The sequence below is a fragment of the Gobius niger genome (genome assembly GCF_951799975.1).
Source record: "Gobius niger genome assembly, chromosome: 2".
In the NCBI taxonomy this organism is placed as follows: domain Eukaryota; kingdom Metazoa; phylum Chordata; class Actinopteri; order Gobiiformes; family Gobiidae; genus Gobius; species Gobius niger.
The window spans coordinates 1,645,558-1,717,646 of record NC_136853.1 but is presented as its reverse complement, the minus strand read 5'-3'; the positions used below and the strand labels follow the sequence as shown (position 1 = coordinate 1,717,646).

The 72,089-nt window shown below is 42.2% G+C and overlaps 2 long non-coding RNA genes across 2 annotated transcripts; both read left to right on the top strand.

Annotated features, from left to right (window-relative positions):
- The first annotated feature begins 45,364 nt into the window (after positions 1-45,364).
- Positions 45,365-45,893, top strand: LOC306959406. Its single transcript, XR_013792615.1, has 3 exons — positions 45,365-45,420; positions 45,622-45,739; positions 45,863-45,893. It is a non-coding gene; the product is annotated as an uncharacterized lncRNA (long non-coding RNA).
- Positions 45,889-46,891, top strand: LOC306959405. The gene is made up of 4 exons (XR_013792614.1): positions 45,889-45,981; positions 46,116-46,422; positions 46,521-46,612; positions 46,826-46,891. It is a non-coding gene; the product is annotated as an uncharacterized lncRNA (long non-coding RNA).
- The last annotated feature ends 25,198 nt before the right edge of the window (positions 46,892-72,089 follow it).

Below are 72,089 nucleotides of genomic sequence, written 5' to 3'. Positions count from 1 at the left end.
AAAGCATTCTGCAAAACAGTAATTGAGGGTCGCCTAATCGAGAAGCAAGAAATTCTCCGGATGACGAGGCTTGTGCAGTTGTTTTGTAAAGCTATAAAAGAAGAAGAAGGATATGACATTACGTCATACAGGTAATAATTATACAATTGTGAAGTTTGTGTTCCCACTTAAAAGTTAGAGCAGTGATTTGTTTCTGTGAAATTATGAATTGTATTGTTTTCTTCTATGACAAATGTCTCATGCTCCTGATTAAATCTGAAATTGAGAAATATTTTATACACCTACAAGTAAGTCACTAAAAGGGCATCTCTATTTTACAGGTCCGATCTGCTGAAGCGCTTCCTACAGCGAGATTATCCACAACTACTCTTCCAAAAACCTGTGCGACGGAATCTCAGCGAGATGGTGTTTTGTGAAGGACTGTCAGCTACAGACTTTATGGAGCCAATGTCGACCTCGAGTACTGAAACTGAAAGAGATAGTGACAGTGCAGAAGATATCGGTGAACCCTCTCGTGACACTGCACCTTACACAACACATGAGGCCTACAGTTCAGACAGAAAGCGTACTTTGTTCTCTGCTGGCATCATAGTGCAACAAGCTATGCGAGGTACTTCTGGTATGACAATACCATGGCCACCACTGTCAACAGATCTGAATATTGATGCGGCTGATACCATGGTACCTGTGGAGCTGTACAATCTGCTGGCCTGGTGTACTGGAGCATCAGATGAACCTGTGTTTGATAGGAAAGTACAGTTGCCTGAGGATACCAACACGAGATTACTGTCCGTCTGCCAAGACATAGTATACCTGGCATCAAGTGGTAAAAAGCCTACACCTAAATCCCTTGCATTAGGGCTGACCATTAGGCACTTAACCGGCTCTTCCCAGGTGTTAAATATTCTGAGCAGACTTGGACACTGCATATCAACATCAAGTACCATTGGTTTTGAGACAGCCTTAGCCGAATATCAGCTGGCTACTGGGACAGATATACCAAAGTGTATGTCAAAGCAGCATCCAACCATTTTGGTGTGGGATAACATTGACTTCGGGGAGGAGACCCTGTCTGGACGAGGTACTACCCACCACACCAATGGTATAATGGTTCAGAGTGAAATGAAAATCGAAGACCATAGGAGGACTGTCTTCATAAGAAAAGGTGTAAGGACACTGCAACTACAAAAGAGTGTTCTGGACCTATACATTCATACCAAGAGACAGGGGCCTCAAGAGCTAAATGTTCCTCTAATGGAGTATGATACTGTCCCATCTATGGAACTGGCACAAAAAACGGATACAATCTATGTACTGCTAAAATATAGCTGTCATGCAGTATCAGACATTTCTCTTCCAGGATGGACTGGGTTTAATTGCTCGACTCAGACTAGCTAACTGCCAAAATCTGCTATCTACTATCTACCAGTTATAGAGGCTTCCCCTACAGAAATGACCACCGTAAACACCATACTCACTAGAAGTGTGGAGATTGCTGATCGACTAGAGTTGGAGAGTATTGTCACTGTGTATGACCAGGCCATATACGCTAAAGCGCAGCAAATAAGGTGGAAAGACCCAAATCTGATGCAGCGTATCATCCCAAGACTGGGTGAGTTCCACACAGCCATGTCCTTTATGGCAGTGATAGGCAAACGTTTCAAGGAAGCAGGACTACAGGATATGCTGATTGAATCAAATGTGGTAGCTGTTGGTTCAATAAATGGAGTAATTAGAGGACATCACTACAACCGTAGCATTCGTGCACACAAACTCCTCTTTGAAGCAATGCATTTCTTGCGGTTGAGGTCATTTCTTCAGTCCCTTCCTGAGCAACAGCACACTTGTTACATATCAGCCATGGAAGATCTAGTACGAGAGTACAAGTCTGAGGCAGGACTTTCATCTAACTCAGCGTCCGACATATTATCAGATATGCTGTCCTGCTATGATAGATATGCACATGAGATGAACTCTCTTAATCCCACCTTTGGACTTTGGAGCTCATACATTGAAATGGTTCAATTGTTACTGAGTTTCATTAGAGCAACCAGGGACTCTGACTGGAGCCTTCACTTAGCAACAGTGAGACGTATGCTGGCATGGTATTTTGCATATGACCGCCAAAATTATGCAAGGTACCTATCAGCATATTGGGTCGAGATGATCAATCTTCCAAAGACTCATCCACACTGCTATGAAGAAGTTACTGCAAAAGGAAACTGGACAGTACAGCGTAAGGATGCAAACAGGTTCTCATCCATAGCTTGTGACCAAGCAATAGAACAAACCTGCAACCGTGATTCAAAGACCAAAGGCGGCATAACTGGGATAACACTGAACAGAGGTGCCGTCCAGCGATGGATACTGTCTCATCCTGAACGTTCTGCAATCACAAGGCAGTGTGAAATGATGGCAGGAATCCAACATGAAGAGAGGGATCACAAAGAGTTGGATGCAACAAGAATTGCAAAAGACAATGAAGCTGTTACATCTTTGGTTTCAACGGTTGAGTCTATGATCAATCCCTTCCTGCCTCGTGAAGATCTTGTATGTATTAGCTCTGGTGTTGTTGCTACAAAGGCTGTCAGAGATGACATACAAAGTGCTTGTGATAAAGGCGAAACAGCTCTGAAAACTTTCAGCCAAGATCGAGTCCAGTCATCAAAAACAGACTTTTTCTCTCCAATAAAGTCCTTGAAGCTCACTACGTTTGGGGATCAAATGAAGAAATCATCCAAGACAAAAGATGGAAATCAAGTCATTCTAAAAAATGATAGGAGACTCTTTGCACGACTGTTAGTGATAAGTCAATCCCGGTCTGTAAACTTGAAAGAGATTCTGACATATTCACTTGGCAATATCTCATCCCCGCTAGCAAGCACTGATGGTTCATTAGCCAAAACAAATAAGGCTGCTCTTCTAGCTTGTTTAGAATCGAAGAACAAGGACTGTCATGTGAATAAGACTGTTGGTGATAATGGTGCCCTACTGATAGATGGCATGGTATTGATCAGGAGTCTCAAGAATATACCGGACACATTCGGTGAGCTCGCTGATGATCTTCTTCAACTTATCATTAAGATGGGTAGAAAGTTCAGTTGTCCAAGGGTCGATTTTGTCATTGATCGCTACCCAGCAGTGAGCATCAAAAATGCTGAACGATCAAGACGTGCTGTTGCTGGACAACAATTACTGCAAATATACAGTATCAAGCAGAAGACTCCAAGTCAGTGGACCAAGTTTCTAGCCAGTGGTGAAAATAAAGAAGCCTTGACAGACTTTCTCTTTGAGACATGGAGAACAGTGCCTTTACAAGCAGCTGGAAAAGACATAGTTATCTTTGTAGCACACAGAAATGTATGTCATCAACTCACTCTTAAAGATGGTGTTACGTCTGTCAAAGAGGTAGAATCTTTAACTTGTGACCATGAAGAAGCTGACACAAGGCTCCTACTTCATGCAAAACATGCCTGGAGTGAACGTTATAATAAGATAATCATCCAGAGTCCTGACACTGATGTTGCCATCATTTCACTTTCATTAATGGCTAAGCTTCCCTCAGCAAAGATGTACTTTCTGACAGGAACAAAAGACAGGCAAAGAATGTTAGATCTCCAGGCTATTGGTTCTGTTTTGGGTCCTTCACTAACAGAGGCACTGATAGGACTACACACATTCACTGGCTGTGACTCAACTAGTTCCTTTTATGGGAAAGGAAAAGAGAAACCACTAAATATAGTGTCTGGAAATGCAGAGTACATCAGTGCATTTGTTGTTCTTGGGAGGCAATTTGAAATGGACAGCACCACATTTGTGGCCATAGAACGTTTTGTGTGTGAGCTGTATAGAGAAAAGGTATCAGATGTTAATTTGGCCAGATACAATAGGTTCTGTGTCCAGGCCTCTTCCGAACAAGCATTACCTCCAACAAAAGATGCACTTACAGAACACTTCAAGCGTGCTAACTACCAAGCTGCAATCCACAGGAGAGCATTGGATCCTTTTATAAATGCTCCCAGTCCAGAAGGCTTTGGATGGATTGTCAAGAATGGTGAGCTCATCATATCATGGATGACTAAAGATCCAGCTCCTCAAGAGATTTTGGGGTCACTCCACTGTGGGTGTAAGTCTGGCACTTGTACAGGTGGAAGGTTCTCATGTCACAAGGCTGACCTGGCCTGCACTGACCTATGTAAATGTGTTCAATGTGACAATGTGAGATCAACTGAGGATAGTATTTCATTTGAATCTGACAGTGAGGACAGTGATCTTGATATTTAGTGATGTGTATATGATAAATTGAATATAGGACATATATATTTTATGTAAATGAATCAAAATGTAATCGAATCATTCCTGTGAATATGTACAGTGCAGTTACTGCTTGTGTATGCAATTTGACAATTCACCATTAAATGTGTTATTTTGAAAAGTGTTCTTTTTATACATTACATTTTGGCTTAATTCTATTTGTTATTCAGATTTTACCTCAAATATTAACTTTGTATGTTGGTAATATTGGTTGGTAATATTACATAATGAGAAGTAAGTGGGATGTTAATGCTAAAGTAGAGGTTTTCTTAATAATCTGTTTACTGTGCCTAGATAACAACTTAAGGTAGATCACACATTTCAAACTGGTTTATTTTGTACTTCAAGCGTTAATATTGCATTTTTTGGGTTTATTTGAGGTCTTGGGTTTGAAAGTGCAAAATAAAAAAATAAATAAAAATTACCTTTTTTTTTTCAAAATGGGCACCTTTAGCATCAGTTTTCTTAAAAACTGCAAGGTTGTGCGTGGAGAACTTTTTCCTAAGGGATCTCTACATATTTCTGATGTTAAATATAAAAAAATGTGTTAGTGCCCCACTTGGTGGAACAAAACCCTATTTCTAGGCCTCTTTTAGGCTACTGACAGCGGCCTAACAAGGGGTCTGCGCAACAACAGAAAAAGAAAAGCTAAAGAGGCAAAAGTTTTATTTTTTTTCAAGAATGTCCTTGTACTTTAGAAGATATATCTTTTTGGAAAAGCCAACGGGGAAAAGACTTGTGGCCAGCACGTGGTTCAAGTAAATTAGCTGGAGTGGGTATTTTGAAAGATCATTTTAAAGGTAGAGTTTTAGCTGTGATGTCTGATAAAAAAGGTCACTGGATTTTTTTTGGTGGTTGAACGTCATTGTAATGTTTTTTTGCTGGGAAATATTTATGGCTACAACAACTCAGATGGCTTAAATGCAACCTTATTAAAAGAACTGGTCATCCCACGGACAAACAATGCACTTGGAGTAACAAAACTTCTTCCACTTTATCTAGAATTGACTTTTGGCTAATATCAAGGGGAATAGAGCGACTAGTTTCGGAGGTACAGATTCGCCCGGCAATTCTGACTGATCACAAATCCATTTAAATCAAACTGAATCTGTAAAAGAGGAAAACAGAAGAGTTTAAGATCACTGGAAACTTAACAGCTCGTTATTGACAAACAAAGAAATTATAACCACTATTCACTAACTTATTGTACGACATCGGCCACTTGCAACAAAGAACAAGGAGTTTGGAAAATATTGGGAGTTACTTAAACATGAAATTAGCACATTTATAGTTTACTTATAGGTTAAATCAAATAAAAAAGCTACATTTAGAACTCTTAATTAAAAATATTTCTGACATTACGGTTTGCATGGTCGATGATGACAGTGAAGATCTACAGAAACAATTGCAAAAATATCAAGAGGAACTGGATAATGTCTATATAGAAAGGGCACAGGGTGCTTTCATTAGATCCCGATTGAAATGGTTAGAAGAAGGTGGAAAGAAAAGTAAATATTTTTTTAGCATTGAGAAAAGAAATATTGAAAGAAATTCACTATCTAAGCTCCAAATAAATAATTCAATAACAGATCATTAGAATGAAATTTCTGAGTACGTCTTTAACTTTTACAGGGATCTTTATGAAAGTGACCCGGTGATGTTTTAAACTCTCTAAAAGATGTGAAAAAAGCCAGTAAAATTCTGAAAGAGAAGTGTGATGATACACTTACTGTTGAAGAGGTTAAACGGGGAATAAAAAATCTCAAACCCAACAAATCACCGGGCAATGACGGCCTGACATCAGAATTTTATCACAAGTTCTCTAACGAAATTTCTGAATTTCTTTTGGCAGTTGACACAGAAGCGATTAACAATGGAGAACTGCCACACACTATGAAACAGGGTCTCATCACTCTGATTCCAAAACCAAATAAGGATCCTTTAGTTATTGAGAATTGGCGAGGTATTACTCTACTGAATAATGACTATAAAATGTTGGCATCTATTCTTGCGAAAAGACTAAAAAGTGGGTTAAATGACATTATTCACGAATCTCAAAGTGGCTTCATGCCGGGACGACACATTTCTGATAATATTAGGTTAGTTTTAGACTTGGTTCAATACAAAGATTTGATCCCTGGTAATCCCCTCATTCTGTTTTTGGATTATCGAAAAGCTTTTGACACTGTGAGTCATGAATTCATTATTGACACTTTAACTTTTCTAAATTTTGGATCTTTTTTTTATCCAAGGTTTCAAAACATTATGTAAAGAAAACAACAGTGCAGTCAAGCTTTTATATGGTACATCCAGAAGATTCAATGTTAATAAGGGGGTTCGTCAGGGCTGTCCAGCGTCGCCATATGTTTTTTTACTTGTGGGCCAAATTCTTAATTATTTAATTCAACAGAACTCCTTGAATGGAATTAAGGTCTTTGACCAAGAACTAAACATTTCCCAACTTGCTGATGATACAACATTTACAACAAGAGATTCAGATGAAGTTCCAAAAGCTCTTTCTGTTATATCTAAATGTTCAAACATCTCTGGCTTAAAACTTAATTTTAAAAAATGTGAAGTTTTACCCCTATATAACGCTACTACTACTGACATCTGTGGCATTCCAATAAAAGACACAGTAACATATCTAGGCATTAAAGTATCAAAAGAGGATAAGAACTTGGCTAACAACAACATTTTGCCTGTCACTGATGCAATCAAAAAGAAATGTAGTTGTTGGCTGGCTAGAGACTTCTCCATATATGGTAGAGTGTTCTTAAGCAAAGCAGAAGGCACGTCAAGAGCCTCTTACATGTTTTCAACACTAGAGGTCCCCAAAGCTCTCGGTTCCAACTTTCTCTGGAAGAACAAGTCTCATAAAATCCAAAAAAAATACCTGAAAGGGGTTTAGATGTTTTATCATTTACTACTTTTAACCAAATACTCAAAATAAAATGGCTTAAAAGATTTCTAAAGAACTCCAAAAGTTTATGAAACATTTTCCCCATTTTTTTCTTCAATAAGTTACGAGGTCTAAATGTTTTGTTGCGATGTCCTTGTGCCATTGGGAAACTGCCTGTAAAATTAGCCAACTTTCATCAACAGGTGTTGCTGTGTTGGTCTTTATTATTCCAACATAACTACTCTCCTCACAATTGCATTTTATGGAACAACGCTTACATTTTGCATAGAAAAAAGTTTTTTTTAGATAATTGGTTTTGCAAACATGTAAACATTGCAAGCCAGTTACTTGATGATAATGGGGACTGGTTTGATTATAATGAGTTCATTGACAAATTTAACATTGAAACAACACAAAGAGAGTTTTTAAATGGTGACTAAGTCAATTCCACACAGTATTAGGTGTGTTCGAGATGAAGTGGCCTCGCCTCGATTCCAGACGAGAAAGGCGCCTCTTATCAAGTCAGTCACATCTCAGCCCCGAGAACAGGGAGGAGCCTCAGATCACGCAGCGTCTCGCGTTTGTTAGAAAGAGTTTGGGAAACAAAAATATTTTATTTAAAAGTTTGTGACACATTTCTGCTTCTCCCACACACCAGCCAGACCCATCACTACAGCTACAATAACAGACTCTCCTCTTACAGTTTAGGATTAGAATAATAAACTTATGCATGTTTAAAATGTAGACCATATGTTCAACACACGGCACTTTCTGTCAAATATGAAGCATTTCTGCAGATTTAAGTAGATCTTGGTGATGAGTAAAAAGGATGAAGGAGGCCGCGGAGCGTCAGGGCAACACGTCTCCGATCTAAACACAACTCATATCCAATCATCTGTCAGTTCTCTATCAGCGTACGTGTTTACGGCACTTCATTTCCCACAATCCCTTTGGCTTTTGTAGTTCAGCCAGCCGAGCGAGGCGGAGAAAAGCAACTTCGCTCGCCTCCCCAAGGCGCTCCAGCCGCCTCGGTCTCACGAGAACACGGGCACCGTCGCACAGGTGGCGTCAGAGCGATTCTGACCGGCCTGCACCGCTCGCCTGCAGCCGCCTGCAGCGCCTCGCTCATCTTAAACACACCTATTGTTGTAGTGTAGGTTTGTCTGTCCGGTTTGTTGCTGCTGTGGGCGTGGCATTGGCTTCTTCCCTGATGGGTGTGGCTGCTCCTGCTGCCTGGCTGGCTTATAGGCACACCTGAATCCACTCTACTCATCACATGCAGTATGAAAGTGCGGGCTCCTTCACTTCACTTTGCCAGATCGTCAGTCTACTTCAGTGAGAAGACTTCTCAGGCCGACTTTGTATTAGCTATTTTTTGCATACAGATATTTTTTCGAAGTGCTTTTTCCTGCTCCTCGTCAGATCCTCGCGCCAGTTTGCCACCAACCTGCTAGATACTCACCTGCTCCACTCCGGATCCCAGCCTCATCCAGCACCAGCCCCAGCCCTTACCTGCCTGCTCCACTCCGGCCTCCCCCCAGCCCCAGCCCTTACATGCCTGCTCCACTCCAGCCTCCCCCCAGCCCCAGCCCTTACCTGCCTGCTCCACTCCGGCCTCCCCCCCAACCCCAGCCCTTACCTGCCTGCTCCACTCCGGCCTCCCCCCAGCCCCAGCCACTCCTATAAAAGGACTCCACCGTGGCTCATTCAGGGGCTGGTCCTTGTGGCCAGGACGTGTCAGTAATGAGTGTGTGTCCAGGGAACACTCGTGTGTAGTAGGCGCCTGGCCTTTGTGGCCAGTCTGCAGTTTTCTGTGTCTCTTCGTTGTTAATGTTAACTTTTGTGTGTTCAGAGACACTCGCTCCCTGTTGCCGTTTGGTATGTTCACGTTCACGTGACGTGGAATCAAGTGACACTCGTTGTCTAGTCATGACTTTGTTTGGTTTTGTTAGACCTGATTTTGTCTGTTTAGTTTGACTAACTTTGTTGAGGTTAACCTTTTTGTACTGACTGTAAGTAGCCTTTGTTCTTATGGTTATATTTGCCGCTCCTTTGTTAAATTTACCTTGTACACTCCTTTTATTAAAATACACATTTATTTATCCATTTTATATCTTGGTTTTTGTTACTTCCTTTACTAGCAGAGCCGGGTCGTAACAAGATCACAGCTCAAAGGTCCTGGGTTCGATTCCCACCAGGACGGGGCCTTTCTGTGTGGAGCATGTTCTCCCCATGTCTACCACTAAAAACATGTACAATAGGTGAATCCTCCAGCAGGTGATTCTGACCATCAGCCTGGCTCCATATCATGGAGGCGGGTCTCCGGGCAATACATTCCTTAAATATTAGTATTTATTAAGAACATTTTGCTCAAAAATGTGAGTAATTTAGAACTTTTTACTTAAATCAAGCAACATTTAAGTAAAATATCCAAAATTTTTCACAAATAAGAATGTTTTCCTTAAATTATTCCATTTTCTGAGGAAATTTTGCTTAATTCTAGCTTTATTTGCTTAAATTTAGTGTTTCTTGTTTTATGATGAGAAAAAAGCCCCTTTGGGAATCGAACCCAGGACCTTCGAGCTGTGAGGCTGAGGCTCTAACTGCTGTGCCACCGAGCCGCCCACTTTAAAGAATGGAAAGTATTATCTCTCTGTGAGAAGCAGTTCTTACATTAAGAGTTGTTGATCTTAGTTTTTCTTTGTCTAAAACTGAAGAAGATTCAAAAAGTTTTTATTTCTTGTTACAAGAAAAATCATGTTTTTAGCAAATTTATCTGAGCAACAAATGGCCCGATTTTATTTCCTAAAACAATTTTTTTTTCTCAAGAAAACTTTGTTTGGCAAAACATTATTACTTTTTTAGGGAAAAAATAAGAACTTATTTCTTAAAGTAAGACATTTTTTACTTACTTAGAATCCACTTTCTGCAGTGCAGGGTTTGAAGACTTTAGTGGTGACTGACCACAGGACGTCCAGGACCTTCTGAGCCCCGGCTCCTCTGGCCAGAACCTGCTCCTCGTCCCTCAGACTCGTTATGAGACCATCACTTTTTCCTTGTTTTTCATCCTGGTTTTCGTCGCTATAGTGACGCCTTTAGAGCTTTTAGGGCGGGGTTTAGGCAGAGGCCGATTATCTTCATTGCAAAAAGACTGAGGGCCAGAGCTGCCAGTTTTAGCCCAGAGTAAAGCACCATTTTCCTACGAATGCCAGCATTTCTCTACATTCTGGTCACAAAACGATGAAGAAAAGTTGAGGTTCTACTGAAATCTAAAGCAGGAACCAAAGAAAATCAAACTATGGTTTGTTTTTCCATCTTTTTTCTTTCCATTTTTTAATTTCTTGCCCAATGTTTGCCCCATTTCACCCAATCTTTTTTCTTCTTATTATTTTTCCACAATTTTTTTTCTTGTTTTCACAATTGTTTTTCCTTCTTACTATTTTTTCATAATTGATTCCCTATTTTTGCCCATTTTTCCCCCCAAAACAATTTCAACACGATTTCCCCATTTTTTTAGCCACATTTCCCCCCATTTTCCCCATGTTTAGAACTTTCCTGTCATTGAACCCGATGTTGTAAATGTGCAGATCCTCCACACATTATTGTTCTGTTTTCTGGTTCTAGACGACACATATTTCAGTACAGATGTCGGATAAAGCCTTGTTCAGATATTGAACGGTGCCCAGCCCTACACATGACCCAGCTGGGTGTTTTTATTAGACCTTTTTGAAAGATCTGACTGTATTTTACACATTTTTAGAGTCTTCAAACACCTGACCTCTGATTTGTAATAATATCATCTTCAAAATCATTCAAAACATCCTGAGAGCCAGAGCTTCTACGCCGGAGGGCCGGATTTGGCCCTCGGGCCTGACGTTGCCGACCCCTGTTTTAGGGTAAAGTGGAAGTGGAGAAACTGTGCTGGTTCAGGAGGGGGTTAAAAGTTCAAATGGAAACAGGAAGTGTGTGAGAAACGCCCCACAGTGCAAATGCTGACCAAGTCTGTTGCATCACCTACAATGCAGCTGCATGTTGGGGGTGAAGGACTTTGTTTCACCTCTGGAGGGGGATTTGTCCTCGGCTTTGTTTTTCTCACTTCATATTTATAATAATGATTAACCCCTTAACTCCCACCGGAACCGAACACATTTACTCCAGTTTGGCTTTACCCCAATCCAAAAGCTTCTGGACAAAATCTGTGAAAATAGCAACAAAACTGAGACGAAAACAATGATGGAAATGCGACAAAAAAGTGGCAAAAATGTCACACAAAAAAATAATGTGATTAAAATTTGTCAAAAAAAATACAAACAAATGATAAAAATGTGAAAAAATATGATGAAAATGTGACAAAAAATGTTATAAAAAATTGACGGAAAAATGACAAAAAATTGACAATTTTTTTTTTTTTTTACTACAAAAATGTGACAAAAATGTGACAAAAATGTGACAAAAATGTGACAAAAATGTGACAAAAATGTGACAAAAAAAATTCAAAAAATGTGACTTTTTTTTTTTTTTAATGTGATAAAAATGGGACAAAAACATTTATAAAAAATTGACGGAAAAATGACAAAAAATTGACAATTTTTTTTTTTTTTACTACAAAAATGTAACAAAAATGTGACAAAAATGTGACAAAAATGTGACAAAAATGTGACAAAAAAAATTCAAAAAATGTGACTTTTTTTTTTTTTAAATGTGATAAAAATGGGACAAAAACATTTATAAAAAATTTACGGAAAAATGACAAAAATTTGACCTCTTAACTCCCGCCTGAACCAAGAGGATCTTTTTCCTCACGTCAGCACATTTTTTTTCCATATTTTTTTTCTTGGGTATTCAACTCATTTTTGTAACTTTTTTGTCATTTTATTGTCAAATTTTTATCACATTTTTGTAATTTTTCTGTCACATTTTTGTCATTTTTTTTGTCACATTTTTGTCACATTTTTGTCATTTTTTTGTCGTTTTTTGTCACATTTTAGTAATTTTTTTGTCGTTTTTTGTCACATTTTTATCAATTTTTTTGTAACATTTTTGTCATTTTTTTTGTCATTTTTTGGTCAAATGTTTGTCATTTTTTGGTCATATTTTGTCATTTTTTGGTCAAATTTGTCGTCATTTTTTCATCAATTTTTCGTCACTTTTTTGTCAGTGTTTTCTCACTTTTTTGTCACATTTCCATCATTGTTTTTGTCTCAGTTTTGTTGCTATTTCCACAGTTTTTTTTCCAGAAGCTTTTGGATTGGGGTAAAGCCAAACTGGAGAAAATGTGCTCGGTTCAGGTGGGAGTTAAGGGGTTAAATGTGAGTGTGGGTTAGATTTGTGATCTGGGGAGATGTGGTGACTGTGTGGCCATCGGCGGAGAGACTGAAGTCTTGGGAGGACGAGGGAGGAGTGATTTGGGACCAATGACGAGGATTTCAGATTTATTGCAGCTGAGTTTTGAAGTTCAGGATCCAGGACTTTGTTGCAGAGACAGTTTGTGATGGTGGAAACTGTGGCAGGAGTGATGGATCTGGTGCTGAGGTTGAGTTGTGTGTCGTCTACTTGGTACCGACTGAAAAGCTCCAGTAGGGGGCGGTATCGAAAAACTTTTTTTTCGGTGCTAATTTTCGGTACTTTTTCTCTCAAAGCGTCAATAAATGATCCACAGTGATAAGCCTGAACTCATGAGCAGCTTCAGCACAAATGCAGAAGCAAAGCTGTGACTTACTCACACTTCAGTCATTATCAGAGATGGCAGAGCCGCGGACTGAGCCAGGACTAAACCAGGACTAAACCAGGACTAAACCAGGACTAAACCAGGTCTAAACCAGGACTAAACCAGGACTAAACCAGGACTAAACCAGGACTAAACCAGGACTAAACCAGGACTAAACCAGGACTAAACCAGGACTAAACCAGGACTAAACCAGGACTAAACCAGGTCTAAACCAGGACTAAACCAGGACTAAACCAGGACTAAACCAGGACTAAACCAGGACTGAGCCAGGACTAAACCAGGACTAAACCAGGACTGAGCCAGGACTAAACCAGGACTGAACCAGGACTGAGCCAGGACTAAACCAGGACTGAACCAGGACTGAACCAGGACTGAACCAGGACTGAACCAGGACTAAACCAGGTCTAAACCAGGACTAAACCAGGACTAAACCAGGACTAAACCAGGACTGAACCAGGACTGAACCAGGACTAAACCAGGACTAAACCAGGACTAAACCAGGTCTAAACCAGGACTAAACCAGGACTAAACCAGGACTAAACCAGGACTGAACCAGGACTAAACCAGGACTAAACCAGGACTAAACCAGGACTGAGCCAGGACTAAACCAGGACTAAACCAGGACTAACCCAGGACTAAACCAGGACTAAACCAGGACTAAACCAGGACTAAACCAGGACTAAACCGGGACTAAACCAGGACTAAACCAGGACTAAACCAGGACTAAACCAGGACTAAACCAGGACTGAGCCAGGACTAAACCAGGACTAAACCAGGACTGAGCCAGGACTAAACCAGGACTAAACCAGGACTGAGCCAGGACTAAACCAGGACTGAACCAGGACTGAACCAGGACTGAACCAGGACTGAACCAGGACTAAACCAGGTCTAAACCAGGACTAAACCAGGACTAAACCAGGACTAAACCAGGACTGAACCAGGACTGAACCAGGACTAAACCAGGACTAAACCAGGACTAAACCAGGACTAAACCAGGACTAAACCAGGACTAAACCAGGACTGAGCCAGGACTAAACCAGGACTAAACCAGGACTGAGCCAGGACTAAACCAGGACTGAACCAGGACTGAACCAGGACTGAACCAGGACTGAACCAGGACTAAACCAGGTCTAAACCAGGACTAAACCAGGACTAAACCAGGACTAAACCAGGACTGAACCAGGACTGAACCAGGACTAAACCAGGACTAAACCAGGACTAAACCAGGTCTAAACCAGGACTAAACCAGGACTAAACCAGGACTAAACCAGGACTGAACCAGGACTAAACCAGGACTAAACCAGGACTAAACCAGGACTGAGCCAGGACTAAACCAGGACTAAACCAGGACTAACCCAGGACTAAACCAGGACTAAACCAGGACTAAACCAGGACTAAACCAGGACTAAACCGGGACTAAACCAGGACTAAACCAGGACTAAACCAGGACTAAACCAGGACTAAACCAGGACTAAACCAGGACTAAACCAGGACTGAACCAGGACTGAACCAGGACTAAACCAGGACTAAACCGGGTCTAAACCAGGACTGAACCAGGACTAAACCAGGACTAAACCAGGACTAAACCAGGACTAAACCAGGACTAAACCAGGACTGAACCAGGACTAAACCAGGACTAAACCAGGACTAAACCAGGACTAAACCAGGACTAAACCAGGACTGAACCAGGACTAAACCAGGACTAAACCAGGACTAAACCAGGACTGAACCAGGACTAAACCAGGACTAAACCAGGTCTAAACCAGGACTAAACCAGGACTAAACCAGGACTAAACCAGGACTAAACCAGGGCTAAACCAGGACTAAACCAGGACTGAACCAGGACTAAACCAGGACTAAACCAGGACTAAACCTGGACTGAACCAGGACTGAACCAGGACTGAACCGGGACTAAACCGGGACTAAACCGGGACTGAACCAGGACTAAACCGGGGCTAAACCGGGACTGAACCGGGACTAAACCGGGACTGAACCAGGACTAAACCAGGACTAAACCAGGACTAAACCAGGACTAAACCAGGACTAAACCAGGACTGAGCCAGGACTAAACCAGGACTGAACCAGGACTAAACCAGGACTAAACCAGGACTGAGCCAGGACTAAACCAGGACTGAACCAGGACTAAACCAGGACTAAACCAGGACTGAACCAGGACTAAACCAGGGCTAAACCAGGACTAAACCAGGACTGAACCGGGACTAAACCGGGACTGAACCGGGACTAAACCGGGACTGAACCAGGACTAAACCAGGACTGAACCAGGACTGAACCAGGACTAAACCAGGTCTAAACCAGGACTGAACCAGGACTAAACCAGGTCTAAACCAGGACTAAACCAGGACTAAACCAGGACTAAACCAGGACTAAACCAGGACTAAACCAGGACTGAACCAGGACTGAGCCAGGACTAAACCAGGACTGAACCAGGACTAAACCAGGACTAAACCAGGACTGAACCAGGACTAAACCAGGGCTAAACCAGGACTGAACCAGGACTGAGCCAGGACTGAACCAGGACTAAACCAGGGCTAAACCAGGACTAAACCAGGACTGAACCAGGACTAAACCAGGACTAAACCAGGACTAAACCAGGACTGAACCGGGACTGAACCAGGACTAAACCAGGACTAAACCAGGACTAAACCGGGACTGAACCGGGACTAAACCGGGACTGAACCGGGACTAAACCAGGGCTAAACCGGGACTAAACCGGGACTAAACCGGGACTAAACCGGGACTGAACCGGGACTAAACCGGGACTGAACCGGGACTAAACCGGGACTAAACCAGGACTAAACCAGGACTAAACCAGGACTAAACCAGGACTGAACCAGGACTGAACCAGGACTGAACCGGGACTGAACCAGGACTGAACCGGGACTAAACCGGGACTAAACCGGGACTGAACCGGGACTGAACCGGGACTGAACCGGGACTAAACCAGGACTAAACCGGGGCTAAACCGGGACTAAACCGGGACTAAACCGGGACTGAACCGGGACTAAACCGGGACTGAACCAGGACTAAACCAGGACTAAACCAGGTCTAAACCGGGACTAAACCGGGACTAAACCGGGTCTAAACCGGGTCTAAACCGGGACTAAACCGGGACTAAACCGGGACTAAACCGGGACTGAACCGGGACTGAACCGGGACTGAACCGGGACTGAACCAGGACTAAACCAGGACTAAACCAGGACTGAACCAGGACTGAACCGGGACTAAACCGGGACTGAACCGGGACTGAACCGGGACTGAACCGGGACTGAACCGGGACTAAACCGGGACTGAACCGGGACTAAACCGGGACTGAACCGGGACTGAACCGGGACTGAACCGGGACTGAACCGGGACTGAACCGGGACTGAACCGGGACTAAACCGGGACTGAACCGGGACTGAACCGGGACTGAACCGGGACTGAACCGGGACTGAACCGGGACTGAACCGGGACTGAGCCGGGACTGAGCCGGGACTGAGCCGGGACTGAGCCGGGACTGAACCGGGACTGAACCGGGACTAAACCGGGACTGAACCGGGACTGAACCGGGACTGAACCGGGACTGAACCGGGACTGAACCGGGACTGAACCGGGACTGAACCGGGACTGAACCGGGACTAAACCGGGACTAAACCGGGACTGAACCGGGACTGAACCGGGACTAAACCGGGACTGAACCGGGACTGAACCGGGACTGAACCGGGACTGAACCGGGACTGAACCGGGACTAAACCGGGGCTAAACCGGGACTAAACCGGGACTAAACCGGGACTGAACCGGGACTAAACCGGGACTGAACCGGGACTAAACCGGGACTAAACCGGGTCTAAACCGGGTCTAAACCGGGACTAAACCGGGACTAAACCGGGTCTAAACCGGGTCTAAACCGGGACTAAACCGGGACTGAACCGGGACTGAACCGGGACTGAACCGGGACTGAACCGGGACTGAACCGGGACTAAACCGGGACTGAGCCGGGACTGAGCCGGGACTGAGCCGGGACTAAACCGGGACTGAACCGGGACTAAACCGGGACTAAACCGGGACTGAACCGGGACTGAACCGGGACTGAACCGGGACTGAACCGGGACTGAACCGGGACTAAACCGGGACTGAACCGGGACTGAACCAGGACTGAACCAGGACTGAACCAGGACTAAACCAGGACTAAACCAGGACTAAACCAGGACTAAACCAGGACTGAACCAGGACTAAACCAGGACTGAACCAGGACTGAACCAGGACTGAACCAGGACTGAACCAGGACTGAACCAGGACTAAACCAGGGCTAAACCAGGACTAAACCAGGACTGAACCAGGACTAAACCAGGACTAAACCAGGACTAAACCAGGACTGAACCAGGACTAAACCAGGACTAAACCAGGACTGAACCAGGACTGAACCAGGACTAAACCAGGGCTAAACCAGGGCTAAACCGGGACTAAACCGGGACTGAACCGGGGCTAAACCGGGACTAAACCGGGACTAAACCGGGACTGAACCGGGACTGAACCGGGACTGAACCGGGACTGAACCGGGACTAAACCGGGACTGAACCAGGGCTAAACCAGGGCTAAACCAGGACTAAACCAGGACTAAACCAGGACTAAACCAGGTCTAAACCAGGACTAAACCAGGACTAAACCAGGACTAAACCGGGACTGAAACGGGACTAAACCGGGACTGAACCAGGACTGAACCAGGACTAAACCAGGACTGAACCAGGACTAAACCAGGTCTAAACCAGGACTAAACCAGGACTAAACCAGGACTAAACCACGACTAAACCAGGACTAAACCAGGACTGAACCAGGACTAAACCAGGGCTAAACCAGGACTAAACCAGGACTAAACCAGGACTGAACCAGGACTGAACCAGGACTAAACCAGGACTGAACCAGGACTAAACCGGGGCTAAACCGGGACTAAACCGGGACTAAACCGGGACTGAACCGGGACTGAACCGGGACTAAACCGGGACTGAACCGGGACTAAACCGGGACTAAACCAGGGCTAAACCGGGACTAAACCGGGACTAAACCGGGACTGAACCGGGACTAAACCGGGACTAAACCGGGACTAAACCGGGACTAAACCGGGTCTAAACCGGGACTAAACCGGGACTAAACCGGGACTAAACCAGGGCTAAACCGGGACTAAACCGGGACTAAACCGGGACTGAACCGGGACTGAACCGGGACTGAACCAGGACTAAACCAGGACTAAACCAGGACTAAACCAGGTCTAAACCAGGACTAAACCAGGACTAAACCTGGACTGAACCAGGACTGAACCAGGACTGAACCAGGACTAAACCGGGTCTAAACCGGGACTAAACCGGGTCTAAACCGGGACTAAACCGGGACTAAACCGGGACTGAACCGGGACTGAACCGGGACTGAACCGGGACTGAACCGGGACTGAACCGGGACTGAACCGGGACTAAACCGGGACTGAACCGGGACTGAACCGGGACTGAACCGGGACTGAACCGGGACTGAACCGGGACTGAACCGGGACTAAACCGGGACTAAACCGGGACTGAACCGGGACTGAACCGGGACTGAACCGGGACTAAACCGGGACTAAACCGGGACTGAACCGGGACTGAACCGGGACTGAACCGGGACTAAACCGGGACTAAACCGGGACTGAACCGGGACTAAAGCGGGACTGAACCGGGACTGAACCGGGACTGAACCGGGACTGAACCGGGACTGAACCGGGACTGAACCGGGACTAAACCGGGACTGAACCGGGACTGAACCGGGACTGAACCGGGACTAAACCGGGACTGAACCGGGACTGAACCGGGACTGAACCGGGACTGAACCGGGACTAAACCGGGACTAAACCGGGACTAAACCGGGTCTAAACCGGGACTAAACCGGGACTAAACCGGGACTAAACCGGGACTAAACCGGGACTGAACCGGGACTGAAACGGGACTAAACCGGGACTAAACCGGGACTGAACCGGGACTAAACCAGGACTAAACCAGGACTGAACCAGGACTGAACCATGTGTTTGTCTGGCAGAAACCGTCCTCATTGTGCCTTTATCTGCACAAACCCGAGTGTGTCTGAATCATCCACAAATCTCTTATCAGTTCGATGATTACGCTTCATCTTTACTGAAATATCGAAGGTTTTCATTCCTAGACCAAGACATTCAACTGTTTCATTCTTTTCATCTGCAGAGAGATCCTTTTTCTTTCTCTTATTGCTTGAAAATGATGATCTGCTTAATAATGTGGAACATCCTTTTTCAGTAGTTTTTCCTTTAACCTGAAAACTAATCATCCCAGGTCTGAGATTAATGTCAGTGATTCAAAGCCTGAGACACAAAACCATCCATGAGTTTCATTGAAACTTTTTTTTTTACCTTTTTGATACTGAAATACAATTTGCATAATAATTTGGAGCGTTGTGTATGAATTTGTATCACACTATATCTGCAAACTGAAGCATATTTTTACATTTTACTTAGGGTTGAAAATACTTAGTTTATCCAAGTACTTTGGACAACCTTTGGTTCCTCACTTCTCTAGATCTTCTTCACCAGGTTTTCCTCGGAGGAGATAGAAACAGCACATGTTGCTGAATTATGGAGTTTAACATTTTTCCATCAGAATAAAATGGGACATTCTGGTCATCGCTACGGCAACACCGTGAAAAATATGGCATCGGTGCGATTGACTTTTCTGATCGGAGCGACTAAATACAATTTTGTGCCAAATTATTATAATTTTCGTAAAACTAACCATACTCACCATATATTGCATTATATATGTACGTCCCGTGCACATACAGATATAAAGCAAAAATCAACATTGTAATTGTACAGAGCCCATAAACGTGCACGGCGAGAGGAGTGCGTTAGTGCATGTTTGATCGATTCATGCGCGGACTTTTCTATACGATTACAAGAGGCCCTTCCCCAGCCCTGATGGCGCTCGGGCCTTCGCCAGCCCTGATGGCGCTCGGGCCTAAATATCTTTGCTTGTACCTTCTGTGTCTTTTGGCACCATCTCTTAAAGATTGATTTCCTGTAGAATGATTCTTCCTTTATGAACATGGTGCTGTCTGAAACAGCTCCGTTCACCTGTTGGTCTGTGGCAGATACGGGACTGGCAGCAGCTGCAGGAGGGGCCATGTTGTGACCCCAGGTATGGCGTCCTCCAGGCGTCTGGACATGACCAGGAGGTGGCGCTAGTTTGACACCTTTGTGATCTCCCACAGTCAGGCCTTTGTACAGTGGTTTTATCGGTGCTACACATCTGTATCATTGTCTGATTCTTGTGCATGACCTCGTCACCGAGGGAGGGGTTTATGATTCTTAAAACCAGACCAGTGTGCCCTCTCATAATTCTATAGAAAAGGTGTCAGAGCTGTGATTGCTCAGAGCAGACACGCTTGTGACCAGAGGCATCTTTACATCTGGATTGTGGGAAGTCACATGTTGCTGTTTCGTGTAGTGGAGAAACTTCCGTCGCTCCTAAAGCATCAGTGACACAGATTTCCTGTGAACTCCGGAATGAGCTCCGCCCACACAGTCGTGTTCTTACTCCGTGTTGTAAGAATGTGCTGACATGAAGTGAAGTCATAGAGTTCATATGTTTCACCTGGGGCTGTTGGGAAATCCTTTCAACCGCTTCCATGGTAGAGCGACGCATATAGCCACACCTGTCCTTGAAAAGACCTGTTCTTCTACAAAGTGTATGGGATGTATGTAAGGGAGGGGTTTATGATTCTGAGGAAAAAGCAACACTGAGCAGGACAGAGTTCAGCCCTGGACCAGTGTCCCCACTCATCATTCTGTAGAAAAGGTCTCAGGGCTGTGATTGGCTCAGAGCAGACACGCCTGTGACTTTGGCAACTTTACATCTGGATTCTGGGGAAGTGAGGGGGAGGCGGGTCAAAGTCCAGGCTCTGTGAGGTCTATATAAACGGTCAGGGGGGGGGTCATTGATCTGTGCGCTGCAGCAGACCGTGCTCCAGGTAAGACGTTTACAGCTGGAAACCTTTTAAACGTAAAGATAACGTAGAGATAACAATTTGAAACTTCTGTAAATAACTGACAAAAATATGATGAAAAATATAAAGTGAGTTTTCTGCCAAAATGCCTTAAATTTAATACTTTAATTTTCAGCTACAAAATGTGAATGATGGATCGACACAAGTTTAAATGTGTGGTTATATTTTGTGACATTTAGTTACAAAGATGTTTGCTTGTTGAAATTCAAAATTCAATCAGGTGGAATTAGTTATTTTAAAATCTGTTTGAAAAAAGCCCTGATGATATTGTTGAGTCCAAGCCTGGAAAGTTCAGTCTGTAGTGACTAAAGTCATGAAAATGCATTTTGAGAAAATGTCCTTGAAAATTCCCAAATAAATCTGTGAGGAACCTTGACTCATGGATTAACCCCTAAACTCCCACCTGAACCGAGCACATTTTCTCCAGTTTGGCTTTACCCCAATCCAAAAGCTTCTGGAAAAAAGCTGTGAAAATAGCAACAAAACTGAGACGTAAACAGGGATGGAAATGTGACAAAAAAAAGACGAAAAATTGATGAAAAAATGACCAAATAAATCAAAAAATGACAAAAAATTGACAAAAAATGACAAAAACATGACAAAAACATGACAAAAAAATGACAAAAACATGACAAAAAAATGATGAAAAATTAATGAAAAAATGACCAAAAAAATGACAAAAATTTGACAATAAAAGAAAAAAAAGACAAAAAAAAGACAAAAAAAAAGACAAAAATGTGACAAAAAAGTGACGAAAAATTAATGAAAAAATAAAAAACAAAAATGACAAAAATGTGACAAAAAATGACAGAAAAAAAAAGTGATAACAATTTGACCCAAAAAAAAAAATGGGACAAAAAATGACAAAACAATTGATGAAAAAATAACAAAAATTTGACAAAAAAATTACAAAAAAATTGATGAAAAAATAACAAAAATTTGACAAAAAAAATGACCAAAAAATGACAAAAATGTGGGGAAAAAAAGTGAGAAAACACTGACAAAAAAGTGACGAAAAGTTGATGAAAAAAATGACAAAAATGTTACAAAAATGAGTTGAATACCGAACAAAAAAATGATGGGAAAAAAAATGTGATGACGTGAGGAAAAAGATCCTCTCGGTCCAGGTGGGAGTTAAGAGGTTAAACTCAGTTTGACGCAGAAGACGGTCTTCCAGAAGACGGTCTCGTCTTCCGGAAGACGAGACCGTTTTCCGGAAGACGAGACCGTTTTCCGGAAGACGAGACCGTCCCCTCAGTTTAAACTCATTTGGCAGAGACATGTTTACAGTTTCCCTTCAGGGCGTTTTAACGACAACATTTCTTGGGAAAGATCCAAATGAATCCGTCTTGACAAACAGGTTTTTGGGCCAAGCTCCTCCCACATAATCACAGGCTGCTGCTCATAAAGGAGCAGATCTCAGTCCAGAAACCACCTCAGCTCCACATTGACTCTTTTCTTCTGGAACAGTTTCTTTTGTGCATTTTCAGGAATCCGGTTTCTCAATTTCGCTGAAAATGCTGACTTACACAGTAAAGGTCTTCACTGCATACAGTCTGGCTGACAGTTTAGACATGATCAACATTAAACTCGTGGGTGAAGATGGTGAAAGCGACTGGACCAGGATGACTGGGACGGTAAGTCTTTTTTAAACTTTTCTTAATCAACCCCAGAATAAATCAGCAAATGTAAATGTGTTTCAGGAAACTACGTTAACGCTGACGTGTGGAAACCCCCTGGGAGAACTGCTGTGTGTTCAGCTCCAAAAGCAGAGGAACGTCTTTGAGAACCCTTGGTTTGTAGAGAAGGTGGAGGTGACTTCTCCAGAGGAGAAAGTCTTCAAGTTTCCCATTTACCACTGGATCAAGAGAACCAAGGAGTACAGCTTCTGTGAGGGCAAAGGTCAGGATTACAACACTGCACTGCATCAAGTATTGAACTAGATCAGTATAAACATCTCCATTTGAGCAAAATAATCCAAAGTTAGTTGTTTTGGGCATTTGTCCCAGATTATTTCACTTGTTCTGAGATGTTTCTGACTCGTTTCGATACATTTCGTCCTTATTTCAGGTCATTTTCTTTGCCAATGGGGAAAGAAAACTGGTCTTATCTCATTGGCAATTTGACTTTCTTATTTCAAGCGAGATTTACCCTAGAACTGGTCTGAAATGTCCTCAAACAAGCAAAGCAAACTCGGTCCGATCAGGAAAAGTGTCTAAATGAGTGAAAACCGACAAAACAAGAAACATTTCCTCAATTCAAGTCATTTAAGCCAATGCTTGATATTGACTTTTTGCAGTGTACTATTCTCATCATGTTGTAGCCACAGCTGCCCTGGGGTAGACTGATGGAAGTGAAGCTGTCAGTCTTTGCCATCAGCCCCTCCCATCACCACTCACTCACTCACTACATTCAGCCAGGCTTCCTGCTGTTCCCAAACGTCTCACACAGGATTTGTTAAAGGGCGTGTTGTGTTTTCTTTTTTGATGTGCACATATGTGAGTACAGACGACATGAGCCGGGGGTTCATATTAAAGTATGTCAAATAGGTGCATGAAGAGCTAAGTCTGCAGGGGGCGCTGTGGGCTGAACTGAGGACGAGAACAGGGGCGGGGCCTCGATTCAAAGATTACTCATGAATCAATGTGAGCCACACTGGAGCCACCAGATCATCCGTCCCATATTCAGTCCCTTTCCTCAGATGGTCATGTGATTCCAACACTTCCTTGTTCAGGTGTGAAAACTGGTCCAAATGTCGTTGAGTCGTTTGTGAAGTGTTTAGACGTGCATGAATCTGGTTTATAAGGTCTGTGTAACGATATGTATTATATGTATTGTCTCTGTAGCTCTGAGATCCTGGGAACAACATGACTCAGACAAGTATAAGTACACGAGACAGCAGGAGCTCGACAGGAGGAAGGACAAATACTGGCAAGTACAAAACATGATAATAATTCACTCACAACGACCACGACCTGAAAAAAGAGTGAAGTAAACTTTATTACACGAGCAAAGAGGACGATGAGGGAGAATGACAGAACAATGAGTGTAGGGAGGGGCGTGTGAACTTCAGATCACACACAGTAGGATCGTGAGCTCCATGTTCCTGCTCACGTTCCCGTCTCTTCCAGCTGGAAAGTGTATAAGGAGGGTTTACCCCAATGCATCGATGCAGACGACGTCTACGCTCTGCCGTCGGAAGTCCGCTTCTCCTTCACGAAGACTAAAGACTTTTTCCTCAATGCTACTCTTGAGTAAGTCCTGATGTGAACTAAGAACATGCTTTCATCACGTATGTACTAACAAAGGACACGTGTGTAGAATGCTGAAGGACAAGATGATGGAGATGTATAACTGGATTTGGGGCATAGACTCTTGGGAGAGTTTCGATGCCGTTGAAAAAGCGTTGGCCAAAAGCATCACCTCGGACGTGTCAGGTAATGTCCAGGAACATTCACATTCACTGACCCCCATGAGAAGCATATATGTGTTTGTTATCACTGGTTCTGTTCTTCAGTTTATGTGAAACACAACTGGAAAGAAGACGCTTTCTTTGGTTACCAGTGTCTGAACGGCGTCAACCCCATGATGATCAAACGCTGCGACTGTCTGCCCGAAAAGTTCCCTGTCACTGATGATCTGGTCACACTGGAGGGAACCAAGACATTATCAGAGGAACTGAAGGTCTTTACCCATTTGAATGATCTTCTTCTCTGGGATTAGATCTGACCCTGTGAAGTAGATGTTAGATTCAGGCTCTGCTTATGTTAAGCTCTGAACTCCCGCCTGAACCGAGAGGATCTGTTTCCTCACGTCATCACATTTTTTTCCCATCATTTTTTTGTTTAGTATTCAACTCATCATTTTTGTAACTTTTTTGTAATTTTTTTGTCAATTTTTTGTCATATTTTTTTTTTGTCACATTTTTGTCACATTTTTGTCATTTTTTTGTCATTTTTTTTTGTCACATTTTTAGTCATTTTTCGCATTTTTTTTTTAATTTTAGTGTCAAATTTTATCACAGTTTTTATTTATTTTTTCACATTTATTTTAATTTTTTTGTCATTTTTTTGTCACATTTTTGTCATTTTTTTGTCACATTTTTGTCATTTTTTTGTCACATTTTTGTCATTTTTTTGATATTTTTTTGTCATTTTTTTTGTCATTTTTCGCCATTTTTTTTTAATTTTTGTGTCAATTTTTTTTTTTTTTTTTTTCATTTTTTTGTCATTTTTTTGTCACATTTTTGTCATTTTTTGGTCACATTTTTGTAATTTTTTGGTCACATTTTTGTAATTTTTTCGTCATTTTTTTGTAATTTTGTGTCAAATTTTTTTCACATTTAAAAAAAAAAAGTGTCATTTTTTTGTCCATTTTTTGTCATTTTTGTGTCAAATTTTTATCACTTTTTTTTTTTAAATGTCAACATTTTATCAAATATTTGTCACATTTTTGTCATTTTTTGTCACATTTTGTCACATTTTTTCGTCAATTTCTTGTGACATTTTTGTGACATTTCTGCCACTTTTTCACCAATTTTTCGTCACTTTTTTGTGACATTTCCATCATTGTTTTCGTCTCAGTTTTGTTGCTATTTTCACAGCTTTTTTCCAGAAGCTTTTGGATTGGGGTAAAGCCAAACTGGAGAAAATGTGCTGGGTTCAGGTGGGAGTTAAGGGGTTAAGATGTGAGAGCTCTACATGTGTGAGACATGTATGAAACATGTTGGAATAAAGGCTCTCCAACACGTGTCATACATAATCATGCTTTGTTATTAGTTAGATGTCAGGTCCACGGGCCAGATCCGGCCCCTCAGCAAAGAGCCTCTGGCCCCAAGATGATTTTCAGAAATATTCTTGCTTATATGTTTAAAATTCCTGAGATTCCCAAGAAATCAAAGGAAATCTGACCTCCACGACACTTCCTCCCCTGCTTTAGACGAGGGTTTGAATGAAAGATATTGTGATGATTACACAGATAAAGAGTTAATTTTATGCTAATTCATATTTCAGAATGGAAACTTGTTCCTGGTCGACTACGAGGATTTGGATGGAGTCCAGACTGGTCTCATCAATAATAAAGAGCAGTATCTGGCGGCTCCTCTTGTCCTCCTCCACAAAACTCCTGAGGATGAACTGAAGCCTGTGGCCATTCAGGTGAGACTTCACGTCCACATACGGAGTGTGAACATTTATGTGTCGCCTCCAGGGACCTGAGCCAGGAAAGGGTTTTAAAATGTGTTTATTTTATGCCATTTGTCGCCTAAACAGAAGTAAATAAAGACACTGGCATTTAAATGTCACTGAACAATAACATGTTCATGTCCACCCAAGCAGCCAAAGTGTTCATGCACTCAATGATTCTTTCCCACAAAACCTCAAGCCGAAAACACCAAACCACGACAGTCCTTATACAAACCTCCTCTCCAAACACAACATTCAACTTCACCAACATCTGTCTGATTTAAAGAGGGGGTATTCTGCTTTTGTCAGTCCCATAGCACCAGTCTATATCACACTACAATGATGACAAACCTTCTGTTGGTCTGTAAATGCAGTAAATTAGAATAACTGCCTTGTATAAAATGTCTCTCTCAAAATGGCTGTAGTGAATGTCTTGAAATAGGCCTCTGTCTCTTTAAGAACCTCTGAGCCTTTAGACACGCCCCCTCCACACGCTGTCTGTGGCATCAGTGGGGAGGGGGTTCTGCTGAGGAGCAGTGGTTGGTTACTCGGCTGGTGACCAAAGCTCGGAGGCGTCTCCAGGAGGTGGGGGCGTTCCTAGGAGGACTCAGGCAAACCTATCCCTAAAATGGCCGCCATCCGAGTTTTTACAGATTACTCAGAAATACGTGAATGTGCCAAGGCAACACTTCAGGCATGTTTTTAACCTCTTAACTCCCGCCTGGACGTGTTTTCTCCAAATTCTCCAAATCTAAAAGCTTCTTCAAAACAGAGGCAAAACACGAGAAGAAAATGAGGATGTAAACGCAACAAAAAAAAACGCAAAAAAGTGACAAAAATCCAGCAAAAAAAGACAAAAATCCAGCAAAAAAAGACAAAAATCCAGCAAAAAAATGACAAAAATCCAGCAAAAAAGTGACAAAAATCCAGCAAAAAAAAAGAGACAAAAATCCAGCAAAAAAGTGACAAAAATCCAGCAAAAAAATGACAAAAATCCAGCAAAAAAGTGACAAAAATCCAGCAAAAAAAGACAAAAATCCAGCAAAAAAAGACAAAAATCCAGCAAAAAAATGACAAAAATCCAGCAAAAAAGTGACAAAAATCCAGCAAAAAAAAAGAGACAAAAATCCAGCAAAAAAAGACAAAAATCCAGCAAAAAAATGACAAAAATCCAGCAAAAAAGTGACAAAAATCCAGCAAAAAAAAAGACAAAAATCCAGCAAAAAAGTGACAAAAATCCAGCAAAAAAGTGACAAAAATCCAGCGAAAAGTGGCAAAAATCCAGTAAAAAAGGTGACAAAAGAACAGCAAAAAAGTAATAAAAAAGTGACAAAAACACATAAGGGAAATAAAAAGTGAGGACAACTGCAAAGAGGAGAGAATTGATTTGGTTTTGGCGGGTGGTAAGAGGTTCATGAGGGAATGACATAATAACATGATGTAAAGCATAATACCCCCCCTTTAACATTGTGCATGGCCTGGCACCCCCACCTCTCGCTTTGTGACCATGTCTGTGAAAGGCGCTGTATAAATAAAGATCTTCTTCTTCTACAGTCAGGGCTTTGAAAGACTGAACAGTCTTCCAACTACAATCAGAGAAACACCTCCTTTAGTTTATTCCACTCACATCTCATCAAATGGCTGATAAAAAGCCAGACCCGTCATCGTTAAACTCTTTGCTGCCCTCTTGTGACGAGCCTTGTGTGTGTTTGTTGTGTTCTTTTGTTCTAGTCAGTAAGTGTAGTGTCTTGTAAGTGTTAGTCTCTCTGTGTAAGTGTTAGTTTCTCTGTGTAAGTGTTAGTTTCTCTGTGTAAGTGTTAGTTTCTCTGTGTAAGTGTTAGTTTCTCTGTGTGAGTGTTAGTTTCTCTGTGTAAGTGTTAGTTTCTCTGTGTAAGTGTTAGTTTGTAAGTGTTAGTTTCTCTGTGTAAGTGTTAGTTTCTCTGTGTAAGTGTTAGTTTCTCTGTGTAAGTGTTAGTTTCTGTGTAAGTGTTAGTTTCTCTCTGTGTAAGTGTTTGTTTCTCTGTGTAAGTGTTAGTTTCTCTGTGTAAGTGCTAGTTTCTCTGTGTAAGTGTTAGTTTCTCTGTGTAAGTGTTAGTTTCTCTGTGTGTAAGTGTTAGTTTCTCTGTGTAAGTGTTAGTTTCTCTGTGTAAGTGTTAGTTTCTCTGTGTAAGTGTTAGTTTCTCTGTGTGAGTGTTAGTTTCTCTGTGTAAGTGTTAGTTTCTCTGTGTAAGTGTTAGTTTCTCTGTGTAAGTGTTAGTTTCTCTGTGTAAGTGTTAGTTTCTCTGTGTAAGTGTTAGTTTCTCTGTGTAAGTGTTAGTTTCTCTGTGTAAGTGTTAGTTTCTCTGTGTAAGTGTTAGTTTCTCTGTGTAAGTGTTAGTTTCTCTGTGTAAGTGTTAGTTTCTCTGTGTAAGTGTTAGTCTCTCTGTGTAAGTGTTAGTTTCTCTCTGTGTAAGTGTTAGTTTCTCTGTGTGTAAGTGTTAGTTTCTCTGTGTAAGTGTTAGTTTCTCTGTGTGTAAGTGTTAGTTTCTCTGTGTAAGTGTTAGTTTCTCTCTGTGTAAGTGTTAGTTTCTCTGTGTGTAAGTGTTAGTTTCTCTGTGTAAGTGTTAGTTTCTCTGTGTAAGTGTTAGTTTCTCTGTGTGTAAGTGTTAGTTTCTCTGTGTAAGTGTTAGTTTCTCTGTGTAAGTGTTAGTTTCTCTGTGTAAGTGTTAGTTTCTCTGTGTAAGTGTTAGTTTCTCTCTGTGTAAGTGTTAGTCTCTCTGTGTAAGTGTTAGTTTCTCTGTGTAAGTGTTAGTTTCTCTGTGTAAGAGTTAGTTTCTCTGTGTAAGTGTTAGTTTCTCTGTGTAAGTGTTAGTTTCTCTCTGTGTAAGTGTTAGTTTCTCTGTGTGTTAGTTTCTCTCTGTGTAAGTGTTAGTTTCTCTGTGTGTTAGTTTCTCTCTGTAAGTGTTAGTTTCTCTGTGTAAGTGTTAGTTTCTCTGTGTGTAAGTGTTAGTTTCTCTGTGTAAGTGTTAGTTTCTCTGTGTAAGTGTTAGTCTCTCTGTGTAAGTGTTAGTTTCTCTGTGTAAGTGTTATTTTCTCTGTGTAAGTGTTTGTTTCTCTCTGTGTAAGTGTTAGTTTCTCTGTGTAAGTGTTAGTTTCTCTCTGTGTAAGTGTTAGTTTCTCTGTGTAAGTGTTAGTTTCTCTGTGTAAGTGTTAGTTTCTCTGTGTAAGTGTTAGTTTCTCTGTGTAAGTGTTAGTCTCTCTCTGTGTAAGTGTTAGTTTCTCTGTGTAAGAGTTAGTTTCTCTGTGTAAGTGTTAGTTTCTCTGTGTAAGTGTTAGTTTCTCTGTGTAAGTGTTAGTTTCTCTGTGTAAGTGTTAGTTTCTCTGTGTAAGTGTTAGTTTCTCTCTGTGTAAGTGTTAGTTTCTCTCTGTGTAAGTGTTAGTTTCTCTGTGTAAGTGTTAGTTTCTCTGTGTAAGTGTGAGTTTCTCTGTGTAAGTGTTAGTTTCTCTGTGTGTTAGTTTCTCTGTGTAAGTGTTAGTTTCTCTGTGTAAGTGTTAGTTTCTCTGTGTAAGTGTTAGTTTCTCTGTGTAAGTGTTAGTTTCTCTGTGTAAGTGTTAGTTTCTCTGTGTGTTAGTTTCTCTCTGTAAGTGTTAGTTTCTCTGTGTAAGTGTTAGTTTCTCTGTGTAAGTGTTAGTTTCTCTGTGTAAGTGTTAGTTTCTCTGTGTAAGTGTTAGTTTCTCTGTGTAAGTGTTAGTTTCTCTGTGTAAGTGTTAGTCTCTCTCTGTGTAAGTGTTAGTTTCTCCACTTTCTCCACTTTATTCTCCACCTACAATGTTTATCATGCTCTATCACTGCTTTATTTTTAACCCTGGACTTTTTTTGTAGGTCGCCTTCTGTCCATCTGAAAACTGGCCTCTTGGCTAAGTTTCACCGCTAGTTAATATGCACTGTCTTATAATAAATACATATGAATATAAACCATCAGTATGAGCTCCTATGAGCAGCTTTTCTTTGTGGTCAGGCAGAGGAACTTGTTTCAACATTTCAGCTTCCATTTTGTGCATAGATTTCTCAGGTTGTGGGATTCTCATTTTGGTCGGAGGGACATGATCTTCCTCACTGTCTCCACTGTCTTCTTCTGATGTGTGCTCCATGATGCTGCTCGAGGGGTTTGGCTGGGCCTACGTTACCCTGTTTGTTAATTTGCTTGTAAAGTTCATGAAAGATGGTGCTTTGTGTTCAGCTCAAACAGAAACCAGGAAAGGACAACCCCATCTTTGTCTCCACCGACCGTGAGTATGACTGGTTATTGGCCAAGATCTTTGTGAGAAGTGCAGATTCTAACAAACAGCAGGTCACGGCTCACCTGCTGCGCACTCACCTGCTGGCTGAAGTCTACGCTGTGGCTTTACTGAGGAACCTGCCCAAGGTGCATCCTCTCTACAAGGTACCACAGGGACAGGTCCAGGCCTTTGACTGTAATGTGTGTGACTAATGAAGACTTCTTCTTCTTCAGCTTCTCATTCCTCACACTCGTTACACTCTACAAACCAACGTCGGCACAAGGAAAAGGGTGATTTCTGAAGATGGGGTTTTTGCATCGGTAATTATAACATTTAAAATACAGTGAGACACACAGTAAACTCACATATTTCAATTGATTTAAAGTTTGCAGCTGCAAGTGTGGAGGGAATGACCGCCCTCCTGCGACGCTCTCATTCCACTGTGACATACGAGGCGCTCTGTATCAAAGAGGACGTTAAAGAGAGAGGACTGGAGTCAGTGCCAAACTTCTTCTACAGAGACGATGGATTCAAGCTCTGGGACATCATCGAGAAGTACTGGATTCACACTGATTGTTCAGTTCATTGCTGATTTGATTCATGTTATATTTGAAATCTTTAAAGGTATGTGAAAGGAGTACTAACCTACTACTACAAGGAAGACGAAGAAATCAAACGAGACACTGAGCTGCAGGATTATATCCAGGACATATTTGAGCACGGCTTTGGTTCCAGAGAAACATCAGGTGAGTTCAAATCAGACACTGTGGATGTTCTGATGCTCATTATTACTAATAGTAGTAGTTGAATCCAACGGCACCCGTTACTGAAAAACAATCTCCCTCAGGGATTCCTCAAAGGTTCGAGACCGTTGATGAGTTGGTCAAGTTTGTAACGATGGTCATTTTCACCTGCTCAGCCCAACACTCCGTGGTCAACAACGGGCAGGTGTGTTTCTGACCCTGACACCTGAGGACGTTACACATGAACATCCCTGATCACATTTGTCTTTAATCTTTATGTCTCTATCGTTGGTCAGGCTGACTATGGCAGCTGGATGCCCAACACTCCCACCTCTTTACAGAAACCTCCCCCGACTGAGAAAGGCACCGCCACTTTAGAAACGGTCCTGCAGACACTTCCTGATCACAACACGACTCAAAGAGGCGTATCCGTCATGAAGCTGCTGAACTCACAGTCCTCTGACTTTGTGAGTCCCGCTGGAGCGCCGTCATTTAGATTCAGTGTGGTTTTAATCCAGATCTTTAACCTGACTCTGTCTCCTCAGGTTGCTCTCGGCCAGTTCCCGAACCAGCATTTCACAGAAGACGCTCCGTGCCGCCTGATGGAAGAGTTTGCTGCTGATCTGAAGATACTCGATGAGGAAATCGATGAGAAGAACAAAGAGCGCACGCCGGCGTACTCACATCTGAGGCCGACGCTGATGGAGAACAGTGTGTCTATTTAACCTCTTTACTCCCGCCTGAACCGAGAGGATCTTTTTCCTCACGTCATCACATTTCTTTTCCATCATTTTTTTGTTCGGTATTCAACTCATTTTTTTGGTCATTTTTTCTTCACATTTTTATCACATTTTTGTCACATTTGTCATTTTTTGTCACATTTAAAAAAAAAAATCATCAATTTTTTGTCAAATTTTTATCACATTTTTGTCACATTTGTCATTTTTTGTCACATTTTTTAAAAAAAATCATCAATTTTTTGTCAAATTTTTATCAAAATTTTGTCACATTTTTGTCCAATTTTTGTCATTTTTTTGTAATTTTTTTTGTCAAATTTGTGTCATTTATTCATCCATTTTTCGTCACTTTTTTGTCAATGTTTTCTCACATTTTTGTCACATTTTTTTAAAAAAATCATCAATTTTTTATCAAATTTTTGTCATTTTTTTGTCAATTTTGTATCACATTTTTGTCACATTTCGTCACTTTTTTGTCAAATTTTTTTTAATTTTTTGTCAAATTTTTATCAAATTTTTTTCTTTTTTTTGTCACATTTTGTCCCATTTTTTCATCAATTTTTCGTCACTTTTTTTTCAATGTTTTCTCACTTTTCTGTCACATTTCCATCATTGTTTTCCTCTCAGTTTTGTAGCTATTTTCTCACCTTTTTTCCAGAAGCTTTTGGATTGAGGTAAAGCCAAACTGGAGAAAATGTGCTCGGTTTAGGTGGGAGTTAAGGGGTTAAAGGTCGTCTCTGTTTCGGACGTCACAGAAATGCTTCTTTTCTTGCCTCTAAGGTGAAGCCACAGGAAGCTGCTTCTCTTTGCTCTTTTGGATCCAAACGTGTTCTTATTGACCGTCACTGTTTGGTTTGGATATTGTTTTTTCATTTGTTTAAAAGTCCGATCTCTATTTTGTCTCAACTTTTCTGTGAAATGTTCAACAGCCAAAGTGAGCGACGCAAATAAAGCTTTGTTATATCCAGTACAGAAACAATGCTCATCACTGGCTCACACGACAGTCCTGTACATGTGTCATGTGTTACTTTCACACGGGTTCAGTCACAGAAGTTTACAGTCGTATTATGAAAATATAGAAGAGACCAGAAATAAGCTCCAGGGGGTTCCTCCTTATGTTTTTATCTGTCAGTGTCACCGTATTTTCACACAATTCCATCTTCTCTATTTTCAACTGTGGATCATCTGTTCACACGTGTGTCCTTCAATAACCTCTTAACTCCCGCCTGAACCCGCCTGAGAGGAGCTTTTTCCTCACGTCAGCACATTTTTTTCCATCATTTGTTTGTTGGGTATTCAACTCATTTTTGGTACTTTTTGTCATTTTTTTGTCATTTTTTTGTCACATTTTGTCATATTTTTACCATTTTTTTCATCAATTTTTTCATCAAATTTTTGTCATTTTTTCTTCCATTTTTCGTCACTTTTCTGTCACATTTCCATCATTGTTTTCGTCTCAGTTTTGTTGCTATTTTCACAGCGTTTTTCCAGAAGCTTTTGGATTGGGGTAAAGCCAAACTGGAGAAAATGTGCTGGGTTCAGGCGGGAGTTAAGGGGTTCAGATGAAATGAACATGTGGCTCTGAGAGAAAAAGCTCCTGACTTTGAAACACTAATGGCCACATGTTCACTCTGTAAAGTCCTCAGACTCAGATCACGCTACTGTTTTTAAAGTTTCAGAACACGTTTTCTTAAAGGATGTTTCAGGATGTTTGATATAGGGCAGGCCCGGGGGTCAAAACCGGCCCTCCATCATCAAACTCTGGCCCTCGAGATGATTTTGAGAAATATTATGACCCAAATCAGAGCTCAAATGCCTGTTAAAGTATTCCAGAAATGTTAAAAATACTGTCAATTACTTAATATGTCTTAGCAGAGCACCCTTTAAGGCCATAATCCTAAAAGAATACTCTAAGAATACTAAGAAATGACTTAAATCTACTTGAATTAAGAGATTAAATCTAAAGATTGAGTGGATTTGGTCTGGCCTTGAAGCAGATAAAACCTATTCTTGCCAATGGAACAAGCACAAGTTTTTTCTTAATAGGCGGCGTTCACGATTTAGAATGTGATGATGTCGGAAGTGAGCGGGGGAAGTCTTTAGGAGTTACTGCGTGGACGTTGTGCTCCTGTATCATTACGCCTCACAATATAGTCCCCCTTTTTATCTGCTTATAAAATCGACATGCTACATTTCTGTGTAAATATACTTCGCATGAAAACACTTCACGTAACTTTATTTAAATAGGGAACACGTGGAAGAGCTTGGTAGCTTCTATCGTGAGCTTTTTTGGAGCTATGTGACATGTGGGAGAGGCTGCGTATGTGCTCCGTTTGCCTGGCAGAGCGCACGGACAAAGACCAGACGGGGATATATTAACTCGACTAAGGTTAGGTAAGAACATATCTCAGTATCAGGGTTTCCGTTATCCGGCTGTAGCTGGCTTTTGGCCAGTTTGAAAAGCAAATGGCCGGTAAAAATAATTTCCATCGGCCAAATTGGCCGACAGTAAAAAAGTGAGAACAAATATAAAAAATAGAAAAATATATTAAACATGTCACCTAAGTCAGTGACTAACATAACAAAGTGTTTTCGAGACAGGCCTAAATATTAAAAAAGGTTCAATATTTCTATCAAAAAAGTTTAGATTTACGCCTTTAGCCCGTTTTACAAAGCGCAGTCGAAGCTTCATCATCGCTGTCTGGATGTAACGCTCTTTCTTTGTGCTTCGTCACATTTTCCAAGAAAACGGCAAAACTACAGGTACATTTACTTTTATATAAGTGTGTTAAGAACTCAGCAGCGAATACGTTTGATTAGGATATTGTTGAAACGCGCATGTGTTCAGTCAGACTGACGCGCTGTCCCGCAGCGGCTCTTCCTGGGAGAGAGGCCGGGTTTAGAGGCGCTTCCCCCGGTCAGTCTGCGCAGACGCCTCGGCTTAGTTACCGGTGTTGGAGCCGCTCAGAGAGTGGCCGGGTTTAGAGGCGCTTCCCTCGGTCGGTCTGCGCAGACGCCTCGGCTTAGTTACCGGTGTTGGAGCCGCTCAGAGAGTGGCCGGGTTTAGAGGCGCTTCCCTCGGTCAGTCTGCGCAGACGCCTCGGCTCAGTTACCGGTGTTGGAGCCGCTCAGAGAGTGGCCGGGTTTAGAGGCGCTTCCCTCGGTCGGTCTGCGCAGACGCCTCGGTTCAGTTACCGGTGTTGGAGCCGCTCAGAGAGTGGCCGGGTTTAGAGGCGCTTCCCTCGGTCAGTCTGTGCAGACGCCTCGGCTCAGTTACCGGTGTTGGAGCCGCTCAGAGAGTGGCCGGGTTTAGAGGCGCTTCCCTCGGTCAGTCTGCGCAGACGCCTCGGCTCAGTTCCCGGTGTTGGAGCCGCTCAGAGAGTGGCCGGGTTTGGAGGCGCTTCCCTCGGTCAGTCTGCGCAGACGCCTCGGCTCAGTTACCGGTGTTGGAGCCGCTCAGAGAGTGGCCGGGTTTAGAGGCGCTTCCCTCGGTCAGTCTGCGCAGACGCCTCGGCTCAGTTACCGGTGTTGGAGCCGCTCAGAGTGGCCGGGTTTAGAGGCGCTTCCCTCAGTCAGTCTGCGCAGACGCCTCGGCTCAGTTCCCGGTGTTGGAGCCGCTCAGAGAGTGGCCGGGTTTGGAGGCGCTTCCCTCGGTCAGTCTGCGCAGACGCCTCGGCTCAGTTACCGGTGTTGGAGCCGCTCTAAAGCGCGGCAGAGCTGGGTCCGTTTTGAATCACTCGAGACTGACTGTTGTGACTTTAGTGCTGTCGATTTGTCTCTCCACAATATTTCAGTGGTGAGGGACTTAGTCACTATTTTACACCTGAAGCCACGTAAAAGTGCGGAAGGGCATCTACAGCCCAGCCCTCGCTGAGCAGCTGGTCAGACCTGGATAAGGACAGCGTGAGGGTCGTAGATATCGACTACTTTCTGTCTGAGTTGAAGTGCATATGAGTGGTGTATATCAGCGTGACACCTGCTGCTCCACCGTCTCCACGCGCACAACTTCATGTTTGGATTTTCGCTGTTGCTACCTTTTTCTCACGTCAGTCTTTGATTAGAAATAGCCGTGTTTTGGGACCAACTAAAGCACTCGTGTAGCTCTGTCTAAATGTAGATTGTTGTTGATAATATGCCACGTTCATTTTGTATATATTTTTTAATGGCCGGTAATTCTTGCGAATGGCCGACATTTTACGACCCAGCCGGCCAAAGTGGCCGACAAAAAAAAAGTCTAGCGGAACCTCTGCTCAGTATGTAAAAACGGTGGCCTGTTCCTTTAAGGACGCCGAAAGATCATGCCACAGCCACAGTGGAGACGGAGAGGAAGTGAACCCGCGTGACCCGTAACTTTTAGGAAGTTGGAAGTTTGGGAAGTGGACCCGCAACAATAAAAGGCTCTACCAAATAAGGAGATAAGTCAGAGCAGAAAACAGGAAGCTCAGCGTCGTCCTGCCTCAGATCTGCTCGGAGACGTCTTTCAAACATGTCTCTCTTCGTGCTCGTCTTCGTCCTGATGCTTCATAGGCTTGGTGAGTACAAATACATTTATAATAGTATCATAAAATTCCCTCTTTGTAAAATGAAGACACATTCTGCCATAACTCACTATGATCTGATAAAACGTCCCACTGTCCAAGCATTTGTAAATCATCATTTCCTCATTTCTAAGACTTTGTTCCTCATTTATAAAGAGTAATGACCTTCCTGAATATGTTTAGAGGCGATAAAAGATCAGTCAAGACTTCCAAAAACTTCCAAAACACACGCCATGAGTTCATGAGTTCAAACTAAAACATGCGCTGCTTGGATATCCTTGTTTTTTCAAAAATCTAACTTTGGTGCTCTTCAGTGCAGGGATCAGCATTTGACTTTAAAAAGATACAAAACTGAGGCGCTCAAAGAAAAGGTGCTGGTCTTTATTGCAGCACGGCCATTAGATTAAAACATTGCCTACGCGTTTCAGCCGTATAGGCTTTCGTCAGGGCAGGACTCGAGTGATGTGTGAGCAGCTTTTAAACTGTATGAAGTGGTCACATGACCCATAGGGGCTGGAACTCAGTCAGCTGATGCAGTACATCCTATGAGCAGGATTTCAGAATACAAGGAAATGTACAAAAATACATATCAGGATGATATACAAATATCTACACATTATTTACAGTCATATATACAAACATCTTCTATAAACAGAAGCATTAAAGAAAAGGTGTAAGTCCAGTTCCCCATTGAGACCTGGATGCTCTGTTGCTTTCAGAGTGTAGATCCAGAAGGACGCCCTCTGCAGGAGACTTTTAAGTCTGTCGCCTCCTCTTAATGGCTCAGGGATGTGATCTATACAAAATGCTTTTAAGGTGTTAAGTCCATGGTTAGAGTGTTTAAAATGCAGAGCCATGGGATACAGAGGATTCCCTGTACGTATGGCCTGTTTATGTTCTGCCAATCTACATTTTAGCTTGTGCTTAGTTCTACCAATATAGAAACAGCCACATGGGCACTCAAGCCTGTAAACCACAGCACTGGTGCTACAGTTAATAAAAGAGTTAATGGAAAATGTTTGATTTGATGTAGTGTCCATAAAACAGTTAGTGGTCTTTATGGCGTCACAGTGGGTACAGTTACCGCATCTGTCGTTTCCTGGTTTTGAACTAAGCCAAGTTTTCTTCTGTAGAGGAGGGAGGTGGCTATTGACCAGTTTATTGCTGAGAATAGGAGCTCTTCGGAAACTGATAGTTGGAGTTTCTGGGAGAGCTTCTCTTGTGAGGATACTCCAGTTCTGTTTTATAATTTGTTTAATTTTGTTTGCTTCAGAGCTGTATTGTGTCACAAAGTATGCTTGATTAACACGATTCTCTTGTTTTTTCTTCTTAGTTAATAAGTCATTACGATTTTGACTTTTACGATTTTTTTTTTACGATATTTACGATTTTGGGGGGGGGGGGGGGGGGGGGGGGAGCTATTAGCCCTTAAAATTGTGTGGCGGTCAGTGGATTTCCTGTGGATGGTCGTATGAAGGTCTCCATTGTGGTCTTTGTAGATTTTTAGATCTAGAAATGTGATCTCTGATGAGGAGGATTCAAGGCTAAATTTCAAATTCTTATTTGTATTGTTTAAATCAGGGGTGCCCAAAGTGGGGCCCGCGGGCCAAATTTGGCCCGCCGGAACAATTAGGTTGGCCCGCCAGAGGGTGACCTACTTTTGCGCCGCATCTGGTCAATAACTCTCTCTCCCGTTCATTTTCAATGGCAAATATAAATGCAGTACACTTTTTGACCACGAGCGTCAAATTGGGGGCGCTGTTTCACTCCTTTCACAAAGTTAAGGAAACACTGTTGTGGTGTCTTGGTGTTTATCAATCACAGAGCGTCCTAGCATCAACTTTCCCATTTTTCCAACTTTTTTTTTGCAAAAATCGTTGACATCTATGACTTATAAAATAATTGATGCTGAACTGACACTTTCAAAATGATATATGGCATTTTCTTTGACTTAAAGAAATGAATGAGCTAAAGTCACTGTAGGTGTTGTTTCCATTTTGCTCTATATTGCTACAATAATTGATTTTGTTCTACTAAAACTAAGCTTTTGTAGCATGTTAACCCCTTAACTCCCACCTGAACTGAGCACATTTTCTCCAGTTTGGCTTTACCCCAATCCAAAAGCTTCTGGAAAAAAGCTGTGAAAATAGCAACAAAACTGAGACGAAAACAATGATGGAAATGTGACAAAAAAGTGACGAAAAATTGATGGAAAAAAATGACGAAAAAATGCCAAAAATGTGACAAAAAATGACAAAATAATGACATAAAAGTTACAAAAATGAGTTGAATACCCAACAAAAAAATGATGGAAAAAAAAATGTGATGACGTGAGGAAAAAGATCCTCTCGGTTCAGGCGGGAGTTAAGAGGTTAATTGCATAGATTGAAATAAATGCAAAGGTATACCAAAAAAGAAAATAATGTAACTTTTATTATTTGCAGTTATGTATTTCTCGCTTGACATCGCCGTGTTTGGCCCGTGACCCACAGGCACTTTTTCATTTTGGCCCTCGGAGACAAAAAGTTTGGGCACCCCTGGTTTAAATAGAAGTGAAATTGCCTCAATTCCTCATTTGATCCAGACCAAAAAAGTAGCACATCATCTATATAGCGCCCCCACCATATTATTTTATCAAGAAATATGTTTAGATTGGAGTAGACAAAGTTTTCTTCCCAAAAACCCAAATATAGATATAGTAATTAGGAGCAAAGCCCCCATTGCTGTACCTTTCTGCTGTTTGTACATGCGGTTAAGGAACAGAAAAACATTGTTGTACAAAGTCCATTTAGTAAGGTCCACTATGAATCCAGCTGGTGGCATCTCCTTAGAAGATCTCTTATTTAGATAGTGTGTGAGAGCCGTAAGTCCATCTTCATGTTCAATATTAGTGTAGAGCGATTCTGCATCCATCGTTACTAAATATCCAGAGCCAATATTTTTAATGTCTTTAAGTTTATTCAGGACTTGTGTACTGTCCTGAGTAAAAGATGGCAGAGTAGACACATAGCTTTTAATATGAAAATCTATGAAATGACGTGTTAGGATCTGGTTCTTTTGTATCACGCGAGAACAGTTATTTGGATATCGCCAAAGCATACACTGGAGATAGAAGTCGTCTCTAAGATAAGGCTTTTATTGCCATTGTTCCTAGTTACAAAGTTGTATAACCAGCTGGTGACTTCAGAGAAAGAGAAGAAGTGAAGTCCAGAACTCCGTTGACAGTCTCCTTTTATCCTAGTCTTGCACTTCTCTACGCAGAGAGGATGACTGCCTATCAGTGAGTCAGTTGTTTGTGTCTATGTGTTTGTATATTATCTGTTACTTTGCGTTATGTTCAGAATGATTATGGTGTGGACCATTTGTCTATCAGCTCATCTCAGTGACATGGTCTTCTTGTTGTGTAGCGTGTGAGCAAAGCCTGAGTCAGAGGCTTGTTCAGATTTTGTTAGAATCCTTACAATCCCCCTGTTACTTACTCCCTAAGAGTAAGTATAATATTACGTTTTAAAACTAAACAGTCTAAATTAGCCTTTAATTAACTCTAAACTAACTGAATTTCAGCTTGTGTTGTGTGTGATCCTATGTATAGTGACATTCCACCTTCACCTCCATAGCTCGGCGTGGCTTTAACGTGATGCTGACCACCCCCAAATCAGCTCTGCCACCCTTTCAGCTCCAGTCAATGCCAGCATGTAGCGTGTTTTTTTTTTTTTTTTTTTTTTGCAAAGCACATAGTGTATTATTTTTATTACTAAACATCGTGTACCTCCCAATAATCTAATTAAGCAAACCTACAACTATTTCTAGCAAAGCACAGCGTTATCATGTGTGATTAACTTTAGCAACATTGTGTATCAGTAATGTAGACCCTAGACTATCACGTCCAAGGATTCCAGCCTCATGATCTCCATCTCACCAATATCTGTAACAGAATGAGGGGGGGGAAAAGCGGGGACGTTACCCTACTCTCCCTCACCCCCATGTCTAACTTTGTTATTTTCCAATTGTCTTACCTGGTAAATTTGGGGTTTGTCTTCTACTTTTATAAATAACTGCATCTTTTTTTAATTCAATTCAATGCAAAACGTGTATTGTCAATTCTTATCCCAATTAAAAAATGTATCTGTCTTATGATCAATCCCCAGAAATACGAGACAATTACTATTATTTGTTATTTTAACTAAATTAATACCCAATATAGTTCCCTTTCTTCCTAAGTTTAATCTAAAGAAAAAATGTTATTGAAAACTGCTAAGCAAGAAACCACCACCAAGGCCAAACCACACTCAAAACCCCTATACGAGGCCCAACAGTCCCACGAACAGAGCCCCAAACATTCCCCTATAACCCAAACAAATCTGCCATGAGCAGCACACACAAGGCTAAACTGAAACAACCTCACCACAAGAAAACCAAGAATTAGAATAAGCACTAAAAATTAAAATACAAAATCATAATGAAGAGGCTCTTACCACCTCTGGCTGTTCAATCTTGTCATCACCGAGTCTCCTTCCTGTATTTACTCCAGGACCCTGTCCTTGGGTTCCTCGACAAGCGTGTCCTGTGCACCTTGGGATAAAAACTTCACAGCAGAGTTTTAGTATTCTCATGTATTCAACACAATATTTGTTTTGGCCCTGGTCCCTACAGTACCACATTCCTTTCCAGCCTCACAACTCCCCCTGTTGGACCTTTAGAGTGGTGGTATGTTATGTGCATTAGGTAGAGTGTACTGGGCACCTTGCACCCCCTGTTGATTTACACTTATCCCCTGTGCAGGTTGGTAGTAAGCAATTGCCTGTGGCTGTTGGTTTGGTGTCATTAAATACTGCTGTGGTTGTGGTAGAGGAGGCTGAACCATGGGCATGTACACCCCCTGTTGTTGTGGCACATCGTTCTCATGGTACATATTAAAGCATTGCATTTGGTTTCCATACTGTCCATACCATGTCTTCATGATCCACACATTTAACGCCGACATAGCTGTTAATTTTTTTACTTTGTCTTGTACTATTTTCCCTTTGAAAATTTTAGGATCTTGTTCCTGCTCCAAAGGTCCCTGTATCTTATGGTCAATGGCTCTGTTTGAATGGTGTTTAGGCTTGGTATAAGTCCTTTCTTGCTAGTAATTATACCATATTTTTTTTGCTTTTTCCATCCACTGCTTTTGGTCTCCCACTCTCACTATAATATTGCTTTTAGATTTTCCTGGTATCCATTCTCTGATTAACTTAAGCATCATTCCTCTAACAGTTTCTGGGTCTGCTTCGACCCATTTTGGGCACACTTGTTCAAATATTTCACTATTTATGGTTGCATCCTCCCTCATTTTCTTCTTATCCATTTTGTAACTATTTTTTATTATTTTATTATTATTTATTTTTTTTCATTTTTTTTTTTTTTAACTTTTTATACATATTTTTTATTTCATTTATTTATTTATTTTTTATGATTTTTTGCGCGCTTTCTTAGTTTTCTCGACGTGTTTGCGCACGGAACTTAGTTTTCTCGACGTGTTTAAGCACGGAACTTAGTTTTCTCGACGTGTTTTCGCACGGAACAACATTTTTATTTTAGATTTTTGTATTTTTGTATTCTTATTTTTTATTTTTTGTAGTTTACCTAGTTTTCTCGACGTGTTTGAGCACGGAACTTAGTTTTCTCGACGTGTTTTCGCACGGAACAACATTTTTATTTTAGATTTTTGTATTTTTGTATTCTTATTTTTTATTTTTTGTAGTTTACCTAGTTTTCTCGACGTGTTTGCGCACGGAACTTAGTTTTCTCGACGTGTTTGCGCACGGAACCTAGTTTTCTCGACGTGTTTTCGCACGGAACAAAAATTGTATTTATATTTTTGTATTTTTATAAATATTTTTTTTTATTCAAATTTTTTGTTGTTTACCTAGTTTTCTCGACGTGTTTGCGCACGGAACTTAAATGAAACCGTAACTGTTATCTAAGGAATCCTTGTAAGAAGGAACGGCAATCTTTTTTGTCATTTTTCTTTTGCCTTTCATCAGTGTATGTCAAAATTTAAATAGGGAAGTACCAAACCTTAAGAGCGAGGCCACTCAAATATAGGGAAATAACACGCAAGAGCGTGGCAGAAATTTAGAAAAGGTTTTTTGCTTACCTTGTTCTGAGGCCTCTTTCCCCTTTGAGTGGTCCCGTCCTCAGGCTGCGGCTCCCACGTCTGCTCCAGTTTGGCCTGTCTCAGCACTGACGAAAAAAATGTACAATAAATATTTTCAAAAAATAAGAGCGATCCTCTACTCTCGCGAAGATATCCGGGTCACGGCACCAATTGTTAGGATCTGGTTCTTTTGTATCACGCGAGAACAGTTTTTTGGATATCGCCAAAGCATACACTGGAGATAGAAGTCGTCTCAAAGATAAGGCTTTTATTGCCATTGTTCCTAGTTACAAAGTTGTATAACCAGCTGGTGACTTCAGAGAAAGAGAAGAAGTGAAGTCCAGAACTCCGTTGACAGTCTCCTTTTATCCTAGTCTTGCACTTCTCTGCACAGAGAGGGTGAGGCCTATCAGTGAGTCAGTTGTTTGTGTCTATGTGTTTGTATATTATCTGTTACTTTGCGTTATGTTCAGAATGATTATGGTGTGGACCATTTGTCTATCAGCTCATCTCAGTGACATGGTCTTCTTGTTGTGTAGCGTGTGAGCAAAGCCTGAGTCAGAGGCTTAGACGGGATACGTGGATTTTTGCATAAAAGGAAGTCATATTCTTGTTTTGTAATCCAGTCTTCATTTTCAGCATGTGTGAGGAGTTCCATTAGCTCAGACTGGAGTTGTGGTAGTGGGTTTGACTGCAGTGGGATGTAGTGCTCACAGTTGTTCAGCTGTCTCATAGCCTCTGTGATGTACTGATCCCTCCCCCAAACAACCACAGCTCCTCCCTTGTCCACCCGTTTAATTACTATATCTTCATTTGTAGGCAACCAATTTAATGCCTCTTTTTCTTCAAAAGATAGGTTGTGGGTGACTAAAATGCACTTATAGTTGGATTACAAATATTAGGCATACATTTTGATTTGGGCTTAAATACCCTTGTAGTGCTATGGTGTGTCCCAGAGCGAAGGGCGGCCTGATTAGGATTTGTATGATACCATAGTTTTAACTGAAGACTGCGATGGAATTTAAACAAGTCTACTTTTGTTTGAAACTCTTTGGTTTTATTTGTTGGAGCAAATGTAAGTCCTTTAGATAACACAGCAATGTGGCTCGATGTCAGTTGGGTAGTAGAAACATTGATTACTTGTTCATCCTGGACTGACTTCTGGTATGTGTGTGCCGATTTGGTGTGTTTCTTTGACTTCCTCCGGCCTCGTCTGGTCCTCCGTTTTGGCGTCTGCGAGTTCTGTTCTCTCTTCTTGGATTTGACTCTAAAAAACTGCTTGAGGGCTGGTCCTCTGTTCCAGAGTAATCATCTTCACTGCTTGGAAGTTGAAATGAGACAGTCCTTTGTCTTTGTGTTTTTGTTTTAGAGTATCTCTGGTCAGTAGTCTTCCATTTGTAAACTTTATCTTCATTATAGTCAGATTGGTCTCTTTTAAACTTAGCCAATTTAGCTTGTCTAAGTTCTTTCTGTAGCTTTGCCAGTCCTTCTTTTATTTCTGTTTCAAAAGCTATTTGTTGTTCTTGAAATTGCAAACAGACTTCTTCTTTCATTTTGGCAATTTCATTCTGTGTTAGTGTTTGCTGCTTTTTTTGCCTCTTCTATCAGCAGAAGCATGAGGTCGAAGGAGCATTTATTCAAGATGGCCTCCCACTTGTTCCGGAATTCTTTATCATCTGCACCAAATGATGGACATTTCTTTATTCTCAGTCCCCGTGGTATCATCCTTTCACGCCAGTAATCTGACAAAGTGGTCATGTGAAGTTGTAGCTTCAGGTCTTTTTCAGAAGCCTTCTTCAAGTCCAGAAATAGCTTTTTAGCTTCCTGTGGCTTTGAGGGACTTTGATTGAGTAAAGTATCCGGAACAATGATGCGCTCACCTTCTTCGTTAGAGTAGGAGAAATAATTTGTAGCCATTTTAGATGAATGGTGAGTAATTCCAACGTTCAATGAACGGAGCAGCTCCAGCTTAGGATGATCGCTATGTATCCTTTGGGGTTCAACAAACTATAACATGCAGGAGCGCTGCTTGGATATCCTTGTTTTTTCAAAAATCTAACTTTGGTGCTCTTCGGTGCAGAGATCAGCAATTGACTTTAAAAAGATACAAAACTCAGTTTTGTATCTTTTACACGTCATGAGTTCTAAATCAGCTTTAATGTGACTTTCAAAGCTCCGTTTCCGCCTCCGCCTTCCTCTGATCGGAGCCATTTTGTTTTTCTTTGTCCCGTCGGTGCTGCTCAACTACGAGTGTGATGAGTTCAAGTGCTTTGTGACGTAGTAAATAAGAGGAAACTACGAGTGTGATGAGTTCAAGTGCTTTGTGACGTAGTAAATAAGAGGAAACTACGAGTGCGATGAGTTCAAGTGCTTTGTGACGTAGTAAATAAGTGGAAACTACGAGTGTGATGAGTTCAAGTGCTTTTGTAACATAGTAAATAAGAGGAAACTACAAGTGTGATGAGTTCAAGTGCTTTTGTAACATAGTAAATAAGAGGAAACTACGAGTGTGATGAGTTCAAGTGCTTTTGTAACATAGTAAATAAGAGGAAACTACGAGTGTGATGTGTTCAAGTTACGGTGGCCGAGAAGGGTCACAACAAATGCAAATGCTAAAACAGCTAATACAAACGCCACATCACAACAACTTTGAGCCACAACACAACAACTTAACAAAAGCCAAAACACAACAACTTAACAAAAGCCAAAACAGAAGTTACCGGTCAAAAAGGAAGTCACCGTAAGTCGGACTGCAATTGCAGACGGACCGGCATATTATGAGCGCCAGTGGAAGAGGATTTTGAAAGAAGTTGGAAAAGTAAGTTATAGTAAGCTATTGCTTTGTAACCATGGTCTATGCCACTTTCTACTGGCTTAAATAATGACTATTGTTAGGTTCAACTAATTTGTACCGCAATGACTTGGGCATTGAGCTAATGTTATGAAGTTTAACGCTGTCAAACAATTGCAACGTGCATTGGAACTTCGCGACAATGATCAGTGTCCCCTCACCTTACAGATGACGATGTATTGTCCTTTTTGCGGTACGGGGTTAAACCCCGAAACAAAATTCTGTAGTTCGTGTGGAAAGAATATATCATTCCTGCGTGATGTCCAAAAACCTGGCACAAGACAGGGTAATGTAACAATTTTTCTACATGATACTTGAGACAAATGTGTTGTATGTTGTACCTCTCTCAGATTCCTCATTGATTCTTAAATTCGCTCTGATGAGAGTTGTTTGCCTCTGTTTGATGCAGGAGGCATAAAAGAAGAGGGGGCACTGGAGTCATTCTGGAATTTCAGGACTTTAAAAGAGAAGGAGAGGCAATTGTGTTTCAAAAAGAAAAAAGAACAGCCAAAAGAAAACCTTGTGAAGGTAACTTCTCTTTGTTTTTGTAGGTTGATGAACTTGCAGCTTATCAACCTCAACATGCATTGGTAGTGTGTAGTATAAATGTTATAAATCACTGGGCTGCTTTACGGTAGCCTTCTTTTGTTGTTTCTCTGTAGATTTCAGTAGGCCATATGCGGGTGAAAGATGGAGTCCTGAGTCCAATGAGAGGAATGACACTCCCCGTTTCACTCAAACCAGGCTCAGATGCAGAAGAATTGCACAATATAGCACTGCAAAAATTGAAGGCCTTCAACAAAAATCTGCCCCCCGGTCCCCACTTTCTGGTGTATCCTGATGGTACAAAGCTAGTAAATATACCAGGAACAAACACCCCATTCTCTGTTAAAGACTACAAGGAGGCAATAGGGAAGACGTACCAACGCATCACTGTGTACATTTGTACAGCTGAAGATTTCATGACCTGTTGTGAGTTAACCTGAGACTAATTGCCAATCTAGAGGCGCACTCTGGTATCGGTTCATTGGTTTAAAATAATTGTCCACATCTGATGTATTTCACAGCTCAGGAGGCCACCACAGATTCCGAGGAGTCAGATCCAGAGGTGATCATTATGAGCAGTAGTGATGCAGAGTTCAATACAGATGATACAATGGTATATATGTTTTTCCCCATGCTTGTATTTCAAAATTGACACTTTAATGCTTGCATTTTCCAAATAAAAAATGAAATGACCATTTCCGCTAATGTGTTTAACGTGCCATACTGAATGGCAGGGTATTACAATTAAATATGTATATATTATTATTTCTGCCATAGTTTGTTAATGTTATCTGAAGTACCACACTAAAACTTTTATTATTCCCAGATATTGGAACCCGCCTTGAATAGTACAACTGATGATGGACAATCACACACTGATTTAACAGCTCTGGTAATATGTAGTTCCTTAACATTGTGTGTTGTTACCTTGTAATGTTATGTTTTATGTTTCATGTTGCACGACTGAACTGAAAAAAATTCGTAGTGTGTGAACCTGTTCACCAACGATGGCAATAAAAACAATTCTGATTCTGTTGTCATAAAATATAACGACAAACAAATGTTCTTTTGCACAATTAGTTATGTCACACTGATTTAGCGGTCTACATGATGTAGAAAATGACATAATTTGTAAGTTGACAACAACTCACCCTCTCAACAACTGTGGATTTTATTGTGTTTAGATTAATCTGCTATCATTTACATTATGTTTATGAAGTAACATAGATCATGACTATCTGGTTTTAGGGTGGAGCAGCTGTCTGCTTCAGATATAATACAAAATCTGACACAAGATACAAAATATTTAATCGTTACCAGTAACTGTACTGCAAAGTAAGACTCAAACAATTATTATATCGATGATAATATTTCAGAATAACACATCCTAGACCAAACGTACCTTCATCGTGTTGAAAAATCCGTAAAAACTCAATATTTCTTCCACATGAGCCACAGCAGGGCTCAACGGTTTGAAGGCTCACCCCACAAATTGGACAAAACATATCCTGGTGACAAAGACAACCACAATTTAGCACTTACTGGCTGGCTTAAAATAACTAATAATTAATCTGTCATTGATCCTCTTACGCAGCTTTAATATTATCCATGCACTAATATCATGCATCACAGAAAACCTGACATTCGCGGCAGGAAAAGGATAACTGTACAACGAATGATTTTGAAAAGTGCAATAGTCATTATTTAAGCCAGTAGAAAGTGGCATAGACCATGGTTACAAAGCAATAGCTTACTATAACTTACTTTTCCAACTTCTTTCAAAATCCTCTTCCACTGGTGCTCATAATATGCCGGTACGTCGGCAATTGCAGTCCGACTTACGGTGACTTCCTTTTTGACCGGTAACTTCCGTTTTGGCTTTCGTTAAGTTGTTGTGTTTTGGCTTTTGTTAAGTTGTTGTGTTGTGGCTTTCGTTAAGTTGTTGTGTTTTGGCTTTTGTTAAGTTGTTGTGTTTTGGCTTTCGTTAAGTTGTTGTGTTTTGGCTTTTGTTAAGTTGTTGTGTTTTGGCTTTTGTTAAGTTGTTGTGTTTTGGCTTTTGTTAAGTTGTTGTGTTTTGGCTTTCGTTAAGTTGTTGTGTTTTGGCTTTTGTTAAGTTGTTGTGTTTTGGCTTTTGTTAAGTTGTTGTGTTTTGGCTTTTGTTAAGTTGTTGTGTTTTGGCTTTTGTTAAGTTGATGTGTTGTGGCTTTTGTTAAGTTGTTGTGTTTTGGCTTTCGTTAAGTTGTTGTGTTTTGGCTTTCGTTAAGTTGTTGTGTTTTGGCTTTTGTTAAGTTGTTGCGTTGTGGCTTTGGATATTTTTTCAGACTTTGGTCGTTTTCTGCAGAACTGAAGTGGATTATCATCATTGTGTGACAAAAGTTTGAAAAAATATGAATCTACAATATTGTTCCGGCAGTTGAACATGAGGTGTCAAAGGTCAAGGCTCCATGTTTGTGTGGTTGTAAATAGGGATTTAAAGAGTCCAGGCTTTTGAGGAAAGTAATAACGTCATAATGAGGACGTTCTTGTTCTGACCGATAATGGACTCACACATCAGTCTGACTTTGTTTCAAAAACACCTTCAAATCTTACATCACTTTATATTTCATTATGACAATTAGAAAAAAGACACTTTTCTTCTGTTCATGGTCCAACATCACGGTACAGGTGTAACAAAAAGGCTCCAGTACTGTAGCCACAGCTGCCCTGCTGTTTCACAAGAGGAGGTGCATTCACAGCTGAGCCTGCAGCACCCTCTACTGGACACATGTGGTGTTACTCCTATTAAATACAAATAAAAAATGATGTTTCTTAACACTTTCTAAATACAGCAACAGACACTGTACAATTATGTGGATCTAATATTAAACTAGACAGACTTTAGAGGCACCTCCTCCTCTCTCTCCTCACACTTCTCTCTCTCTCCTCACACTTCTCTCCTCCTCCTCACACTTCTCTCTCTCTCCTCACACTTCTCTCTCTCTCCTCACACTTCTCTCTCTCCTCACACTTCTCTCTCTCTCCTCAAACTTCTCTCTCTCTCCTCACACTTCTCTCTCTCTCTCCTCACACTTCTCTCTCTCTCTCCTCACACTTCTCTCTCTCTCTCCTCACACTTCTCTCTCTCTCTCCTCACACTTCTCTCTCTCTCACCTCACACTTCTCTCTCTCCCTCCTCACACTTCTCTCTCTCTCACCTCACACTTCTCTCTCTCTCCCTCCGCACACTTCTCTCTCTCTCTCTCCTCACACTTCTCTCTCTCTCTCCTCACACTTCTCTCTCTCTCTCCTCACACTTCTCTCTCTCTCCTCACACTTCTCTCCTCCTCCTCAAACTTCTCTCTCTCTCTCCTCACACTTCTCTCTCTCTCTCTCCTCACACTTCTCTCTCTCCTCACACTTCTCTCTCTCTCTCCTCACACTTCTCTCTCTCTCCTCACACTTCTCTCTCTCTCTCTCTCCTCACACTTCTCTCTCTCTAACCACTGTGCCACTTCCTGTTGTTTCAGAGTCGTCCAGTCTGAGGTTGGTCGATGGTCAGAGTCGGTGTCAGGGGCGGCTGCAGGTGCAGAGGGCGGGACAGGACTGGACTGATGTGTTTCCATTCTACATCCATCTGTGGTTTGGAAACAGAGTGTGTTTGGAGCTGGATTGTGGGTCAATTGTGAGTCTGGAGGAAAAAAGTGTTTCATTCAGAGAAACTGTTTCTCTCTCTCCTCGCCTCTGTGTCGACTCTTCACTGATCGGCTGTTTTGAGTCTCACACTCGTCGCGCTGACCTCAGTCTGGATCTGAGCTGTTCAGGTGAGTCTGAAACACCACAGTCATAAATAATCCTACTCATAGTTTTCAGGGACTTAAAGGGCAGTAACCATGGCGACCAGACACAGGAGCAAATACTTTACTGAAGTAAAAGGATCCAAGTACCTACTTTCATAAGTACTCTCAGTAAAAGTCAAAGTATTTGAGCCAGAATTCAGGGGGAGGGGTCGTTGGGGGAGGGGTCGTTGGGTCAGAGGGGGGGGTTGTTGGGTCAGAGAGGGAGGGGTCGTTGGGTCAGAGGGGGAGAGGTCGTTGGGGGAGAGGGGGGGGTCGTTGGGTCAGAGGGGGAGAGGTCGTTGGGGAGGGGGGGGTCGTTGGGTCAGAGGGGGGGTCGTTGGGTCAGAGGGGGGGGTCGTTGGATCAGAGGGGGGGTCGTTGGGTCAGAGGGGGGGGTCGTTGGTGTCAGAGGGGGGGGGGTTGTTGGATCAGAGGGGGGGGTAGTTGTATCAGAGGGGGGGTCGTTGGTGTCAGAGGGGAGGGTCGTTGGCTCTGTCTGCAGAGCCTGTGTCGTCCAATGGACATGTTTTGTTTCTTCATTTGATGAAAAAACTCAAAATGTTCTTTTGAGCCAAATTCTCTGAATCCAGAGTTTGTTTTTCTCCCATGTCTTTTATTTTGGAGCATTTTCTACACGTTCGCCCCCTAGTGGACAAACATGTACATGCTTTTCAAACTGTATAAAAAACACAGACTTTCATTTTTTTTCATAAATCTCCAGAATCACTTCTCACCTTCTCAAAACTCCCAAACATGTTTTGATTTGTGGATTTGAACCCTTTGTTTGTTACAAAACAACATAAAAACCTGATTCTCTTTAAATAATGAGCAGGTCAGAGCTGGACTTCGCTGGATTTTAGGGCCTTGGACGAGTCAAACATGAAACAAAAATGGATTTGAATCATTTGTAGTTTTTCTGTAGTGACAGATTTACAACTTTGCTCACATGCGCCCCCTAGTGGACAAACATGTACACGCCTAAAAACAGCCATAACATCTACATTTTTATAGATTTGTTTCCACTTCTTTTTGCATAAATCACATGAAGTACTTTTTCCCAAACGCTTGAGTGTGATGATGTTTGTAATAATCACATGTGGAGCTGAGGCTGTGTCTGTGTTTGTGTCACAGATGAAGTGAAATGGATTTAATGACATTCATAGTTTTTCTGTGTTGGACGATTCTTTATGTGAAAATGGCAGCGGCTGAAACAGCCCCATTGACTTTCATTATACATGTTTTTCTTTGCTCTTCCAGAGCCGTTTGAAACTTCACTTTTTACAAAGTCAGCGTTTCATTTGGAAGAAAAGGAGTGAATTTGAACATTTTGACTGAGTTTCATCAGATTGAACCTCATTCCCAGTGTCGGCACATGAACAAAATCACTGTATTTTCTCCTATTGAATATAATGGAAATGAGGCTTTTCCAATGGATTTACCCTGAAAAGAAAAGTGGAAAAGTCTAAAATGCAGTGAAAATGTGAAGTTCAGCTCCTTTTCTTCCAAATGAAACGCTGACATTATAAATATATGACTTTTACACGGAGACAGGAGAGCAAAGAAAAGTGGAAGTCCTGAATGTGTTTCTAATGGAAGTCAATGGGAACAAGAACATTTAGACATAAAGAATCGTCACTACAGAAAAAACACTAAAGCTTCAAATCAATATGAGTCACAACTTTGACTCATCCAAGGCTCTAAAGACCACAGCCCAGCTCCAATGTTCATCACTCAGAACATAGTCAGGTTTTTACTTTTCCATTATATGTTTGGTGGTTTTGGAAAGACATCGAGCAGATCAAGAGATTTATTAATAACAAGTATAAAAACTGTGAGTGTGGAAATGTTGTGGCTGTTTTTAGGCGTGTACATGTTTGTACAGGAGGGGCTGAATGTAAGAAAATGAAAGGGTTTAAAAAGAATCAAACCAAACTCAGCAGAACAAACAGTGCAGGACAAACATGGACTCCCCACAGCAAAGCTCAGGTCTAAAGAAACTCTGGTGTGGAAGAACCTCCCGCAGGTGCACACTGCCATTGTGTCCATGAGCTCCACACTTCAGCCGCCTTGTCTCAGTGTGAAGGTGGTGTGAGTGAATGGTGCTACATAAAGGAGAGACTTCCTGCAGAGCGGCTCAGACTGTGACCTCATCTTCATACACAGACTCGGCGCGGCTGGTCGGGGGGCGGAGCCTGTGTTCAGGATCTCCTCAGATCCAGAACCAGTCCTGGGCCGGGGTCTGTGAGGGGGCCTTGGACCGTCGCGGGGCAGAGGTGCTGTGCAGGGAGCTGGGCTGTGGGGCTCCTCTCCTCCAGGGGGCGCTCTCTCCTCTGAAGCAGACGTTCCACTGTGAGGGCAACGAGTCTAAGCTGATGGACTGTCCCCGGACCAGGACCGGCCCAGAGACCTGCCCCACTCTCAACCTCACCTGTGCAGGTAAGGGGCGGGGCCAGGGGCGGGGCCTGTAGAGGGGCGGGGCTCACCTGTGTTTGTGTCCAGAGCGGCTGAGGCTGGTGGGAGGGGCCAGTCGCTGTGAGGGGACGGTGGAGGCGGAGCTCGGAGGAGAGTGGAGACCAGTGTGGACCCTTGACCCCAATGACCTCTGGGACCTGGAGGCGGCGGCCGCCGTGTGTCGAGACCTGGACTGTGGGTCAACTGTTTCCACAGAAAAGAGAGGCAGGTTTAAGAAGAGTAAATTGTGGTGGGTCGACCCTGCCTGTGTGAAGAACAGATCTGCTGTGAGAGACTGTCTCGACGATGGTTACTCACCTTATTCCCGCCGCCTCCACGTGGTTTGTTCAGGTTGGTTTGAATCCAGAGTCTCTTCTTCTCTCAGTCTCTGCTCAGAGTCAGTTCACTGAATGTGGCGACGCCCCCTAGAGGAGGACACAGATAATCCTCTGCTCCCATTGGCCGAGGCGGGGAGTACTCAGTTACTTTTACTCGAGTACTTTTATTTAACCTCTTACCCCCCGCTTTAACCAAGCACATTTTCACCAGCTCGGCTTTACCCAAATCTAAAGCTTCAGGACTGGAGATCACAGCCTATAGGCCAGAGTAACGCCTCATTTGAAAGCTAAGAACTAACTGATCTTTATCTTTTCTTTTTCGCTGAGTCGTCGTCACTTTTCTAAAGTTCTTTTTCATCTGATTTTTGTCGCTGTTGAAGCTTTAGATTTGGGTAAAGCCAAAGTGGAGAAGCTGTGCTGGGTTGAGGCGGGGCTTAAGTAGTGAATCACGCAGTACTTTTACTTGTACAGTAGTTATTGTGTATCTGATATTCTTCTCTCTGACCAGTGTTTATGGATTATTGTTTTTCCCTCAAACTGAAACATAAATCCTGGTCTCCCTGACGCTCTGAGCGTCTCCCCCTTTGTCTCCTCAGATCTGCTGAAGGTCCCGGAGGTGTCTGTGTCTGAGGGGGTGTGGGCTCCGCGGGCAGAGGGCGAGCTCTGGGGGCCGCGGGCACAGGAGGGTGAGTGGGCGTCGCCGGGAGAGGGCGGGGTCTGGGTGCAGATGGGGGCACATTTCCGGGTCAAATGCTCCGTGGAGCCGCAGTACCCGGGAGGCTCCTTCCAGCTGCTCTCTCCCACTCTCAACCTCACCCTGCCGGCCGTCAATCACTCCGCCCACTTCCTGTTTACTGACGTGAGCCCCGCCCACAAAGGGAACTACACCTGTGTTTACCTCCTGCAGGTGTTCAACCACAACTTCACCTCCACCAGCTCCCTCTACATCCACCCAGGAGGTAAGGGGTACGGGGCGCCGTCTGGGACACAATGCAGAGCAAAACCACACAGGAGTTCAGCATCAAACACAGCTCTTCTCCTCACACTTCCCTTTAATGTGGACGTGGGAGTCACTCCTGCTGAGCCCCCTCTGGGTGGAAACAAAGCCCACAGTTATATTGGTCCTTGTGAGAGCTCTGGGGTCATTTCTCCTTCTGGGGATCAAATATTCCTCCACAGAGTCAGAGCCAGAGGAAAATGTCCGTTCTCGCTCACGGACACATCAGTTCACTGTCACAGGACGATCGAGAGCTGTTTGATTTTGTATCGATCGCTTCCACCTGTCAGGAATCATCATTGGGGAAACAGCTCCCCCTGGTGGCCGCGCATCATTAGCCAAACTGTTCTGTTTATTCCAGCGTGTGTTTCTTCTGAACTATAGTTGAATATATTTGAAATGTGAGGAGAAAGACGTGTGTCTGACCAGGCGAGTGTGTCATGGCCCTTTGACGCTTTAGACTTTTTAAACTTCGTCAGCGTTTGGGCCGAATTAATGATTCTCTGGCTTTAAAAACGCACTTTAACCTGAGCAATAGTTCAATAAAAGTCAAAGCTGCTCAGGGACATTTGACTTGAGTGAAAGTATTGAAAGAAATGGAAGTTTCTGACTCGCAAACACAAGGAAGAATTGACTTTTTTACTTCCAGGCCTTTACAGAAAGTATCAAGTTCTAAACAGAAATACTACTCGAGTAGATTCTTAAAAACTCCACTTTAGTACTGAAGTAAATTTACTTTGTTTCTGACCCCCTCTGGTTCGTATACGAGCGAATCTGTGTGTGTGTGTTCTTGTAGTTACGACATTCTGAGGACCAGTTTGAGTTTTTAACAGAGTGAGGACATATTTGTGAAGTGAGGACATTTTGGGTGGTCCTCACTTCTTTGAACCGCTGTTTCCTTGTTGCCGTGGTTTCACACTGCAGCGCGAGTTGGGAAAGTGATTGTTTTGTGCGGTGTCGTTTCAGGCCACCAGGGGGCGCGAGAGAGCACAGAGAGCCAGGAGACGCAGAGCCCGCCCTGAAGAAGAAGAACGCACTGACGTCGTGTTTGACCAGATGTGATCCTGATACTTCTCCTGTTAGAGGTCGACCCATAAATCAGGCCAATATTTGGGTTCAAAGAAGCACCAATTATAAAGGAATGTTTTAATGAATCAGACCTGTGCCCCTATTAAAGCGCCCCCTACTGTCACGCTCAAAACAGACACATTTGTACAGTTCTGAAGCTTCGTACGCAGGATTATAGACCAGACGTTTGGAAACATCTGCCATAAATATGCTTGAATAATATGTGCGTATCTTAGAAAAAGCCGCCGGTCGCCCTTTAGACTGCCCCATGTGGTTTTCCTGTAACCGCTGGTATTTAACCAGAACCATCGCAAATCCTCAACAACCCCCATGTTTTCAGCTGGGATCATTTGGGTCAAAGCCTCGTTAGAAATCACTTCACATAAAAGATTCTAAAAGCATCATAGTGACGTTTGTGCTGTTTGTGGGCTTGGACACACGTCATATTACATATTACGGAAAAAGAATAAAAACACAAATATATATGTTACATTATATTAGGGTGATTTATTCATGTGTCTGAAGTAAATGTGGGAATTCTCCTGGCGAGATCCCACGGCTCCCCACAGAGTGAGGCCGGTCGTCACAGAGTGTGGGGCTGGTTGTCACTGATCTCATGTTAGTTTCATGACACTTTATTGACGGCTGTAAAAATATTGTCGATGAAAATGTTTTCTTTTTTCACATAATTTTGTTCATTCACTTTTGTTTTGCACAAAAATACTAAAGTTTGAAAAAATATCTAAATATTTTATTATTTTAAAGCCAGTTTAGAAAAATAAAATAAAAAAAACACACGCATATAAAAAGTGAGTTTGGGCAGAATTTGGATTTACATTGAAAACACTCTGGGGTCAAAGGTCGGGAACTTTGATTTTTACACTTTTTTTATTTTTTCTGTAAAGTTGAGTTTTCACATTTTCTCCCATTGACTCCCATTATAAACTCACTTTTTCATGGCTCGGCCGTCACACTTTAAAGTCAGATTGTTTTGGTTGTTTGTGTTTCTTCTGATCAGAGGAAACATTTGTGTTTTTTATTTTTCAAACTGAATTTCGAGCATTTACCCTGAAATTACGTTTCCAATGCATTTCTATGGGAGAAACCTGACATCACAGTGAGGCTGTTTCTGTGCAGTTATGAGGCTCATGGGGGAGGGTTTATACAGGGGTGGGGGGGGGGGGGGAGGGGGGTGGGGGGGTGGAGTGAGTTGGGGGTGGTTGTCCATGGTGGGGGTGGTCGTCCATGGTGGGGGTGGTTGTCCATGGTGGGGGTGGTTGTCTATGGTGGGGGTGGTTGTCCATGGTGGGGGTGGTCGTCCATGGTGGGGGTGGTTGTCCATGGTGGGGGTGGTTGTCTATGGTGGGGGTGGTTGTCCATGGTGGGGGTGGTCGTCCATGGTGGGGGTGGTTGTCCATGGTGGGGGTGGTTGTCTATGGTGGGGGTGGTTGTCCATGGTGGGGGTGGTTGTCCATGGTGGGGGTGGTTGTCCATGGTGGGGGTGGTTGTCTATGGTGGGGTTGGTTGTCCATGGTGGGGGTGGTCGTCCATGGTGGGGGTGGTCGTCCATGGTGGGGGTGGTTGTCCATGGTGGGGGTGGTTGTCCATGGTGGGGGTGGTTGTCCATGGTGGGGGTGGTTGTCCATGGTGGGGGTAGCTGTCCATGGTGGGGGTGGTTGTCCATGGTGGGGGTGGTTGTCCATGGTGGGGGTGGTTGTCCATGGTGGGGGTGGTTGTCTATGGTGGGGGTGGTTGTCTATGGTGGGGTTGGTTGTCCATGGTGGGGGTGGTCGTCCATGGTGGGGGTGGTCGTCCATGGTGGGGGTGGTTGTCCATGGTGGGGGTGGTTGTCCATGGTGGGGGTGGTTGTCCATGGTGGGGGTGGTTGTCTATGGTGGGGTTGGTTGTCCATGGTGGGGGTGGTTGTCCATGGTGGGGGTGGTGGTCCATGGTGGGGGTGGTTGTCTATGGTGGGGGTGGTTGTCCATGGTGGGGGTGGTGGTCCATGGTGGGGGTGGTTGTCTATGGTGGGGGTAGTTGTCCATGGTGGGGGTGGTTGTCTATGGTGGGGGTAGTTGTCCATGGTGGGGGTGGTTGTCCATGGTGGGGGTGGTTGTCCATGGTGGGGGTGGTTGTCCATGGTGGGGGTGGTTGTCCATGGTGGGGGTGGTTGTCCATGGTGGGGGTGGTTGTCTATGGTGGGGTTGGTTGTCCATGGTGGGGGTGGTTGTCCATGGTGGGGGTGGTGGTCCATGGTGGGGGTGGTTGTCTATGGTGGGGGTGGTTGTCCATGGTGGGGGTGGTTGTCTATGGTGGGGGTGGTTGTCTATGGTGGGGGTAGTTCTCCATGGTGGGGGTGGTTGTCTATGGTGGGGGTAGTTGTCCATGGTGGGGGTGGTTGTCCATGGTGGGGGTGGTTGTCCATGGTGGGGGTGGTTGTCCATGGTGGGGGTGGTTGTCTATGGTGGGGGTGGTTGTCCATGGTGGGGTTGGTTGTCCATGGTGGGGGTGGTGGTCCATGGTGGGGGTGGTTGTCCATGGTGGGGGTGGTTGTCCATGGTGGGGGTGGTTGTCCATGGTGGGGGTGGTTGTCCATGGTGGGGGTGGTTGTCCATGGTGGGGGTGGTGGTCCATGGTGGGGGTGGTTGTCCATGGTGGGGGTGGTTGTCCATGGTGGGGGTGGTTGTCCATGGTGGGGGTGGTTGTCCATGGTGGGGGTAGCTGTCCATGGTGGGGGTGGTTGTCCATGGTGGGGGTGGTTGTCCATGGTGGGGGTGGTTGTCCATGGTGGGGGTGGTTGTCCATGGTGGGGGTGGTGGTCCATGGTGGGGGTGGTTGTCCATGGTGGGGGTGGTTGTCTATGGTGGGGGTAGTTGTCCATGGTGGGGGTGGTTGTCTATGGTGGGGGTAGTTGTCCATGGTGGGGGTGGTTGTCTATGGTGGGGGTGGTTGTCTATGGTGGGGGTAGTTGTCCATGGTGGGGGTGGTTGTCTATGGTGGGGGTGGTTGTCTATGGTGGGGGTAGTTGTCCATGGTGGGGGTGGTTGTCTATGGTGGGGGTAGTTGTCCATGGTGGGGGTGGTTGTCCATGGTGGGGGTGGTTGTCCATGGTGGGGGTGGTTGTCCATGGTGGGGGTGGTTGTCCATGGTGGGGGTGGTTGTCCATGGTGGGGGTAGTTGTCCATGGTGGGGGTGGTTGTCCATGGTGGGGGTGGTTGTCCATGGTGGGGGTGGTTGTCCATGGTGGGGGTAGTTGTCCATGGTGGGGGTGGTTGTCCATGGTGGGGGTGGTTGTCCATGGTGGGGGTAGTTGTCCATGGTGGGGGTGGTTGTCCATGGTGGGGGTGGTTGTCCATGGTGGGGGTAGTTGTCCATGGTGGGGGTGGTTGTCGGGTGTTTTTGTTACAAATATGGCTGTAATTAAGCAGCTCTTTATAAAACACCTAAACACAGATTATAAAAACAGCCCAAAAAGTGAGTTTATAATGGGAGTCAATGGGAGAAAATGTGAAAACTCAACTTTACATAAAAACTAAAAAACGGCTGAATCAAAGTTGTTCCTGACCTTTGACCCAAGAGTGTTTTAAAGTTTTAAATCCTAATTCTGCCCAAACTCACTTTTATATGAGAAATGAGCCACTTTTTTTTTTTTTTTTAACTTTTTGTTTATTGACAAGTCAGAGCAACAAGCCACAACAAAGGTCTCTGATTTTTTCTTTTCACCCCCCCCACCCCCCACCCCCCAAGAAACAAAAAACAAAACAAAAAACAAAACAAAAACAAAAACAAAGAAAAAATAAATAAATAAAATAAAAAATAAGATAAAAATTACATGACATGAAAAGAATAAATAAATAAATAACAATAATAGTCATAAAAAAAAAAAAGAAATAAGAAATGCGGTCCTATATACAACATCATGAGAACCCATCCTCACCACCCAACAATAGCCCTCCATCTGAGATGGGACTCAGAATCAGTCCGGCACACAATGGCACCAAGGCTGCACATTACATCGCAGAAAAGGGACTTTTGTCTGGAATTTCCTTTTCCACCCACCTCTAGTACCAAAGGCTACACACTACAGATGCCAATGCACCGCCATTCAAATCTTAGAGTGAGACAAAAAAAAAAAAAAAAAAAAAAAAAAAAAAACCTTCACCTACAATTTACAATTTGTCCCCAATCAAAATGGAACATCCCAGGCTGAAATGGTGAAACTCTGCAACAAAATCATCATCCCGACACTACCGTCGCAAGTTGACACAATTACAATGTTTTCAAGGCTTTTGTATAGTTTATCATGGCGCCCCATGCGGCATCAAATTGTGAAGGTTGGCCTCTTAAATCATATTTAATCTTTTCCAGGTCGAGAAAGAGCAGGAGGTCCCTATACCAATGCGAGGTTTTAGGGGTGTTCGTTGATTTCCACTCTAATAGTATTCGCCTTCTAGCTATTAAAGTAGAGAAGGCAATAATATTCCTTTCATGGTTTGAGTATGACTTCCAATTAAGATTGAAGAAGGTTCCAAAAATTGCTACATCTTCTGATGGTGTCAAGGTGACTTCTAAAGCTCTTGCCAGGTGATCAAAAATATTAGCCCAGTAGTTTTTTAAATGGGGACATGACCAAAACATGTGTGTCATATTGGCGGGGGACATATGACATCTGTTACATTCGTCTTTGACATTAGAATACATCTTTGATAGTCTTGAGTTTGTAAAATAAATACGGTGAACAGTCTTAAATTGTATTAAGTTAAGTTTGCAACAAGAAGTGCTGCCATTTATCTGTGAAAGCGCCCTCTTCCAATCAACCCCATTCATTTGTTTTCCCAATTCTGCTTCCCACTGTTTTTTGATTTTTTCCATGCATTCGCTCTTCATGTTATTTATAAGACAATAGATCTTAGAAAGAGCGCCTTTTTGCCTCAGGGGCTTTTCAAACAGTTTATCTACAATGGTGCTGGGGGAGATGAAAGGAAAGGACACAGTATTTGATTTAACAAAGTTACGAATTTGAAAGTATCTAAAAAGGTGATTTTTTGGAAGAGAGTACTTTTGAGACAACTCATCAAAGCTGGCAAAGACATTGTTAATGTAAAGGTCATCTAATTTTGCCAGTCCCTGGCTTCCCCAGTGTAAAAAGGCTGGTTCCAAGCTCGGAGGGAAAATGTGGTTGTTATTTATAGGGTTATAGTGTGAAAGTTCAGTAAGTTTAAAAAAGGAACGGAATTGTGACCAAATTTTCAAAGTTGAGATGAGAACAAGGTTGCTTGAGCATTGGGAAAAACGAATGGGCATTTTAGAAGTCAGTATGGACACTAGAGACATGGAGCAAGATTTAATTTCCATTGTGCACCAGTTTAGTGCCTGCTCGTGAATAAGGAACTCAATTTTGTGTAAATTGGCGGACCAATAATAATATTTTAGATTTGGTAAGGCTAAACCACCAACTGAGGTTTGCCTTTGTAGTAGTCCCTTTCTGATTCGAGGTGGTTTCCTTTTCCAAATGAAAGATGAGAATAGTGCATCTATTTGGCGAAAAAAACTGTTCGGGAGGAATACAGGTAAACACTGGAAAAGGTACAAAAAACGGGGGAGCACATTCATTTTTATGCAGTTAATTCTACCAGTAACGGTAATGTGCAGGTTGTTCCACTTCTCCAGGTCTACTCTAAGCTTGAGACTAATGGGAGAAAGTTACACTTATAAAGGTCTGACATATTTGAACAAATGTGTATACCCAAATATTTGAAGTTATGCTTACAAAGCTTGAAGTGGAAGAGGTTTCTTGGAATTTTAGAGGCCAGTTCATTTACTGGGAAACACTCACTCTTTAGAAAATTTAGTTTATAGCCAGAGAAGGTGCCAAATCTATTTAACAATTGTATGATTTGGGGAATGGTCGAGACAGGATTGGAGATGTATAGTAGTAAATCATCGGCGTACAGCGATACCCTGTGTTCTAAGTTATAACGAACAATTCCTTTATAAAAATTTGCAGATTTTAGAGAAATAGACAATGGTTCAATTATTAAGGCAAACAAAAGAGGGCTCAATGGGCAGCCTTGGCGTGTACCTCTGCTCAAGCTGAAATAGGGTGAGTGGATCCCGTTAGTACTGACGGCAGCCCTTGGTGCCGAGTATAGCAGGCTAATCTACTGTCTATACTTCGGACCAAAGTGAAACCTTTGCAAAACCTCCAGCATGTACCTCCACTCCACCCGGTCGAACGCTTTCTCCGCATCCAAAGAGACAACTACTTCAGGTGTCTCTGTGGATCCAGGAGACAATAAAATATCCAAAAGGCGTCGAATATTTGAGAAAGAGTGGCGGTTCTTTATGAAACCAGTTTGGTCAGTAGATATGATGTTTGGGATGACTGTTTCAAGACGTAGGGCTAAGGTTTTGGCAAGTATTTTGTAGTCTGTGTTAAGAAGGGAAATAGGGCGGTAAGAGCCGCAATTAAATTCATCTTTGCCAGGTTTTAGAATTAAGGTTATCGAGGCTTCAGTCAGAGTTTGCGGAAGAAATCCTTGGCGCAAACAGTCATTATACATTTTTAATAGAAGGGGAGATAATAAATTTGAATTTTTTTTATAAAATTCAATAGGATATCCATCAGGACCAGGTGTCTTGCTGTTTTGCATCTGGGCAATTGCCTTATTTATTTCCACGATGGTCAGTGGTTGTTCAAGATTAAGACATTCACTATCAGAGATAGCTGGTATTGTCAGGGAATCAAAGAAGGACCGCATATCTGAATCATCTTTGGGAGATTCTGATGTATACAGATCCTTATAAAATTGAGTGAATGTTTCATTAATTATTGATGGAGTGGAGGTACATTCGCCTGAAGCAGTCTTAATACCTTTGATTTGACGTGAGGTATTATGATTTTTCAGTTGATGTGCCAAATATCGCCCAACCTTTTCATCATGCTCATACTGAAGGCCACGTGACCGTGCAATAAGTTTCTCTGTCTCATAAGTAAGCAGTAAATTATATTCTAGCTGCAAGTTTAATCTTTCTTTCTCAAGTTCAGGGGTAGATGAATATATTAATTTATTTTCAACTTCTTTAATATCTCTCATGATTTGTTCTAATTTCTGTTTTCTTAATTTATTTTGTCTTGCTGAATAAGAGATAATTTCTCCTCGGATTACAGCTTTCAAAGTTTCCCAAAGGAGACATGAGGAGATCGAATCAGAGTAATTATTTACAAAGAAATTATTAATAGCTTTGGTGATTGATATGCAAAATTGTTCATCATTGAGCAATAAGCAGTTCAATCTCCAAGGAGGGGGTGATCGCTGACATTGTGAAAAAGAGAGGTCCATAAGTACTGCCGCATGGTCAGAGATCACTATACTTGAATATTCAATATTTCTAAGACAAGGCAAAATAGCTTTATCAATAAAAAAATAATCAATTCTTGAGAAGGTTTTATGGACTTGAGAGTAAAAAGAGAATTGCTTCTCGTTTGGGTGTTGGTGACGCCATGGGTCAATCCCTCCCATTTGATCCATAAAAGAGATGATGGATTTGGCCATTTTATTCGGAGAATGATGTTTACTGGCTGACTTATCTAATAATGGGTTCATTGTACAATTCAAGTCACCTCCCAAAATAAGATGGTGAGTGTTTAGGTCAGGGAGCAAAGATATTATCTTCTGAAAGAAATCAGCATCATCCCAGTTTGGGGCATATAAATTAACAAGGACTATTGTTACATTGCAAATAGAGCCTGTAATTATTACAAACCGTCCCTGGGAGTCTGTGGTGATTTCTTGGGGGACAAAGTCTATTTTTTTATGGATTAGGATAGCTGTGCCTCTAGATTTAGAATTAAATTTGGAGTGAAAGATTTGGCCGACCCAGGACGCCTTTAGTCTATGATGATCCTTAATTGTCAGGTGGGTTTCTTGTAAAAATGCAATATCTGTTTTAAGGTGTTTAAGATGTGAAAGTATTTTGCCTCGTTTTACAGGACCATTAAGTCCTTTAACATTCCACGATACAAGTCTAGCAGGAGGGGCACTGTTAGACGTATTTAAAGTGTGTTTAGGACACATGGGGTAGGTATAACAACAGATCTACAACAACAACTGGTAGGTTACATAACCAATAGGCAAATAATTGGTAGGACCGCAAATCCCCCGAAAAAAACAAAAACAAAACAAAACTAATCCCCAGGAAAAAGATAAAACAAAAAAACATATCCCCAATCTTGTGCTTGTCCTTTACAAGCAGCAGATCCCTCAAAAAAAAAAACTCCGTTAGCTGGTGAAGCAAGAGCCTAACTTGAAATAGGCTGTCAGACAAGAAGATAGCGGGGCTCCTATCTCCAAATTTAGAAAAAAAAAGGAAAGAAACCCACTCAAAAGATGCAAGTGACTTTTATGAGAGAAAAATAAAATAAAGAATAGTTGCTTATGATAGGCCTAAATTAAAAAAAAGAGAAAAAAAAGAAAAAAAGAAAAAGGGGGCAAAAAGAGAGCCATCATAGGCCTAAACTGGGAGAGAAAATAAGTATTTTTACTTATTTTCTATATATATCTCTATATATCTATATAAAAAATATAATCAAAAACAAACAACCGCTCAGATATAGGCAATAAGTAAGGCTTTATTCTCAGTTTCAATAAGTTAAGGAGAAGGCCCATTTAGCAACATAACTTATTTATGTGTAGAAAGAAAAAGAAAACAACAGTCACAACGATGATAATAACATTCATTTTTATGCAGTTAATTCTACCAGTAACGGTAATGTGCAGGTTGTTCCACTTCTCCAGGTCTACTCTAAGCTTGAGACTAATGGGAGAAAGTTACACTTATAAAGGTCTGACATATTTGAACAAATGTGTATACCCAAATATTTGAAGTTATGCTTACAAAGCTTGAAGTGGAAGAGGTTTCTTGGAATTTTAGAGGCCAGTTCATTTACTGGGAAACACTCACTCTTTAGAAAATTTAGTTTATAGCCAGAGAAGGTGCCAAATCTATTTAACAATTGTATGATTTGGGGAATGGTCGAGACAGGATTGGAGATGTATAGTAGTAAATCATCGGCGTACAGCGATACCCTGTGTTCTAAGTTATAACGAACAATTCCTTTATAAAAATTTGCAGATTTTAGAGAAATAGACAATGGTTCAATTATTAAGGCAAACAAAAGAGGGCTCAATGGGCAGCCTTGGCGTGTACCTCTACTCAAGCTGAAATAGGGTGAGTGGATCCCGTTAGTACTGACGGCAGCCCTTGGTGCCGAGTATAGCAGGCTAATCTACTGTCTATACTTCGGACCAAAGTGAAACCTTTGCAAAACCTCCAGCATGTACCTCCACTCCACCCGGTCGAACGCTTTCTCCGCATCCAAAGAGACAACTACTTCAGGTGTCTCTGTGGATCCAGGAGACAATAAAATATCCAAAAGGCGTCGAATATTTGAGAAAGAGTGGCGGTTCTTTATGAAACCAGTTTGGTCAGTAGATATGATGTTTGGGATGACTGTTTCAAGACGTAGGGCTAAGGTTTTGGCAAGTATTTTGTAGTCTGTGTTAAGAAGGGAAATAGGGCGGTAAGAGCCGCAATTAAATTCATCTTTGCCAGGTTTTAGAATTAAGGTTATCGAGGCTTCAGTCAGAGTTTGCGGAAGAAATCCTTGGCGCAAACAGTCATTATACATTTTTAATAGAAGGGGAGATAATAAATTTGAATTTTTTTTATAAAATTCAATAGGATATCCATCAGGACCAGGTGTCTTGCTGTTTTGCATCTGGGCAATTGCCTTATTTATTTCCACGATGGTCAGTGGTTGTTCAAGATTAAGACATTCACTATCAGAGATAGCTGGTATTGTCAGGGAATCATATGGAAGCGTATTGGTAGCTTTATTCAATTTGTAATGCAATTGTCAAATGGCTTTACATTATGTTATTTTGGCATGCATTTTAGATTTGTATTTGACATTTGGCCATGCAATCTTTAATTTCACTGTGCAATTTGTCTTTGCAATATGTATTATCAACATGCATTTTACATTTTAAAAATGTATTTTACATTACAAAGATGTATTTTTCATTATGGTTATGCATTTTGCCAATACATATTTCATTTATTTTTTAAATGTAAATGTTTTGATTGCATTACATATTTGCCATGGGATTTTGGTCTCTTTATTCATTTTACAATGCAATTGAGAATTATGCATTTGACATTCTACATTGTGTAATGCATTTTACTTTTTGATAATGTATTATGTATTTTTAGGTGACTTTTGAGAATCATGCATTTGACATTCTACATTGTGTAATGCATTTTACTTTTTGATAATGTATTATGTATTTTTAGGTGACTTTTGAGAATCATGCATTTTGATATGCAATTTGCTTTTTGATAATGTATTATGTATTATGTATTTGTATTTGACTTTTGAGAATTATGCATTTTACTTTTTGATAATGTATTATGTATTTGTATTTGACTTTTGAGAGTTATACATTTTACTTTTTGATAATGTATTATGTCTTTGTATTTGACTTTTGAGAGTTATGCATTTTATTATACATTTTACTTTTTGATAATGTATTATGTATTTGTATTTGACTTTTGAGAATCATGCATTTGACAAAAAAGAATACATGGTGAAACAGCACCATCTTGTGGTTACAGCATTGCGGAATACAAAACGTCTCACGCGTCGAAGGTTGCTAAATTCAATTTGAAAATGCAATCCGCTCCTGGCCAATCAGAGAAGAGTTCGCCTCAGCAGCGCAGGCAGCGCAGGCAGCCGTGAACCAGAGCCAGGCACTGGACAGGCTCTGGCGACGGTGACTTCTTGCTGGTGGAAAAAAAATGCAGTCCTGGCATATTTGATGCAACTGATCAGACTTCATGAAGATTCAGAGCTAATCCTACATTTTGGTAAGTATCTGTCTTGTGGGTGACAAAAAACAAAACAAAGCAAAAGGTGCTAATGCTAAGCTATCATGTAGCCTCGATTCAGTGTTTATGACCAACCTGGCGTCTCTCATCGATGTCTGTTGAACCGCGGTCGTATAGCGAGCTTTGTGTACTTTGTTAGCAACCTTAAATAAAACGTACCGTTGTGGTAAGGCAGGATTAGGCTAGATGCGCACTAGGCTAGCCGGAGGTACAACATTGCAACTACAGTCCGTCCAAAGCTATGCTATTAGAAGTGAGAAAATTGTATGTTCAGGAGTATATTACATTGGCGTTATGTGTGGAAAATAGGCGTTGTAACTAAAACAGTGATTGCTCCTTTGCCAATGGTCAACAGTGTATGCGCGTTGTGCCATCACAAGCACAACAGCCGCCATTGATGCGCACTGCGTCGGCCTGCGCTCACGACCAATGGTCCTTATGCCCTGATTCAGTATGCTAGATATATAACTATGTCCTTTGGTTTTGTTTTGCACAACACCTAGGTGCACAAGTTATCAAAATAGCCAAGGGGCAATGACAACAAGTCTAGAGGTTTTAGAGTTAAGCTATGTTATTAAAAGTAATAAATCCGAAGGGTCAGACATGAGACACTGATTCAATTAATATAGGGAAAACATTACATAAATATCCATAGACACTTTGCCACGTTTTGACGGGTGTTATGTCAGGCAGCAAATTAAAGAGTCCTTAATTTGGTGTAATTGCTGATTATGTGCCAAAAAAGTTACTAAAAATTCATGAATATGGTGGAATGAGATGTTTTGGATTTGACTGTTTATTTTTGCACAGATTGGTCCTTCACCCTACGTGGCAGACGAGTCCAAAGGGATGATGCCCTCCTTCCAGAACAGATGCCCTCCTTCCAGTGCAGCAGTTTCCAGTGTTAACAAAGACAGTGGATATTGTGTTTTTATATACTGTATTGCACCTACTATACATATTATGTAACTAGTTTCCAGATGCCCATTGTAAGCCATAAATAACAAAAATACATTCTAATTGAAGACTAGTATAGTGAAAAAAGGTGTCTTTCAATTACAATCATGATAGAAAACTACAGAATCTAGTTACAAAATCCATGTAAGAGTACATTTCTTTGAATGTCTTTTTTTTTAACAAATATTTTCCAATTTTTCTGCCTATTAGTTTCTTGGCCATCATTTAGTGTTGTAGATGTTACCTGAAAATTAAAAATATGACTATCATGACTACTATTTAAATATTTTTTTCATCCAGTATGATTGTCCAAACATTCTACAATGAACTGTTGCGACCTGTTACTGCGTGTTACGATTAATGGCACAAATTATTACGCACGGTCACAAATATGCGTCCTGCACACATGCGTGAGAATCATTATCCAATGATTCTCACTCGTCTGGTCAGTCCTCAGCTCCAGTTGGAAAAACTTTATAATCCACAAACACAGACGCGTGTCTTCACCTGCCTCGCGCCCACCGCGGGACTGGCTCCTAAACATGAGGAGGAACGACCGCAGGAGGAGGAAAAGCCGGCGGAACAACTTCAGCACCTGAGGAGCGGCGGCGGCAGGTGCTGTCCCGGGCCTGGAGTGCGGACTGGCTGAGTTTGTGTGACTTTTCTTTTGCTGCTGCAGGTACGAAAATGTACTTTTCGGCGTAGTGTGTGTTCTATCAATTTTGTGCGTGAAAACAGTGATTCTGCTCAACGAATGCCCTCACGCTGAATTACGAAGCGCCACATCACGAAAGGACACGCTCCGCTGCGAACTCCACGAACAGAGGGTGAATCGTGACATTCGTGGAAGATTTTTTGACAGACAAAAACTTTCTCCACAAATGTCACGAACTGATGCGTTCTGTTAAAAATCCCATTAAGACGCGCTAAGTCATGTTACGAATGTCACGAATGACGAAAAAATGCCATTCGTAACGCATCGTGCCTATGTGTAAACCCAGCATCGAGACAGTGGAGTCAGTCCACATGATGTTCTTCAGGTGCCATCTTCACCATTCAGCGCAGATGTTATATACTGGAGGCAGTAACAGCTGCAGTTCAGGCTAGTAGCTGTGTGTGCCAGCATAATGCTGGGTTTACACAACTGAGCGTGTCCTTTCGTGATGAGTAGTGGCGCTTCGTAATTCAGCGTGAGGGCATTCGTGCAGCATTCATTGAGCAGAATCACTGTTTTCACGCACACAATTGATGGTACCTGCAGTAGCAAAAGAAAAGTCACACAAACTCGGCCAGTCCGCGCTCCAGGCCCGGGACAGAACCGCAGCCGCTCCTCAGGTGCTGAAGTTGCTCCACCGGCTTTTCTTCCTCCTGTGGTCGTTCCTCCTAATGTTTGAGAGCCAGTCCCTGCCACCCCTTTTGCCCCCCCGCTGGAGAACCCCACTGTTGTATATTTGTCACGATTTTTTCACCCGCGTTTGTGGGGAAAAAGGGACAGTAAGAAGTGCGCCTTTCCCGCTGTCCCTGAATGCATCTCGCACGCTGCCTCGCACCAAAACAACAGCGCGTGGTTCCAGCAGCTACACCACAGATAAGTTAAGGCTTATTTACAACCTTAAACATGTAAAACAAGCGGCGGTGGGCGCGGGGCAGGTGAACACAGGCCTGTTTTGTGGATTATAAAGTTTTTCCAACTGGAGCTGAGGACTGACCAGACGAGTGAGAACCATTGGATAAAGAGGTTTAAGAGCAGCAAGTTCTACGAAGGATCCCCAGAAGATCGAGTGCACAGTGAGTGTAGTGTTTTTATCCTTTTTCTGTGAAGTAAAATCAGCCCAAACTGTGCGGCTGTTGCACGGACTTATCTGACATGAAGCGCGTGCGTTTGTTGATGCGTTTGCCCGTGTTACGCATTGACAGGAGCGGGGTTGAACTGGTGTGACTGTCCCATAGACTGACAAACTATTGCTATTCTTCAGTATATGGACAGGTCCGACGATGAGCTGGTCTATTTGCTTTTTGTTTAACCCGATTTGGCAAGAGCCCAACGGGTCAGGGGCGCACGGCGGAGCGAGACGTCTCTGCTCCGCCTCCAACCCGGTGTGCGCGGGCGATCTTGTCCACATTCGCCCAATTCTTGACAGATTTTTGACAGAACGCGACAATTCCCAATAACTCGCAGCAGCGCGCAGCTGTGCAGGACGCATATTTGTGACCGTGCATAATAATTTGTGCCATTAATCGTAACACGCAGTAACAGGTCGCAACAGTTCATTGTAGAATGTTTGGACAATCATACTGGATGAAAAAAATATTTAAATAGTAGTCATGATAGTCATATTTTTAATTTTCAGGTAACATCTACAACACTAAATGATGGCCAAGAAACTAATAGGCAGAAAAATTGGAAAATATTTGTTAAAAAAAAAGACATTCAAAGAAATGTACTCTTACATGGATTTTGTAACTAGATTCTGTAGTTTTCTATCATGATTGTAATTGAAAGACACCTTTTTTCACTATACTAGTCTTCAATTAGAATGTATTTTTGTTATTTATGGCTTACAATGGGCATCTGGAAACTAGTTACATAATATGTATAGTAGGTGCAATACTAGGGGTGTAACGGTACGCTAAAATTGTATTCGGTTCGGTTCACGGTTTTGGAGGGCTCGGTTCGGTTAATTTTCGGTACAAATAAATAAGAACTAACAAAATTTTTCTTTTGAAAAGCTGCCAATACACAATAGAATTCTTGCATAAAATAAATAAAAGCGACCCCCTGTGTGAGGACCACTAACCACTAAGCCACTGTGAGACTGGGATTTAGGACTACTACTAGTCTATTTCCCTTTTTAAAATAGTAAATGGCAAATGGTCCCATTCTCTCACCTCTGGTCCCTGACCCACAGATTGGGAACCACTGATTTAAAACTAACTGAAACCTGCTCCTGACTGTTGTCTCTGTCTTACCGCTGAGAATTAGCCTGTGAGTCGCCAAACCCGTTTTAGACTGTGCACATTCAGAGAACCAGAGTTACTGTAAGTAACTGCGCTCGTGAGAACCATGTGGATTCAACTCAACAAAAAGGGCACGGAGAACGGCTTTACTCTCGTCTACTCGCCAAAAACTACTGTCCGGATACTCTAGACTCACCAGACACAATAAGATGAGAGTTTAAATGAGAGTGAGGCCCAGAGTCCGCGCAGAGAAAACATGAGAGCTGCGCCCGGGACACAGGTGACGTGATGCAGCCGCAGAGGAGCCGCGCATGAGGCGAAGCGAGCACCGGGAGACAGACGGCCGAGCGGGACACGAGCGGAGAAGCACTCGCGCTTTGGAAGAGACAGGGGGAAGGCGGTCGGTCTCTCCTGCTCATTCACTTCACCAGACTGCTCCGTTTTGGTGTTATATGTGGCGAAGTAGGCGGAGAGTGAGTGCGCGCTGGAAGAGCCTGTCTCCGTAACAATACGTTGATTAATCAGTGAATCAACACTACGCACCTTGCGTAGTTTGCGTATAGGAAGAAACGGCTCTGAGCGCTGGTATAACTTTTTGGCTGAAGTGCGGACGTGATGGGATATTGTAGCGAGGCTCAAGACTTTTAATCAAATACTTAAAGCCAGCGCCTTCAACGACTGCAGTTTCTCCGTTTCTCTCAGCTACTCATGCAGCTTCAATAGCGTCCGTGCGGAAACTCGCGTAGGAACTTTGTTCCGCGGCACTTAATATGACGCTAATAATAAATTTACATTATTTAATGAAAATAATACACCGAAACGGTACGCAAGTGGACCGAACCGAACAGGCCGAACCGAAACGGTTCAATACATCCCCGTGAACCGTTACACCCCTATGCAATACAGTATATAAAAACACAATATCCACTGTCTTTGTTAACACTGGAAACTGCTGCACTGGAAGGAGGGCATCTGTTCTGGAAGGAGGGCATCATCCCTTTGCGACTCGTCTGCCACGTAGGGTGAAGGACCAATCTGTGCAAAAATAAACAGTCAAATCCAAAACATCTCATTCCACCATATTCATGAATTTTTAGTAACTTTTTTGGCACATAATCAGCAATTACACCAAATTAAGGACTCTTTAATTTGCTGCCTGACATAACACCCGTCAAAACGTGGCAAAGTGTCTATGGATATTTATGTAATGTTTTCCCTATATTAATTGAATCAGTGTCTCATGTCTGACCCTTCGGATTTATTACTTTTAATAACATAGCTTAACTCTAAAACCTCTAGACTTGTTGTCATTGCCCCTTGGCTATTTTGATAACTTGTGCACCTAGGTGTTGTGCAAAACAAAACCAAAGGACATAGTTATATATCTAGCATACTGAATCAGGGCATAAGGACCATTGGTCGTGAGCGCAGGCCGACGCAGTGCGCATCAATGGCGGCTGTTGTGCTTGTGATGGCACAACGCGCATACACTGTTGACCATTGGCAAAGGAGCAATCACTGTTTTAGTTACAACGCCTATTTTCCACACATAACGCCAATGTAATATACTCCTGAACATACAATTTTCTCACTTCTAATAGCATAGCTTTGGACGGACTGTAGTTGCAATGTTGTACCTCCGGCTAGCCTAGTGCGCATCTAGCCTAATCCTGCCTTACCACAACGGTACGTTTTATTTAAGGTTGCTAACAAAGTACACAAAGCTCGCTATACGACCGTGGTTCAACAGACATCGATGAGAGACGCCAGGTTGGTCATAAACACTGAATCGATGCTACATGATAGCTTAGCATTAGCACCTTTTGCTTTGTTTTGTTTTTTGTCACCCACAAGACAGATACTTACCAAAATGTAGGATTAGCTCTGAATCTTCATGAAGTCTGATCAGTTGCATCAAATATGCCAGGACTGCATTTTTTTCCACCAGCAAGAAGTCACCGTCGCCAGAGCCTGCCCGGTGCCTGGCTCTGGTTCACGGCTGCCTGCGCTGCCTGCGCTGCTGAGGCGAACTCTTCTCTGATTGGCCAGGAGCGGATTGCATTTTCAAATTGAATTTAGCAACCTTCGACGCGTGAGACGTTTTGTATTCCGCAATGCTGTAACCACAAGATGGTGCTGTTTCACCATGTATTCTTTTTTGTCAAATGCATGATTCTCAAAAGTCAAATACAAATACATAATACATTATCAAAAAGTAAAATGTATAATAAAATGCATAACTCTCAAAAGTCAAATACAAAGACATAATACATTATCAAAAAGTAAAATGTATAACTCTCAAAAGTCAAATACAAATACATAATACATTATCAAAAAGTAAAATGCATAATTCTCAAAAGTCAAATACAAATACATAATACATAATACATTATCAAAAAGCAAATTGCATATCAAAATGCATGATTCTCAAAAGTCACCTAAAAATACATAATACATTATCAAAAAGTAAAATGCATTACACAATGTAGAATGTCAAATGCATGATTCTCAAAAGTCACCTAAAAATACATAATACATTATCAAAAAGTAAAATGC